Here is a 71,331-nt window from a genome sequence, read left to right on the forward strand (position 1 = left end):
ATTTCCTTATAGATTAGAGAGTATCATTTGCTTAAACTATTTAAATAAATTAAATACAATATTTAATGATCTGTCTTTTAGATACATTTCATACAAACATAGTTTTTAAATCTGCTGCAAGTAGCTAAAGCTTCGTTTGTTTTTTGTATTTTTATTTATTATTTAAATTTTTTAAAATTTTGCATTGAATTTTGATTGTGCGCTGACTAATCGAAGATTACGGCAAATGCGAACCAAGTTTAATCAAATATTTCAAACAATTTATGACTGCACAAGTTTAGCGTCAACCGATCGCAACTGTACTTTTTTGTGGATCATGTGGACTCTGTGTGGCCTACGCTTTGCCATGCTCTTCGGCGTCTCTGTGTGTGTGCGTGTGATTGTGTGTGTGCGTGTCTGCTTGTGTTTGTGAGCGAGAACGAGAAAGTATCGAGTACTGAGTATATATTGCATATTGAGTAATTGGTATGACAAATGGATATGAAGGCAATTTGCATAAGAGTTTACTTTTTATTTAAATATATATATTTTTTAGAATTGAAAATTGTTTTTATATAATTTTTGTACTTTTTTTATTTTGGTGTATTTGCACTTTGAACGAGTCGAGTTGAGTTTGATTGATTGATTGACTGAGTTGATTTGAGAGTTGATTGATTGATTGATTGATTGATTGATTGATTGACTGACTGAATTGATTTGATTTGAAAATATATTGCTTCTCACCCGTGTGAGTCGTTAAATGTTTGTTCAGGTAATCCTTAACAGTGAACGCCCTGCCACAAAAGCCACATCTAAATGGTTTCTCACCTGTATGTATGCGAGTGTGCTGTTTTAGTGTATTCGATTGAGTGAAGGACTTGCCGCAGTAGGAGCACGTGTAGGGGCGTTCTTTGGGCGTGGCGCTGTTTTTTTTACAATTTTTTTTAATTTTTGAGTATTTGCAGTGCGGGGTAAAAAAAAAACAGAAAAAAAGAACAAGAGAGAGAAAAAGATGAGAATAATTTGATTAGTAACATTCATAATTTGAGTAATATTTCATTGGACACTTAAACAGACAGAGAGAGAGAGAGAAATATATAGAGAGATAACACAATAACAACGCTTGGAGCGCACGGGCCACGCCCCATGGCACTTGAAGGACGCGCCCATGCGCTCAGCCTCGGGACTGATCTTAAGGAAAACAAACAAAAATATATATGTATATATATATACTAAATAAATGGTAAATTGGTTAAACGATATTATCAAGCGAGATGCTGCAGACAGGTGCTCCACAGTTTAGCCCAAGAGCTGAGCAGAGCAAATGATCAAGAGCTCCGCTCAGTTCGCTCTTTCTCTCTCTGGATTCCTTGTGAGTCTGTTTGCAGCATCTGCATCTGTGTTGACTTTTCTATAGATTAGCATATAAATGTGGAATTTACTCTGCTTCGCCCGTGTGTATTTTGCGGTGCATGTTCAGTGTGCCGGGCGTCTTAAATGTTTTGGGGCAATCGGGACATTTATGTCGGATCTTGTGCGCCAGATCCGCGGGCACCGATTGCGTGCTAACCAATACGCTGGTGGCGGCGCCTGTTGTGCCCGCCGGCTGTACTCCAGGATTCGCTTGTATGGCATAGACAGGCACTGAATTGACTACATCACCGCTATCGCTCAAACTAAGTGGTTCCTCCTTAATGATGACCTGCAATCAAGTGAAGTAGATGTATTTAAAATGGATATTTTAAACTTATATACTAAAGTCATATGACTAAAAGGCAACACAATACACTAGCTAATACTATTATGATGATGCTACGGAATGCTAACGGAATGCTATGAGCAAATCGTACCTGCGGATGTGCTACTGTTGCTCCTGTGCCGTTCTTAAGCAGTTTCACTGTTAGGGGCGGCACTTTTTGTGTTGACGGATCGCTCAAGTCTTCCTGATGCTGTTGCTCCTGGAGTTCACGTTGTCGTTGTTGCTCCTGCTGTTGTTGTTGTTCGAGTTGCTGGTGATGGTGATCCTGCTGGTGGTGCTGGACTTGCTGCTGCTGCTGTTGTTGTTGCTGCTGCTGCTGCTGCTGCTGTTGTTGTTGTTGCTGTTGTTGTTGCTGCTGCTGCTGGTGTTGCTGCTCTTCGGGCGTCAGTCTCATATCACGCGGCGCTATGGCTGGCATTTCGTCAGGCGTCACCGGCGCCTCCTGATGATCCATAAACGCTTGCTGTCCAGTCGTCAGCATGGCCGCATTGAATACGTTGCCGCAGTGCGAGCATTTGTATTCGTTGGGATTCTGCGTTACAGAATTGACGCCATAAACGCTACACACAATGCAGCGCGCCAAAAATGCCGTCTGATGCGTCAGCCGATGGTGCTCATCCACCTCCAGCGCGCTGGCAAACTTATCATCACAGTTGGGACACGCATAGCTTAGCGGTTTCAATTGCTGCTGCTGCTGCTGCTGCTGTTGTTGTTGCTGTTGCTGCTGCTGCTGATGCTGCTGCTGTTCGATGAGAGCACTCTGGGCATTGAGTGAGATGCCATGGCAGAGCTGCATATGCTCCGCGGCATGCTGGATGCGCTCGAACTGCTGATGGCACATGGGGCAGTAGTGCGGACTGATGACATTCGGATCCATGCTGAGATTGGGCAGAAATGTTGTCTTAAGCGTGTCCATGCTGTGGCTGGTGGGGACTGCTGATCCTCCTGCTGCTGCTGCTGCTGCGGCTGCGGCGGCGGCTGCGGCTGCTGCAGACGTTATGTTGTTGGCTATCACGGCGGCCACTTGATGCGTCGGCTGTCCCTGTTGCGTGTGCGGATGTGGCTGATGGTGTTCCTCGGGCCGTGGCAGACGCAATTCCTGTGGGTTTGTGCTAGACTTTAACATTTCTCTCTTCAAGCTGGCAGTCAGGCAGGCAGACAGACAGGCAGTCAGGCAGTCAGGCAGGCAGGCAGGGCGGGCTTATAGTATATCTTATTGCTGAGTGATTTTCGTTTCTATATATATTTTTTGCTTTTAGTTTAGTTTAATAAGCGGCTTAGGTATGCGCGTGTATTTCCTGCGGCACCAGTTCTGTAATGATGCATTTTTCAGGCAAAAACTCAGCATTTGATATTAATTAGTTCGTTAAGCGTAGCCCAACCAAGAAAATTCGCATTCAAATGTTTCTTCTGTTACATGTTTACATGCTCAACATGTTAGCAATACCTGAGAAGTAACATCCGAATAATGATTAATTTCAGGTAAATTTCTTGTAAAGCATGACTATATATAAAACCCTATATAAGAAATCATTACATTTGAATAGAATTTACGTGTGTTTTCAATAAGTTCGCATTTAAAACCATTCAAAAATTCGACTAATCGTTTTGGAAGCCGATCTCCACTAAATAAATATATTGCTTTTAATCTATATACTAAATTCGATCATTCTATATAATTTATGTACTAATATGTGGTATATAAATACATGTATATTTCAAATAAATTTTTCTTGAGTTTTAGAATAATTTTGAAAAACAACATAACCTATATTCTTTTTTTTTTAATTAATATTATGTAGGATGAATTCCTAAGGGCTCAACGACTTAGCTCGTGTATACGATATTTCAATTCGTAAGGCTCTGCAATCCAGAAATAGCAATGCCATGAAAAGCTAACTTCCTTTTTCATGCCCTGAGAGTCTACGTGCATAAAAAAAAGAATTTCATCAAGCGAGGCGAAGAAAGCTACGGTGCGGCGAGATAACAAAAGCTGTGACTGTAGTTGCTCGCACACAAGCAAAATAAGAAAAAAGCGGGCTGTCCTGTTGCAGCAAGTGTGAAGCAGAAAAGGCATAATAATAGTAGAAAACACAAACGCACACACACTCAGAGGAGAACAAATAGCAAAAGGCGGCGCAAATTAAGCGTAAATTAGCACAGAAAATCAGAAATTTGACGAGGCTAGCGACGGCGGTGGCGGCAGCGGCGGCGGCGGCGGCGACGACGACGACGACGACGACGACGGCGACAGCAACGGCGACTCGCCTCGCGCGCAAAACGAAACGAAATCGGAAATCAGTTGGCGCTGTCGCTGCTGCGGCGGCTGCTTCTACCGATCTCTGTTTCTGTGTTTCGCTGCTTCTGGTTGGGTTCCCCCAAGTTTGACCCCCAAGTCTCCCCCCTCAAGACACACACACATATGCAAAGTCACACACACACACGTATGGGGACAGGCAATGCGTTCGAATCGAAAATTTTTTCGGTCCGTCACTGTCATATTCTAAATTCGGAATTCTATTTTGATTTTTTTTCTTTTTTTTGTGCTGCGTTTGCTGCGCGTTTTTGTTCCAAGCCCTTACCAGCGTTTCCACGTATTGCACTTCTATTTTATTACGGCCGTTTTTATGGCGAATTTGCCAATCAATTCAACAACATTTTCTTTGTATTTGTACAACAAAAATACATTAACTTTTCACTTTTATTATTATTTTTGGCGAAAAATGTACAAGTACAACAAAAAGTATCGAAGACATCGATACTTTTGCTTATTCTACTTTGTACCGAAATTCGAACATCGATAATACATCGATATTTGTAGCCCGGTGCTGCCAGATGTTTAACATAAGATGCTTAACAGCAGTGACTGACACTTAATGGTCACAGCTAGTGAGCATGCTGATATGTGACGTCAGCTCTCCGATTTTTACATCAAAATCTAATAGTTTGCGATATAAAATTTAATAATAATATGACCATACACAGTAATTTCATAGCATATTATACAAATTTATAAACAATTATATAAAATAATTTATATGTATACATATATATACATACATTGAGTATTGCTCATCTCTAACGCCGATACCAACAGAATGTGTAAGCGCACCTTGATTGGTTTTACCGTGCTCCTCACTTAGCATAGTTACTCCACAGTTTAACAGAGCTTTTGTGAGTGTGTAATGTGCTTTTCTAATTTCACAACATAGCTAAACACGAAAAGTTTTTAAGTTGCAAATATAAGTAATTGAGTCGAATTTCAATAAAAGCGTCAATTTGCCTTATAATATATACAACGGCCAAGCAGGCAACTTGGTCAGACTATCATCAAACAACAGTAAATAGGGGACCAAGGATAAAAGTCGAATCAGCCAGCATTAAAGTTTGTTTGTTTCGAAATTCCTGTTAAGTGTAAATAATTTTCGGTTTCTTATGTTGAATAGAATGTCGTCGCCCTGGTCCAAAGTCAGCAATGAGCCAGTGCAGACAATCAACCTGGCGGACATTATGTCCGAGCAGTATGCACATCGGCTGCACGACAAAGAGCTGGAGCAACAGCAAAAAAAACAACAAAAGCAAACACTGCCCACAGTGACGCCCACACCCTCTTCCATAAATGCCAAGAGTTACTTAAATATAGCTAGCACATCAGCAAAAGCCAGTGAGGAGGCGACGACCAGCAGCGATACAGGCGACTGGGAAGATTATTCGATGCTACTCAATAACGAAGGCAAGGGGGAGGCTGAAGCATTGCCAGCGAGCATGCTGACCATGTTGGAGGATGAAGCTGAATCGGATGCGGTCATAGCTCAAATGTTGCAATCTCAGTTTGATCACGAGTACAACGAGGAGCTGCGACGCATCGAACGGCAACAAAATAAACAATCCAAGGTGACGGTGACGCTGAACAAATTTCTTCGCAGCGGAGATGCTGAATTTCTGCACGATACCGAAGCCGATGAGGACTTCGAGGAGGATGAGCTGGCGTGCCTCAAGCAGGACTGGGATTGCTTTGAGACCAACGAAAAGATGCTGGATGCCATACCAAAGTGCGGCTTCAAATTGGATAAAGAGGGCGAAATGATAACCAAGCACGATCCGCAGTTGTGCGGCGTGCGCAATGCCCAGCGCGTGATGTCCTTCCCGCCAGAGTTTCCCACGGGCGATGGCGCCTGCTTCGACATGAAGTTATCCAATAAAGTAGATATACTTGAATATAATTATGATTGTATTTAATCGAACTCTATCGACAGGTCTTCAATCAGCTGAAAGCTTACTCTCGACGCGGTCGCGCGGATCGCAAGGAAAAAGTCGCCACAGCTGAAATGGGCGTGGATGCTGCCACGCGTCTGCTGCTCTACAAGTTGATTAACAATCAAATATTGGAGCAAATCAATGGCATCATATCCACAGGCAAGGAGGCAGTTATTTTGCACGCCAACTCCGATGCCAGCTACACGGGCACCAACGAGCACGGTCATGGCAATGGTGTGCTGATGCCAGCCGAACTTCTGCCCAAGGAGTGCGCTATCAAGGTGTTCAAGACAACGCTGAATGAGTTCAAGCAACGGGACCGGTATATCAAGGATGATTATCGGTTCAAGGATCGTTTCAGTAAACAGAATCATCGCGTCATCATCAACATGTGGGCGGAGAAGGAGATGCACAATCTGATGCGCATGCAGAGCATTGGCCTGAATGTGCCCGATGTGGTGGTGCTGAAGAAACATGTTCTGGTCATGCGCTTCATTGGCGACAATCACAATGCCGCGCCCAAGCTGAAGGATGCGCATTTGAGCGCTGCTGAGTTGAGCTGTGCCTACGAGGAAATCGTTGCTGCAATGCACAAGTTATACAATGAGGCGAAGCTGGTGCATGCCGATCTCAGTGAATACAATATACTCTGGTATGAGGGCAAATGCTGGTTCATAGACGTGGCCCAGAGCGTGGAGCCCGAGCATCCCAGCGGCCTGGAGTTTCTGATGCGCGACTGTGGCAATATTGTGAACTTTTTCGAACGTCGCGGCCTGCCCAACATCTACACCAAGGAGCAGCTGTTCGAGTTCATCACCTCGCTGAATGCGGAAACGCATAATGCAGCCATGCTGGAGCGCATTCATACGCGTGGCGCCTCCATCAATCAGGCAACGGTGCCCAATCAAACCGAATGCCCCGATGAGCTAAAGCCGCTCGAATATCCCTTCGAGCTGGCCTGGGAGAAATCACAGCTAGAGCGGCAAGTGCGCAGTGAAGAGGCTGAACAGCAGGAGGAGGAAGTGGAGGAGCAGGCTGACCAAAGCGAAACGAAGCTAAACAACGACACCAAGAACACTGCCAAATGTGCTTAAAATGTTTAATGCGCGTTTGTACTTAGATTGAATTTATAAAATTCATGCAACTATTAAGATAACTCAAATATTTGATTAGTTTTGCAGCTCGAACTGGGATCTAGAAATTATCTTAAGTTGTTAATTTCGTTAAGCAATAGTAAAATATCTTTTAAGTTTTTAAGTTCAGACATTCGAACTCTGTCGCTTCAAGGTCATATTAAACATAGTTTTACAGACATGAGAATTACCATATATATTTGTATATATATATATATATATATATATATATATATATATATATATATATAGGGTACATTTGTTTACTTTGTCTTGATAGCTTTGAACTTGAATGCAAATTGTTATTAATCAATTAATGCAAAAATGTTAAACTCTTTGTGGCGAGTGGCACACGCGGCACACCCACATCCGGGCTAGTTGCTGCACAGCCACGCCCCCTCCTTTTGCCACACGCCTTTAGCGAGCAATTGAACTCAGTTGAGCTGCGCATTTTGCCATTAATTGAGCGATTTCTCTGCGAGGCAAAAATCATTCAATTGATTAAATCATTTCCATGCGCATTCGAATTGCATTCGATTGGATCAGCAGCAGCCGCAGCCGCAACAGCAACGGCATCAGCAACGAACTGCGGTTTGCCGCATGCAACGTGACGATCAGCAGTTTTTATACTCTGCAAACGTTGGCTAAGTGGGCATATTGAGACGGTGCCTAGGTTGATATATTTTATATTTTGGGAAATTTGGGAAATATCTTGATGAAAAAGTCGTAATTAAAAATAATACAAAATCTGACATCTGAAGAAAGAATTGTTAACTGTTTCATAAAAAGAGTTTTGAAGTCTTCAAAAATTTTGCCAAATATTTTAACAATATTGTTTTCCTAGTTTCCATAGTCCAGGAGTACAAGTTCAAGCTGCAGACGAAGTTCGAAAAAACATGAAAACATATATATGGTAAAAACTATTTTAAGAACTCAAAAAACCTAATAAATATTTTATACTAATTTTTTAAACTTTGTTTTAAAGCAAGAAATATTCGATAATCTTACGAAAATATTTCGAATATATTCTAAAATATATTTCATAAATTTTATTCAGATTATACAGTTAGAATATCTATATTTGACTTCGAAGACCACTAGAAAATTGGGCTTACTCCAATCTTACCGCATACCCAATTTTCTGATAGATCATCTCAGAGCAGAGTGAAGCATTCCTCTGGAGCATTCCTATTCCTATTTATATTTATTTAATTTGTTTGCGTCTCGACGTAAAGCCACGTAGAAATAAGCTGGACTTTAGTATAATAAATAGAGCGCTTTATACGTCAGCAATCACTACATATATATATAGGTACTATATGGTATATATACAGACATTGAATAAACAAATCTGGAATCTTTGCTGAGTGCAGTTCGAGTGGAAATGCTCCATATGCGCTTGGCATACCCTTTATAAAGACGTAATTAGCCCGATGTTCAGTCAACTATAAAGCAAATTAGACATATAAATATATATATACATACATTGATTTTCCTGATTTGTCAGTCGAAATGTATTAAATGTTATTCACTTTTGATGTAATATAATAGTCTTGAGTAAATATATTTTATTACAGATTCTGTGGGAAGCTCGTGAATCAGATTAGTATATTAAATAACCATTGCGATGTGTTTAGTAATATGAGTTGTACAGTTAACATATAGTAAAAAATATATTTTGTTTTATATATTTATTAATGTTTTTTCTATTAATTTTAAATTTGTAATTTGATAAATGTTTAATATTAAGTTAGATAAGAGATTGAAAGCGGCTTGGTAATATATTAATGAGGCAATATAGAGGTATACACATATATTTTTATTTTATTTTTATTTAAATAAAATTAAATTTTTATTTTATAAAGTGTTAAGAAGTCATTCAAATCAAGCTTAATTTTTTTTTTTTGCTAAGAACTTTTTGGAAAAAAAGTGAGGCAAGAAAATGAAATAGAATAAATGTTTAAAGTCGGTTTATATAAATTAAATTTAAAAAAGGAAATTATTTAAATACTTTAAGGAAATCTTCGAGATTTTTTAATTATTTATTTGGAATAACAAACCAACCCATTTGCTTTCAAGCTGAAATTTGAATTTGTATACCCGTTCAGCAAGCTGAATAAGGTATATAGGTTTCGTCTAATGTGTGTCCTGCTGCAATTCTGCTGCTGAGGCCAGATACTTGAAATTTGTAATATAAATTACTATTTAATATTTAAGCTTCTTAGGATAAGCTAATTAGCATCGAGATATATCATAAAAAAAACTAGCATTATCTTTGTGGAGCTACTCAAATGCTAGATTTATAAATTCTGAAATTCTCATTTGCTTCTTGAAATTTCTCAATAATACATATATCAGCTCTTCTCCCTTCCCTTTAATTAGCTATGTGCCAAAAGGGTATTTGGCCATTCGACTATAGTTAATCTTTCTATATGACGTTCGTTGCTGTTCTTTGTTGTGGCATATGCACATGTATGCATGTATGTATGAATGTGTGTATTTTGTTAATTTTATTTTGTAACAAGACATCAATCAAAATTGAACTCTCAGCAATCAGCAGACGCTCGAACTGCGAATATTATGGATGGATTTTAAATGTGGCTCGTGCTTGGATTTCTTCTTCCATTTCTTTCATTTTTTGTCTCCCCTGTTGTTCAGTTTATATATGACTTATTGGTATTTATATACTTTTTATTTCTTATTTTTCTTTTGACGTTGGCAACAGGCAACAACAACTGAAAACACTTGGCGTCTATTGAAATTGTGAAATAAATATTCAAATATACGTACATACATATACACATACATATATGTATGTATATGTATATTATTTATATACTAGATAGGCCCCATTAGGGGGCCCGACTGTTGCTATTGACGCAAAACAAAGCGACGAAAAAAATAGAAAAAAGTGCGCGAAAGTCGCGCGTCTTTCAGACTTAACTAAAATAGACAAAACATAGCCCATGTAAGCTATATATATTTGTCAGATAAAATGATATGTGCTTGAATGAAATATATAAAGAATTTGCTAAAAAAAAAAATAAGATATATACTTAAAACTTATATATATAAATTCCGCAAAAAAGTAATAGAAAATTCTTATTTGTACTGGAACAAAAAAAAAATAAAAATATATATATAAGAGGTCTGTTCAAATAGTATGTAGAATATAGTATTTTTTCAAATATTACTTATTAGTTCAGGAATATGTGTTTTTCTAATCCTCGGAAAACTCTTATAGAGATTCTTTGCTATATTTATTGGAATAGGCAAAAAGACTTTACTTTTTAAGCAGACCTCGTATAAATATATTCAATAATTGCACGGTAATTATTATTATTAATATAAAATTATATTTGCGTCTGGGCCACTTAAAAAAGAATAATAAGCAGTCGCTTAATCGAAGAAAAACAATTTAAGGGAAAAATAACAAATAAAAATATTAATTTTAATAATATTTTGCTTCCAAGATGAGGTCAACTCAATGAGACAATCGTTAAATAGGTTCGACACAAAGAAGAACCCGAGTAGAGTATAATTAAATATAATTTTAATTTATAAATTTTTTTTAATTTGTTGACCTGTTTCTTCTATCCAATATAACATTAATATCTCATAAAGATGCCCAAACAATTAAGGCCTGAACTTTGCCTTAATTAAGCGGAACGAGCTAGCAGCAATAATCATAAGAGTTCCATAAAACGTGGCTGAAAGAAATTAAAGTGTCCAAACGTGTAATCAAGACACCCTCGCCGTCGCCACCTCTCAGTGTCTCAGTGCTTGACCAGCTTAAGCTTTGTTGCTAAGAGCTGAATTAACATTTTTTCTTAAGTGTACACAGCAGATCCAGCGCATTGCCAGGCGCAATAATCATAAAGAAAAGCATAAGGATAGAGCAGCAAACGTGTGCGAACGGCATTGCAGTGCAAGATAAAACAGAAATTGCATTTGGCCTCATCAAATAAACTGTTTAAACGTGTAATCAAGGTACCCGGTGCACCTTCTGCTGATTCAATACATCCAGAAAACAGCTAAAGCGAAAACAAGCAGTAGTTATATCGCCTCTCTCTTCCTCTCTGCTTTTAAATAAAAGCTTTATAACACACAGCTTACCTAATTTTTCCCCTTGAGTGTATTTCACAAGAGACCACCATTTCACACACACACATGCGCTTGGTCACTTGACATGCTCCACGAAGGAGGCTCGTCTCATGCCAGTGCTGCGACTGCGCAGTCCGCACAAAAGAGAGAAGACACAAAGTTGAAGTTCTGTACGCGTCGCTACATCTCTGTCTGCCTAGGCAAAAGCTTTGCTGCCGAAAAACAGTTTCAGTTTGAGTATGACCACAAAAGAGACAACAAGAAATGTGCCAACTCCACACACACGTACACATGAGCTTGATGATGATGGCCACTTGACTGTGCGCAGCGCAGGAGGCTCGTCGCTTGACAGTGCTGCGCTGCGACTGCTCAGTTAGCTTCATGTTGACCAAACAATGGGAAATCGTGACTAAAGTGGCCTCCTCAAGTAGCGAACGTTGCTGCGGCGTCAGCGTCAGCATCGCTCTTGCTGTTACTGTTGGCCGTTGAGCAAGCACAGCAACGCACACGCACACATGTGCGTGTGGAATTTTGCGCTTTTAACGTTAACAATTTATTTGCATTTTTAATTTTCATGTTCATGTGCATGCATATGCATGCATGCGTGCATATGCGTGTGTCCGTGTGTGCGTGTGTGTGCGTGGTACACAGATTGAGATTCCGCATGTGTCCTCTTCACTTCTATTTTAGGTCTAACTTGTTGCATGGCCAGTTGGCCAGTTGACCAGCGGCAGCCGGCGTCGCATCGCTGTAATTCAAGTTAGCTACAAAAATAGAATCTTAATTTATTGTTGCTGCCGCTTGTTGCTGCCCCCCATACATGGACATATCATTTTCATTTTTGATGCTGGCGTCGCTGTCGCTGTTCTCTATAGTTAAAACCGTCCCAAGTCCCATGTCCATATCCATCCAAGCGACTATCAAAAGCGCTTACAAGCCCCTTTTTAAAATGAAAGTGAAATGCATTTGTAGTTGATGCTGTTGTGATTGTTGTTGTTTTTGTTTTGTTGCGGCATTCTAGTCTACTTGGTAGTTAAGTACAGTGGACATTCGTTAATATGTACTGCATTAGTTGTAAATAGCATATGAGTATATGAATTAGAGTTCTAGAGGCGTTTGCGTAGAGCGGCATTGGGTAAAAATCATGTGGCTAAGGGTTCAAACTCCATCCATATCACATGTTTAAATAAATTTTGTTCAATTTATGCTAGCTGAAAACTAACAGTTTTATTTTCGTAATATTATAATAAATAATATTATAAGTTAATTAATTTCCATTTTGAGTTAACTATTCACATTTTAAGCGAACTTCAAATTTATAAAAATATATAATCTTAAGAATTGCGTAGAACAATGCGAGTGCTGCCTGTTTGTCGTACAGCTCTATATTTAGAAACTGTAGTTATGTGCCATAATTATTTGCGCTGTCTCGAAATGGAGCTGAGACGCCAGCGGCGACGGCGTCTGCTACTGCAACGGCGACTGCGACAGCGACTGCGACTGTTAATTATGGAGCCGCCGTCTGCTGTTAGTTTTGGCATGCAGCATGATTCATGTAATTTATAAGTCAAACTGATAAAAGATGGTGGTGGGCCACCCCTAAAGCTAATTGCTATTGGAATTTCCTAATTAAGATATGTGCTAACTTCTTAACTCTTGCAATAATAGTTTTAACATTGACAAATTTGTTATTTTGCTTGTTATTTTAGCTTGAATTTCAGGTGAAACTGTTGCAAATAATTTACAGCCGCATGTTAATGAGCAGACAACAACAAATTTCTTGAACTGAAGTGCTTTATTAAAGCACGAAAGAGTCTGAAAGGCAAATAAAACAATAAATAAATATGCAAATAAAAACGTGTTTTTAAACAAAAAATAAAAATAAAAATACCCCGCAAGTTGAACGTCACGTGAGTCGCAGGGGAGCGAGCCACGGGCGGGATTGTTGTTGTTGTCTTCGCTGGTGATTCACCGAGGCAGTTGCCCCAAAGCGATTTCATTTCAAAGTCCGACAGCTCGCAGATAAAACAAACAGCGAATGCCTCAAATACAAATGAAACAACCGGAAAAATTCACAGGTCGAAAATTGAATTCGCTTCAAGAACAAATTAAATAACATAGAAAAAGTTCATAATTATAAAACAGATCTTAACATATAATAAAATCAATTCCAAGCTATGTAAATGATATGAGAAAAAGACAGCAAAAAATAAAAAAAAAAACTCAGTTTTAAAGTTTTTATATTTATGTCAGCTATATGATATAGCGCATCAATTTAGTTGAATTCAATATATATAATTACTACTATAACATAAATATATTTAAGCCAAGTTTTAGTTATATAACGTCGCAGCACTCTTAGTTCACATAGACAGTTAAATGTATGGATAGCATTAATCTAGTCAAATTCAATAGATGTAATAGCTAAAGCGAAAAGTAATGTATCTAAGTCTAGTTCTTAAAGAACTTTAGACTTAGTACGCATAGAAGATTAAGTAGATAAATAGCTAAAGCAAAGTTGGTATCATATAACATAAAGAACAATGTATATAGTATAGACAACATACTTGATATCAAATATATAATAACCTTAGGTAGAGTATCGAAAACAACAAGCGGGTTTGTGGAAGACGATGCCCTTGACCATGTTTTGACAACCAATCAGGGCCAGTGAGCGCACTTACCGTTAAGATCGGAACTGCAAAAACAAACGAAAAAACAATTCAAACTGATCGCCAGACTACCTGGCCAATAGTCTGAGTCTTCTATTATGCAGTCAGTCACAACTGAGCAGATGTTTTCGAACAGTATTACAGAGGGTCTTAGCCTGGGAATATGACCTGGCTGTGAACTAAACCGAACTGTACTCAGATACCTGGCTCAGCTCAGAATTCACTAGTTTGAAGCGGTTTTGCTTCAGTATTCCGAAACTGCGTATTTGAAAATTCAATTGCGAAATTGAACAAGATCGATGATTGAGTGGCGAGCTATAAAAGTATATATAGAAGAATTTAGAAAATAAATTAGTCTGCCTTTAAGCTCCAATCATGTAAGGCTATCCCAACTATTTCAAAAATCTTTCGAAATTTTAGTAAACTGGTACTTAGGTAACTTTAACATGTTAGTTGTATCAATTTTGTTGTCGAACACTTTCAGTTATTAAGAAAGTGTTGTTCTGTTAATACGTTAAAACACACACACAACCACACAAACAGCATTAAAAATGCGCTACCTTTATGGTGTGTCGGATACCAAATATCTGACTGGAGAGAATAGACGGCGGAGGGAACTCTCGTCATTAAGTACGGAACACAAATATAAGCCCAACGCCATAACAGACTCACGTTGTCCTTTCGATCATGATGCCCTTCCAATTGTCTTTTGCGTTCAACCCGCATCCCTAACTGAACAAGCTGTGAATGCTGTGGATAAACTGCCCTTGTCTTCGGTCTTCGATTGGACCAACGCTGAGGTCACGCAGTGGATTCGCAGCTATGGCTATCCGCAGTATGTGGTGAGTTTAACAGCTGGAGACTTACAATCTACGATACTTAGTCCTGTACGGGCTTATCATTTTAGATGCGAGAAGAGCTTAGCTCATGCTAGGTAAACTGACGGGTATCTCCTAGTCGGATACTGCCGACTAGAGCACACTTATCGAAATGATCTACTCAATCTAGTTCACTTAGCAGAAGCGCTTGTGTTTTATCCTCTCAATAGAAAGCTTTCCAGGTGAACATGGTCTCGGGCAGGAAGCTGCTGCTGATAGACGCCGCTGCATTGTCGGCGATGAATATCAAGGACTTTAAGCACATTAAGCATATTACGTATGGCATACGGATGCTCTTCCATTTGCAGCTGGCGAAATACTCGGGCAGGATTTCGTTGCCGGATGAGCACCCCAACGAGCTGTATATGCTGTGGCACACCCAGACGGGCGTCCACTATGATGCCGTGCATCGATCGGATCTGTTTCGGCGCATGCAACTTATAGGCGAGCGGGAACTCAATCTGGATCATTGGACTTTGCTGATGCTGTGGCTGAAACGGGAGCGAGAGCGCAAATATAAGAAATTGGCTAACAAGCGGTCCGTTCTGGCAAAGGTGTCGTCTAGTGCGAAGTTTGCCAGCAAGGTGGTATCAATGGAGGAATATATATGCAATGTTTGTATACCGCCCTGCGAATGCCTTTGGGATGCAGCACATGTTCGTTGGCCGTGGCGCCTCAGCTGCATACGCGGCCCCGCGTCAATCAGGAGCTCGAAAGCTAGCTGGATGGACACCGAGAGTTTCTGCAAGCAATGCATACCGCCCTGCGAGTGCCGCTGGTTATCCCGGTTCTATCTGACCGACACGGTTCTGATGTGCCTGCGGCAAAACTTTCCCGAGAAGTTTTCACCCATATATGACGAGTCAACCAGCACGGGAACGCGGGACAGTCTCATCGAACGTTGGTTCCGATTCTCCATATAACAAACAACACACCACCCACACACAACATTTAACTGCATTCGCTTGCAGTTTTCAATATAGTATGCGGAAGTTCCTTCCCTAAAATCTACAGTAATTTTTTTTTTATTTGGAATCGATTTAAATTGCATCGATTGTATCTGGATAATTGTTGATTACAGCTCAAATTGATATCGCTGACGCTGTACACGTGTCCCCGTCTATGTAGGTTGGAAAGCACACAAAAATAGTCGAGGATTCAACGACTGCTTGATACCCTGGCTTTGTCAGCTAGAGATCGCTTTATTAGACTTTCTTTCAATTTTAGTGTTATGCCATGCCCTGTTACTTAGATAAATATCTGATTTTTGATAAATATACATAAGTGTAATCACATCCTTTTCATTGTTTAAAACATAATCACAAAATATTACTATCAATCTTACCAATCGCTTAGCAATGACACAAACCTATCATACCCGCTGTTTCCCGTTTGGCATTCAGGGCAACCGAAAGGTACAGCACAAAAATAAAACAAACAGCACGAAAAATTTGAATTTTGCATCCCACAACGTCGACAACATCTACAACTACAACTACAACAGCAGCAGAAGCAGCAGCAGTGGTGGCGACAGCACAAGCCACACCACTACACACTCATACGCGATCCATTGTAAAAACGGACCCATTGAATCGAACGCCAATGCTGTGAGCGTCAGCGTCTGCGTCAGCGCCAGCGCCGACGTCAACAGCGCTGGCGCGTCGCATGCTCGGAGCAAAGAAAAAGCGGCTGTCGCGCAGGCAACATTTTCAGTTCAGTTCCAACAATCGGAGTGTCAAGCAGCTAGCAGAAGGCGCAGGCAACGACGAGCAGCGGCAAGCAGAAATAAATAAATAGAATAAGCAGGCAGGCAGAAAGGCAAAGAGCCAGAGGCGCAACTCACAGCCGCCAACTGTTTGAAATATATTTTTTTGCTTAACTCTAGAAATTCTAGAAATATAGCTAAAATATACAATTTTTGCCTGCGCATGCGCTGCGCTCAAAGTGCTTTTAAAATAATACAAACAGCTGCCGCAGTAAATTTTCAAAATAAAGCAAAGACACTCAAAAACTAAAGTCAAAGAAGAGACGAAAAGTGGAGACAGAAAAAACAGCTAAAACTACTGTTATGTACATTTAATTAGTGCAGTGCGTGTGTTTGAGAGTGTGTACGCGTGTATTAGTGTGTAGTACGTATGAATAGCCGTGCATATGTGTTTGTGTGACAGTGACATCTAAATACAAAAACAAATCCTTTTCTTGTAATCATTCACGAACGCAAAAAAAAAAAAACAATCACAATAAACGCGCGTGCATTTTGTTTGACGCGCGTTTTGTTTTACGCTTTGTTTAATATCTGGAAATTACTAGTAAAAACATTGTGTAAATTGTTAATCGGAGCGTGCTGTGTTAATTACATCATTTACTGTAAATTAAATACGTTTTAGTCATCTTTAAGTTCAAGGTGAGTGCCGTGTAACAAAAATGGGTATAACAACATCTCTTGATTATCAGGAAAAAAATTGTATGCGCAATTTTCATTTAGGAGCATTCACCTACAAAACTAATCTTTTTTGAAGTTTAGTTTAAAGTTAATATTTTAAAGCTAAATATTATTGTGAAATAATTTATTTGTACAATTTTTATTGTTGAAGTACATTTCTTTTGTGAGAAAGAAATTTAATATTTTGTATTATCAAAGTTAAGAAAAATTATTAAAATTAATAAAAGGTAATTTTAAAAGAATTTTAAGAGTAAAAGAAGTAGGAAATATTTAAAAAATAATCTAAAAATAAGATGTTAGACAAAATTACAAATAAAATGAAAGAATTGCAAAAGAAGTGTAACATTTACAATAATAACATTATATACAATTTGCAGTTTTAATTTTACATTATAAAATCATTTTGCTATTTGAAAATGTTGTACTTTTCACGAATAACAACAAATGTTGCTAACAGACTCAGAAATGCATAATGAAATATTAAAGTATTTAAGATAAGATAAAGTTTGCAGAAAGCCAATTATAATAAAAATATTTTCCTTTGAAAGTGCAACTCGCAGGGCTAAGATGTTATCAAGAAAAAAATAAATAAAGTAAATATTTTTACTCAAATTGTGATTAGCTATTAAACAAAAACAAACAGTTACAAGAGCGATAAATTACACTAAAATACTTAAGAAATTATATATACATATATAGGTAGTTATAGATATAGATGAGAACACTGAGTCTGGTTAGTCAGCAAATGACGTACGATTGAGCAATGAGCAAGTGGGGCATGCCTCAATCGTCTTATATAGATACACAGACATATGTCGTATATAGCCAATGCCCAACTCATACAATTGCACAAACATATATATGTATATATATATTTAATTATATGAGAGACGCCACTTTTTATGCGGCTAATAACATGGCAACACGCAGAGGACTTGAATCATGATAAAGAGGGACAACAACACAGACAGTTAGTTACAATCACATATAGATATTTAGTATATAGGGGTTCTGTATCAACCCTAACACATGGGTAATTTGGATAAGGGCTAGTTGCCAAATATTTGCACTCTATTCAAATTTACTTAACTTGTGTGTGCTTTTTTTTAATATATTCCTGTTGCTTTGATATTGCATATGTTGATTAAATGGGCAGGATTGGTTGGGTCGGTCTGGTTGCTAGGGCTTAGAACTTGACACTGATTACTATGCAGTCTGCCGTCGAACATGTGCCATACATTATTTGCATACATGTGCACTGAGCGAAAAAGTGCTGTGTTAAATTAATAATTTAAGTTAAATTTTTTAGATTATTACTATTTTTTTTTATTTTATATATATGTTAATTTTAAAGATAAGCTTTTTAAATATATTTAGTTGAAAACTTTTTTATTTATAATTATATTTGCAATTCAAATTTTATATTTATTTCTATATTAAAACAATATATATTTATATTCTAAAATTGTTTATATATATTAAAAAAAAATTATTTTGATATATTAATATTTATAAATTTTTAAATACATATATATTTTTAGATTAGTTTTTATTTAATCATATAAATTAATTTCAAACTATATTTAACTTAATTTAAATTGAATTTTAAAGTACTATATTATAGTTAACTCTATCAGATTCCGACTTTTTAAAAATCTACATATATATCTTTTTTCCAAATATGTGAGTTTATATAATAATTTAGCAATATCTACTGCACCTGTAATGTCTGCAGGTGTGATTTATCAGTGGCGTCAGTAAAATTTGCGGAGATAGCAATTATATTAATGGTTTTATAGTCGGATTTGATTTTAATTTTATAGGCAGGTAGACATTCCATTCATGATAAGCAGTTCTAACTGTTAGACTCTAGACCCGGGTTGTGGTCCGGCATATCTTAGCACTAGTTTTATGAATGAGCGAAGCCGCCTTGCACTATCTCCGCTGGTCATGTGCTTCCATTTTATCTATAAATTTCATTTTGACACTGAGTCATGTGCAAGCGCACCTTCTTTGTGCCACTTCTTATCACCATCGGGCTTGCTGAGCGAGTTGCACTGAAGACCCATATTATCTCTATCATATCATTCATGAAAAATGCGCACGTTTTCGTTTCTTGGCTTGCATGCACGAGACAATGTGAGGAGACATAACTAAAGATAAGATAAGATATAATACTATATGATTATTGGGGAAAAAACTTTTCATTATTCTGAAGACCATAAGTAATAACATTTATCGACTTGTCCTCATATCACGCACTTGCATATCACATGATACTCCTCATACCCATCTATCATCTATATAAACCATCTTTCAATTAAAAATTCATTTTCTCTCTTTCGTTCGTTATATATAGCTCACGCTAGCGCCATGTCGAACACAGAGAAACGAGGTCTGCACAGAGTACAAAGTAAGTACAATTAACAATTTATTTGACCATACCCCTATAACTATAAGTCGAGCCCCTTTTCTGATAAAACAGAAGAAAAAAACTATTTTCAATTGAAACAATAAATAACACGCATTGAAAATTCAGTTATAAACAAATTGATTGAGTAGGGGACAGGCCCTCATTCAATATATATAAACATATATATATGGACTGCTGGCAGTTCTCGATTGGTGTCAAATGGAACAAGTTCAATTGAGGTTACAAATCAATTGAGTGTTGCGCTTGAATAAACACAAATCGAACTATCTTTCAAAGGGCATTCAAAGTGCGTTTAGATTAATTCAGAGTCCGCTTTTGTGGTCAATTTCCGTTTCTAATTTCGAAACTAGATTTTAAATTAGTTTGTTTGCGTGCCAAATAATTAGAAATGTTAAATTGTTATAAACTTTTCTATAGTAAAATGTTTCGCTTTAAAAATATAAGCATAAAATACTTCGCACAATTTATGGTTTTTTGTTTACTATAATTTTTATTGCTAATTGAAGGCATAAATCGAAGCTGATAGAACTCCAGTTAGGTCTAAATCACTTGCAAGCAGTTCATTTCAGCAAGCAGTTCAACAAGCAGTTATTGAATTCTTTTTAAAGACAGCTTAAGGATTTGGGATTCGAATTTTGTAATTTGGGTAAAATAAATTTATTTGGCTGTCAAGTTCTGATTATGAGCTCAACCGCTGCGTGCATCAATCCTTGATAAATATTAAATATTAGCTATGCCATCATCAAATATATTTAATTAGCTTGGGCGTTGTCATAGTCAACCGTATAACATCATCATGAAGCCTGTTTTGTGGCTTGTGTTTGTTTTTGTTGTTGTTGTCATTGAGCTGGCCCTTATGACGCCATTGTTGTGACATTTCGAGGATTTGTCATAAATACCAGCAACTATGCAAACAAATTGTCAGAGTCACGCCTGCTGAGCACATTCGTAATTTGCTCCATTTTCTGGCTGGGTTGGGTTGGCCACTCAAGTTTTACAATAATGTCAGTGCCGCAATGGCGCCCATTGCCAGTAGAACACAACAATAACCATCAACTAAGAGTCGTACTTCGACACCAGTGTGCGGCGTTGCAATTAAAGTTTTTGTTGTTTCAATTTGTCATCAAATTGCGCGTCAGAAAAAAACGAAAAAAGAAACGAAGTAAATAATACCATAATAATAAAATGCTAATAGCCAAATCAGCGTTTCTCGTTTGAGCTTAGCTATTTAACACTTTGTCAAGTCAGCAGCCAGACAGAGCGGGGATGGGAGGCTGTACGGGCAGCACAGACAATGGCCAGTGGCCAATGGCTAATGGGCGCACATGATCCGATAGTTGGATATAAGTCGAACCCATTAGATAAGCGAAATGTGCTAATCAACTATAAAATTTGACAATTAGCATGGCTAAAAATAAACTTAAATGGCAGGTGTGAAAACAGAGGTGATAAAGGGGACAGGAAGGCGGCTGCACGCCTGAAGTCACACGAGTTGTTGATGGCGCAATTAACATATTGTCCTTCAATGAATCATTAATAAAAGCGAATGGCATTTAATTATGCTAATTCTCAATACTCTTTTCAGTTCGCAATGAACAACCGGAGTGAATTGAAAGTAGAATATCAATTACTCCACACATTGCTATCATTGTTATACTGAGCAAGAAGCAAGAATACAAAATTTTGATTATATGTAGAGGCTATTCCAAAAGATTATCTATTTCCAGTTCATATTGATTATATAGATATTGATTATAGGTTGAGGTTATTTTAAATGAATGAATATTAAGTTTTTAGTTTGCATAAGATATCTTAGCTATATTAGATTGTCTATGGATATAGAGCAAGATTATATGTATATAAGCTTTAAGTCATCTTATGACATATTCATTGTACTCTCTAATAGAGTATATACACAACAAGTTTATGCAGCTTGTTTGTCTTTGCATTCAGCTAACGCCCGCCCACGTCAATCAAAACGCGATTCAATCAGAAATGCGCAGCATAAACACTTGATTATTCCGTGTCCCTGCACTTGGCGAGCCAGCTCGAAGGCAATAACAAATCAATAATAATAATAATTGTAATGCCCATAGATATAAGACTCAATACATGCACTAAGTTTTGCCAATGCATTTTTAATAAGCGAAGGCCAGTCGAGGTATATAATATGTATGCAACCGACAAGATGGAGACAGCGGCTAAGCAAAACAATGAAAATTATATATTTAAATTATCACATATATAATAATAATATTTAAATATTTTGTTTTTGATTTGCTTTTGCCAGCAAACGAATTTGTTTATGAAAACATCTATAATATATTTAATAATTATTTTCAAGTATTTTTTTAATTCAATTTCAAATTTCAGCCAGCAAAAGTAAACAAATTGTTTATGAAAAGATCTGACAATATTTGGATCTAGTGAGAACCAATGAATAGTTGTTATTTTCTAAAAATAATAGAATTAGCTATAAACAAGTTCTGTTCCGCTTTCAATGCAAATTAAATGCCACGTTCTTTGTGCCACTAACACATGTCAAAACTGTCGAGCCCTGATAAGGTTCGATCTTAGCAACAGTCGCAGAACAAACGAGTCAAGTAAAAAGTACATTTTCTATATATATTTAGATATATGCATATGAACAATTTAATCAAATTTAGCTAAGTTCACGCCATGACTAATTCCATTGAAATTGAAGATCTTTTTACAGTATTATTAATGCCCTTATAAACAACACGTTTTTTGCTGTTATTGTTATTGCTGCCAGACAATTGTCATTTAAAGTCGCTTTTATTTAAACTTTTTGTTGCTTTTACGATAATTTGTTTCCATATGCCTTAATTAAGTAGATTCGAGTTTTTGTGCTGCATGAGAAATGGGGAAAAAATGTTTTTTTTTGTTTTAAATTGACATTAATTAGTTTCTTGGAACTTGGAAGTTGTTGTGCAATTGAGCACGTTATTGTCTCGACTTTATAAAGTAATTACATTTTCTTGTTTTGCGAACTTTGCAATTGGTTACAACGCGAATCGATAGCGAGAAACCTGTCAGCGAATTGTTTCACTCTGCAATCTCGGCTCTACATAATTTCATGCTAGTTATTTCCGCTGCGTGGCACACTTTTGTCGTAATTAAACGTCGCACTCAGCTCGAATCGACCCAAAGGTTCAAGACTGCCTCCGGTCACTGATCGTCTAATTTAATCAAATCTAATGAGTGAATTAAATAAATATTAATTCAAGTGCCGCACATGCAACAGGCATGCCGACTTTGAACCTATCCCGATGTCTATGTCGATGTCTCTCGGTCTACGGCTCTGGCCCTGCTCCGGCGTACACAAGTCTGACTTGTCCGATAAGCCAAGTCTATGTGAGTTTTTGTTTATGTGGAATGCTGGCAAATAGAATTCATCTGGCAGGCCCCCGTGTCTGGCTTTAACATGCAGCATTTACTTTGTCTGTATATACCCTGTAATATAAGCAGATAGAAAGCTCGGGACCAACTTGACAAAAATATGTGTCTTAAATTTATAAATCATCTTAATAACAGATTAGAAAAGGGGTTGCTTTTACCAGTAGCTACTAAGGCCCTAATTACAGGGTATTTTCATACCGATTCTCTATTTAAATGACATGTTTCACTAAATATTAAGATTTTGACATTTTCCTTAAGAAGCTTAACAAAAAGCTGATAGAGAAAGTTTTAATTAGTTACAGGGTATCTTAAAGTAAAACTCACATTTCAACTAATATTATTTCCTTTTTTTTATGTATTCAAAGCATATTTAAGTAAATGATACATCATACTTTAATATCTACAGGGTATCTTAAGGCTAGCAAACATTTTAATTAAATATATATCGAACGTTTAATTCAAAGTCATTCTACATTTTCATTAAAGAACTTAATATAATTACATATTTACCGACTACAGGGTATCTTTTGGTTGACGTCACTATTGAGTTAGATGTTTTTAATCTTTCATGTATTTCGGACACATTTCATAGTACTATCATATCAAATGTATTACACAAAAGCTCATTAAGTTGGCTTCGTATTGTCTACAGGGTATCTAAAGGTCAATATTGGTCTATCCCTTCCTCTCTCTTCTCTGGGCCTCTGCCTCGCTTGTTTTCATGTTTCATTCAATAAAATTTAGTTACTTGTTACCATGAGTAGTGCCATAAAATTGGCAATGGCCCATTCATTAATTAGTTTATATATATATATATATATATATATATATATAATAGATTCGTTCTTTATATTTATAAAAACAACTTTTTATTTCGCTGTGGAAAAATCTCAAATTACCAAAATTAAATTTTAACGCTCGCAATCGCAAATTGTGTTTGCACTTAGCTATAATGTGTTGGCCGTTTGTTTGTTTGTTTTTTTTTTTTTTTTCATTTGTTTTTCATTTGCTGTAATAATTACGCTTAGCTAACGGACGAGCCCCCAGTTTGAGAGAATTTGTATAATAAACACAAACGAATGACGAGTTAAAAAAAATATAAATAAATGCTGAAATTTGTTGCTGTTATTGTAGACGTAAATCGTGAACTAACTTTAAAGCAGCAAAACAGATAAGCAATTTAAGTAATTTATTTATAAATTAATGAAAATGTATGTGATTCAATTGCTTTAATGCAATTAAAAATGGTATAAAAAACTGGAACATAATTTACTTTAAAGGTACTTAATGTTCTGTCTAGAGATATATTAACGTAATAAATAGCAAATTAATACGTATTTAGAATACATTTTGAAGTACTATCAACTGAAAAACATATAGATCTTTGAAGAAGCTTTCGCATAGTATTTGACACTCTAGCTCTACATGTCTAGTTATGTCATATATCATATATTTTGCGGTTAGACTGAGCATTTTATACCTATTATCCAATGCGGAAATAGTTAAGCTTAAATAATATATAAATCTTATATTCGATTTCAAAACTGATTCATTGACACTTTCCGATGCATTGTAAAGAGATTATTAGAACTTAATTTTAAGTTAATTAACATTCAGGGACATCACATTCAACTGATTTCAGCATTGCAGTTCAGGTCTTATCAGCAGCTCGTCTTAATTACGTTCATAAATCAGATGAGCATTGCATATTGTTGCCGTGCCGTGCCATGCCGGCTGTCATCGGCTGAGATTTTCCCTATTGCACTTTGTACTAAAGCGCGACAAGTGCAACATTCAGCCAATACACAACAATAAAACCAACAACAACAATACCAATCCCGTACCCAATCACTTTCACGAGTATGCAAAAAGAGATTTCCATGTTCGTCATGGAATTTACCCACAGGAATGAAACTAGGACAATGTTAAATGCAACAAGAGGCATCTTTCACCCCGTCTGCACAATTGTCATAAAATTAAGCTTGGCATTGTATATATATTATAAGTATATAAAGCCACAATCAATGCAAGTTAAGTTGATAAGCGCTGAGATCTTCTTTAATAAAAGTAAATTTCCTGCTTGTAGTTAACAATTACAATTGAAGTAAATTTATTGCATTTTTTAACTCGAACTCTTTAAATGGCAAATGTTGTAATTGGTGTGTGGACGACAATATCCGATTAGGTATATGATACCCTGTAATTCTGCTCTACTTTACTTTCGACATGTTTTAATTAAAACATAGCTACATATATCAAACCAGATTTTTAAAACGTTTAAGACTTGTTTTAAAAACACCAAACTTTAAAGTCGATATATATCGATCTTTATCGATTTTTTTTTAATTTTTAAAAAGTAATCAAAATATCACTTTAAATTATATAAGATCCTCAAAAATTCATAAAATATTTTTAGTAATTAATCTAAGCACATATTAATATTTATCGATTAATCGACCTACTAACGACTATAGATAGATCAAGAAAACGCAATACAAATTTATTTCAGATTCCGAAGTGAATCGTTTCCTTGCTGCTACAACTGCACAATTCCGCTTTAAGCCAATTTGTAATTGGTCTATACAAATTAGTAACAAACAATGTGCAAAGCAAGGCCAGTTCCGTAAAATTGTTCATTGGAAATCAGTTAGCAGCAAAGCATTGTAAACGGAAGTGTATCTACAGGTTAACCGAGTTGACAAGCTATTAATTGTAGCTGGAAGGCGAGTCAACAGTGCAAACAACTGACAGACAAGACGACGGACAGACAGACGCTCAGACGGACAGTTAGACAGTTCGACAATTCGACAGTTTGGCAGTTAGAAATGGGAGTGGAACAAAGCCACTTTTAGAGCAAACAAACTATTCTATAGCTGGAAAACTTAACTCGTAATTTGGCCGCGCCTTCCTAGACTTAGCCATATATACAGTTATACAGCTATAAATATATATGTATTTAGATATATATATATAAATATATATCTATTGGCAAGCTGACAAAAGTATGGCTACGCGTCTGACGTCGATATTGGTTTGGGTTGGAAAAAAACAGAGATCACATGGGCCTTTGGATAAATGCCACACGTTTTATATACCACTAAATAATGACCACAGTCGGTCGAGTCTATCTATATATGTATTTTCTGGTATACATATGTACATATACTTAAGAATTTTAACCTGTATATATAGGTTTATGTATGTAATTTTGAAGGTCAAGAAACAACGCACTCAAAATCAAAGGGAAACAACAATTTCGGCATTTATAGAGTGGGATGAATAGATACTTGTGCAGAGATATATAGAAAGAGAGAGAGATATATAGAACAGTGGAGCACATGCACCCAGTGACCGGCATTTTTATTTTGTTTCTTTGAGCTTTATCGTGCCAAGGAACTGAAGCATATAGAACTTAAAAATAGAACAAAATTTCTAAAGCGGAATACTTCCAACAAATTATTAGCAAGCAACGATGCTGACACACACTCGTGATCATGGGGGTATATATAATGTTTTTATATTCATTTTCTACATTAGACAATTATGAATAAAAAGACAATTATATAGAATAGAAAAGAATAGAAATGATACGAGAATTTCATACATTTATCAGGAGATTTCTATGGCAGGATACAATGATTAAACTTTTAACTTCTTAAGGATCAGGAATATAAAAAGAATAAAATAGAACTAGATTGGTATAGAATTAACTTATATACACAGATTAACATGACTTATGGCTACTCATTAGTATATATATTTACCTACATATATATATGTATATGAGTTATTAAGGGACCTCTCCGATTATGTGTTGCACTTTTGATAACAAAATCGGAAGACCCTCTCGACGCTGTTTAAATTTAGCTAAGAAAGTTCATTTTAATGTCAAATATATTATGAAATGCCGGAAATGGAAATTGATTTAAAAATTATTGGCAAACTCAAAAACATTACGAATTTTTAATTAAATTTTGTGTTTTCGAATGTAAAATTTTGAACAATTTTTTACTCTCTTCGAATGACTCAAGCTCTTAGCGTGAATCTGAAGATTCACATGCTGCGACTGAAATTAGCATAAAAAATAATTTTTAGTATCACGTTTGGCCTCAAAACATTGTTTCTTTTTTGCCGCTGCTTCTTTTTAGATGTTTACTTAATGAACTCTGTTTTTGGGGCTATTTTTCAGCATTTTTATGCTCAAAAATACATTTCGGATTGAAAACTTGTTTGTATCTTCTTCTTTTTTGACGTTGAAGTACTTTTTTAGTTTGGCTTAAAAACGAAAGCTAATAATAAACGGAAAAAGATTTAAATAACATTTTTAATATTTACTTTTCGTGTGTGTTTGTTTCTTCACTTAAGCTGTCTTAAAATTAATGAAAAAATGTTTGTTTTATTATTTATTTTAATTTTGTTTGCTTCATTTTGTAGCCGGTTTTTTGATGTTGTTTGTAAAACACAAAGTTCAACCTTCGTTTAATTTATTTGCACATGAAAAATATTTAGTTCTGACCGGATTTTGTTTTCAACTGAGAATACAAAAAGACATTACAAATGTTTTCAACGACAATTAATCAGAAAAATAATAAAAAAATAATTATTTAAAAAAAAACAAAGCAGCAAAAACTTGCTCAAAGGCAGTTAACTCCGAGACTTCTGGGAAGGCGTTAACATTTTTTTGATCGCGATGCGTCAAAAGTTGTAGGTACAAGCAACACTTGAGACTGAATTTAAAAAAAAGAGTTCTGGTCATAAAAAAATTTGTTTAATTAATAAAATATTTTACTTTTATTTATGTATATTTTATTTTTATATTTTTGTATAGTGTTTTTTACATCACATTTATTATAAATATTTTGTTTGTTTTTAATTTTGCATTAAAAGAGAAGAAATTCTATTTTACGTTAATAGTTATCAATTTTGCAGCTTGACTCAATACAATAACTTACAACAGTTAAATAAAACTGATTGATTTCGGGTATTTCCGGTCTAGACAATACAGTCTATATGTGGGTATATACTCGTATATCAATATTATTTATAGCTATTGTAAATAGGCTTTCGGATCAAAGCGTTATAAATACATATATATTTCTTTCCTTGGCTCGTGCTCTTATCAGAGTCTATACAAGCTATTTCGATGACACGCTCACTTAGCATTGATTTAAAGTGTCATAATTTATGTAGAAGAAATTATGAATACTATAATTTATATGGCTTTTTGTCGTGCCATTCATGCAAAGTTTTCCATGACGTTAAGCTCCAAATCAAACGATCAAGAGCATGCAAAGCCAATTAAAGCCTAAAATCAGCTTTACGAATTCGAAAAATTAATTTATATTTCTCGAGATAATCAAGAAAAAGCGAATAAAAAATTGATGAACACTATGAAGGTCGTTGGGGATGCTCCACTACGGAAAGAATTCGTAAAACTGGTCTACGAGCATTAGCATTTGACATTTTACAGTTAAGCATATTCAGCTAATTATATAAATATCTTCTTTTTTAATTTAATCCAAAAAAACCGCCAGACGTTTAACAGACTTCTTAAATATGTTGAACAAGTTTTTGTGCGCTTTTTGTGTATGTCGCTCTGAGATATACAGGTCTGTGCACATTAAATAATGCGACAGGTGGGCGTGACCAGGCTAGACAGGTGCTAGACATGCCATGCGATAAGCTAAGTGGAGGGGTGCTGAGTCGGAGCGTACTTCCCATTGATAACGGCGTTTGTCGAACGTTTTTATTATTTTTTTTTTGTTATTGTTTTTTATTATAAGTAAGCAGCTTTCTCGGCCCGCTTCGATTGGGCTGAGTACAGTTAAAAGCGGCTTTTGTTGCCTGACATCAGCTTTTACAAAAAAAAAATTTTTAAAAAAATCAAGAAAAAATAAACAAAATTTAAAAAAATGTATGCACACGCGCGAGTTTTGCAAATTAAAGTTGGACGCCTCTGCGACCCGGAGTTCAACGGCATTCCAAATTAATGCAGCTTATTAATATAGTGTAAGCCAGTTATAAAACGGGCATTGCGTTGCCCTAAAGCAATAAGTAACAAGCTGTGAGGAATTCAGAATCGGAGCTTAAGGGATATGAATGTGAACTCAAACAGAACCGACTATGGCACTGACTCATAAGAATTTCGATTCTCAAGTGATTCTAAAATAAATTTTCTAGATTTTTGTAGATTCTGAATCCCTCTACTCTCTACTCTCAACTCCCTACTCTCTACTCTCTACTCTCTACTCTCTACTCTCTACTCTCTACTCTCTACTCTCTACTCTCTACTCTCTACTCTCTACTCTCTACTCTCTACTCTCTACTCTCTACTCTCTACTCTCTACTCTCTACTCTCTACTCTCTACTCTCTACTCTCTACTCTCTACTCTCTACTCTCTACTCTCTACTCTCTACTCTCTACTCTCTACTCTCTACTCTCTACTCTCTACTCTCTACTCTCTACTCTCTACTCTCTACTCTCTACTCTCTACTCTCTACTCTACTACATGTATCCATTTATAAATATTTTGCAGAGTATTCAAGCTTCGTTCGTTTCCAGTTTCTTTCACCTTCCGCCTTTTCCTTCGGCTCAATGCACTTTGGCTAAAACTCAGTTTTAATAACTAGCTAACGAGCAGGGAGAAAATAACGAAACCTGCAAACGGCTTTGCAGTTGACAATGATAATCATCTTGTAAAATCAGTTTATCAGCATGTTAAATGAGTTGAACATTATGATAAAGTGGACGGCTGAATCAGCTAAAAGGAGAAATGTTTGTAATTTAATAGCCTTAATTTTTTACGGGCTGCACCCACCTGGGCAACTCAAATTGATGTGCAATTTTTTATTGTTATTAACGTTGTATTGAGGTCAAATACTGACAGTTAGATTGCTAATGAGTTTTATCGCATCATTAATTAAGTTAATAAATGCGCTTATCGCAAAAGCAGCCCCAAAGCTCTGAGGCATGTAATGAAAACAACGTATTACATCAGTCTTACAAACAGCACACGATAGTTCCAGGTAAACTTATCTAAAGGCTCTTGAAGGCACATTATAAAAATAATAAAATTATTTAAAAACCAGTTTAATTAAATCGTAAAGCGGTTCGCACTGGTTCTCCTGGCGTGCTTGACAAAACGAACTTCCGATCCTCGATTTGTTTCCATAGCTCTCCAGCATTTCTTATCGCCTATTAACGATTTTTTTTAGAGCTTTAGAAATTTTTCCATACACACGCCATCAGGTCAAATATATAACGTCTTAATTTGTTGTATATATATTTTGTTATTGATAATATTCAGACCACCCGAAATTCAGCAAAGATTTATTGTATTTAATCTACATATTGGGCAGACTTTAAAATAATTTAGAATTAAAAATTGTCTAATAATATTATATATTGTATGATAAATAATATTTGTTAATTTAATTTATTCTATTTTAATTTTAATTTACAATTTCTCCTTTGTTTTAGTTTTATCATATTTTATATACAAATTTTTGCTTAGCAACAGTGCTGCTCATTTTTTTCTTTTCTCAACTTATGATGAAAGTGATGCCCATTTATTTCGAGCTAGATCGACTATTAACAATGAAATGTTCTGCTGTTGTTTCTTAAAAGGAAAAAAGCTTTTAAATTTATGAATTATAAATAAATAATCTTCATAGTTTGAATTGTTTCCTAATTTTTATATCTCCTTTACTCTCTTGCAGATATGCTATCATGCCGTCAAGTCTTGAATCTACTAACAATGCTCGGCTTCATGCTGAACTATGCGCTGCGCGGTAAGTGCCCATTTCCATGTATTTCCTAATACTTGCTAATGACATCTATTTATCCTTATGTAGTCAACCTAACCATTGCCATTGTGGACATGGTTATGCCAAATATCACAGCGCACATAGCAGGCAATTCCAGCCTAGCAAGCAACAATACTCTGGCGGGGATTGTCAGCAGCAGCAGCAGTGAGGGCATCCTCAGCAACACCACCACCAGCGATGGCGTTGATGTTTATGAGGAGCGCTTTCCCTGGGACACATACCAAACAAACTTTGTGCTTGGATGTTTCTTCTGGGGCTATGTCCTAACCGAGCTGCCAGGCGGTCGTCTGGCTGAAATGATTGGCGGTCGTCGCGTCTTTGGTCATTCCATGCTCTGGGCCAGTCTGTTGACCCTGATAACGCCACTGGCGGCGCACATGAGCTACGTTATGTTGATTGTGGTGCGTGTGGCACTTGGCTTCATGCTAGGCGCCTCCTGGCCGGCCATACACCCCGTTGCCGCCGTCTGGATCCCACCCATGGATCGCTCCAAGTTCATGTCCAATATGATGGGTGAGTAGGGTATATCATTCCTGATTCATTCTGCATAATATTAACCCTCTCTTACCCTCTTAGCCTCTTCGCTTGGCGCAGCCATTACGATGCCTATTTGTGGCTATTTGATTTCAGTGTGTGGCTGGGCCAGTGTCTTCTATTTGACGGGTGCTGTTGGTCTGTTGTGGTCTCTGTGCTGGTTCACGTTTGTCTACGAGACGCCTGCCACACATCCGCGCATCTCGGCCGAAGAGCGCCGCGAGATTGAAGAAGCCATCGGCACATCCACATCTAAGAAGCGACCCAGCTATGTGCCCTGGGGTCAGTTGCTCTGCTCGCCTGCGGTGTGGGCTATTATCATAACACACGGCTTGTCTGTATTCGGCTTCTTCACGGTCATCAATCAGCTGCCCACATTTATGTCCAAGATTCTGCACTTTGACATCAAGAAGGTGAGTCTTAGTTATTTACTTTGTACGGTTTCGATTTGATTTTAATAAATATTTATTTTCTTACAGAATGGTTTGTTCTCCTCGCTGCCCTATCTAGGCAAATATGTGATGGCCGTGGCATCCTCCTATCTGGCTGATTATTTGCGTCAGAAGGGTACCTTGAGTACGACAGCAACACGCAAGCTCTTCACTACTTTCGGTACGTTTAACATTGTAATCACAAGGAACAATTTCTTGTTCCTCTAATATGGCTCGGTTTATCGTATTACAAGGTGTAATCCCTTCGTGCTCTCCAACTTTAATATATATTTCTTCTATTTACTTTTGCAGCTCTTGTTACACCAGGTCTGCTGATGACGGCGCAGGTATTCTTAGGCATGGATGCTACCTGGTCGGTGGCCATCTTTACGCTCGCTCTATTTGCCCATGGCGCTGTAACCGCTGGCTATTTAGGCAATGGTCTGGACATAGCGCCCAACTTTAGTGGCACCATCTTTGGCATGGCCAATTCTTTGTCTTCTTTTGGCGGCTTCTTGTCCACCTGGATGGTGGGCGCGCTGACATTTGATAATGTAAGTCAACAATAATATTATAAAGTAAATATAATCTAATTATATAAACTCTTCCTTGTAATAATTAGCCTTCGTTTCATCAATGGCAAATTGTATTTTGGATTTTGGCCGGCACCTACATCTCGGCAGCGGTTGTCTTTGTTATCCTGGGCACTGGAGAACTGCAGTCCTGGAATAATCCTCCGGAACGCAAAAAGATTGGCGATGTGGCACAGGAGGAGGGCATGCCGCTCAAGAACGAAAAGTAATCAAAGGATTTTATTTGAAATGAGCGAAGAAAAAACCCACCACATCCGCACAAGTTATAGTAGTTTCTACCGCACAAGATTGAGATTTACAGACATATACAGAATTTCCACTTAAAAAATTGTATACTAAAAAAACTGGAAGACATTAGTTTGTAGCCAAGCTGTAAAGTTTCTATACATATATATATTTATATATATACATAACTAAAAAAAAATCAATTATATACGAAAAATGGCATGCCCATGTAGCCAAAATAAGTAATATTTACTTAAGACTTTAATGATTAAATTTAGAGCTCACATGCATTAAACTGTAGACGTGGCAATTTAGCAAATTTTTTTTATTGCTATTAGTCCGCAAAATTATTCTAATTACACTTATGTATATAATTTAATTGATTGTCTGTATGTTCATGGAATGCACAGAATTTCCGAAAGCTCTTTTAAGTGTACAAAAGTAAAATGATAGAAGAAAGGAAATTTCTGTGCACAAAATGTTTCATTTAATTAGTTAAGTAGACTCTTTTGCATACCTATGTACTCGTATTAGCTAATTATATACTATGCATACCTAAGCTAAGTCTATTATTTCATGTATACTTTTATTATTTATGCAATTTATTTATAGATTCTTTTCTAAATTCATAATAAAGTTTATCACAGACAAGAAGAGCCGTTTTACCATTTGAAATTCAATTTAAATCGCTCCATGAATGACAAGGTATCGATACATTACTTGAAGCTGTATTCAAAATTAAGCTATCGGTTTCTTTTACTTTGCTCTGAAGTCAGCAATTGAATTTCAGTTAGCTTAGATAAAAAATATTCAAGCAATGTGTTAGTTGTGTTTAATTTACTTAAAGTAAACTTAATGCGCCAAAATAAATACGCTATATTCAGAACAGTTTGAATTAATTGTGAACAGCTGTTTTTCGCTCATCTCAAACAGTTGCCAATAGTCCATATCTAGCAAATATAATCAAGAAGTGGTATCTCGGCTTTTTGTTATCGTACCGCGACTACGTTATCAAATTTAAATTTGCTACATTTATTTTGTATACATATACATTATATACATATACATTTTAGCTAGTAAAATGAATTTTAGTTAGTTTCCTTAAAAATAGTGGAGCCAAGCAATCATAAATACTTGATTATAAATATAAATATTACATTATACATATAGCTATATTTTATAATAAATACTTTATTATAAATATATAAATATTATATATTTCATATATATAGCTATAATTGAATTCTATTCTATTCATAAATATTTAATTTTACTCGAATTTAAATTTCCGTATGCTTCACGTTAAAAAGCTCAATGCTATAAATCCATGTTACTTGATCAAGCTTCTCGAATTTTTCACCAGCAGGGTCACTAATGACGTCATAAACTACACTCGCGTTTCTTGTTGCCTCTTCCATTGTCGCTCAGCTGGTTTGACAGCCCCCACTCTCGTGCTCACCCACTCACTCTCCGATACCGCACTCTTGCTTTTCGTTTTGGACAACATTCATATCAGACCACGAACTGAAGCCAATTGAAAAGCAAACCATCAACGCAGCCGATAGCTCTAACATTTACGATGAAGGGATGACGTGCAATCGAAACTAAGCAACTTGAGCAGGTAAGTAAGTAGGTGGGGTAGTGTGTGCAATGTGCCGTTTTATAGTGGAATGTAATAGAAAGCCACGCTGTCTATGCAGTGCTTGTGTGTCCGTATGTGCATGTATGTATGCATGTATATGGAGGGTGCGCGTCGCGACTTGACATTGAAAAGTTAATTGCATTAGATGTCTAGAGAAATGTCTATTGGGTTGCCTTTTTTGCAAGCCACGCACAAACATACAATAGTCCGACAGAGAGAGAGAGAAAGAAAGCGTGGAAGAGAGCGCATCACCAGCATCCCAGGCCTGAGCGTTGTGGATTTTGTAGTTGGCGTAAAAGCGCTTACAATTTCGCACGCACACAAACACAATCGCACATATGTATGTATACGTACATAAATAACTAGCCTTGTATGCACGTTGGCACGCTCTCTCAATGCTCACACTCTCTTGGTGTCTTTCTCTCTATCTATTGCTTGCGCTTGTTTTGTCAATTCTCCAAAAACGCGTCGCGTGCTCTAACAAACACCTACCACCCCAACCAGCGGCTGTCGCTGCTGGTGCTGCCGCAGCCGCAGCCGCTGCTGCCGTCGTTGTTGAATTGTAGTACAAAGCAGCAGCCCCATTCATCGTTCGACACTCGCTGCTGCTGCTGTTTTGTTGTCCAGAGTCCGGATCATAGTTTTTGATTCGCATTTCGGAAGCTTCTTCTCGCAGGAGCATTCCACACACCCACTCACCCACCCACCCACGCATCCCGGAAAACAACAACAAGCAGCTATATTTTCAAATTTTTCATAATTGTGTGGAAAAGCCGACTCAAGTAAGTTGAAAAAATTGTGATATATTTGCAAAACGGTTTTCGCGTGCAGCACGCATTGCGGTTCCTGTATGTGTGTGAGTTTGTTTCTGTGTGTGAGTGAAAAAAGTGTAAAGAAATCCTTGCGAAGTTGCAAGCCAAATGCTAAATTTAGATCTGAAGCCAACAAGGCTGCAACACGCAGTCGCTTCTGCTGCTGGTGCTGGTGCTGGTGCTGCCTGGCGGCCCCCCACAGCCAAAACACCCACACCACAAAACGCATGCATATATGCATACGTCAGACTCCATCGCTCTCGCTCGCTCGCTGCGTGAGGCGCTGTGCATAAGTGCATGCGTGTGCGTGAATGTGTGTGTGTGTGTACAGTATGAATGGAACAAAAGTACTTGGCGACGCAACAACAACAACAGCAACATCAATGCGGAATCGATAGTCAGACGACGACGTGGTCGAGCAGTAGGAGGTGAGCAAAGCTCTGCTCCGGATAAAACGACGGCTGCAAAGACGTTTACGTTTTACTGTCGAGCGCTCTCCTCCACTGCACTTGTCACTGTGCCTCTGTGAGCGTGTGTGTGCTTGTGTGCATGTGTGTGCTTGTGTGTCTGTGCTCGTGGGGCACGTAGCCATCATCGTAGTATTTTCCGCGTAAATTGAAAGCAAATTGAATGTGATTGAAACGTGTAGCGCGTTCAGCTAACTACGAAAGCCAATCGAACATGTCATCCATATTTGTGTCCATCTCTATTTTCATGTCATGTTTCCACATTTTTCTCGAAAATAATTTTTGTTTTATATCAACTTTCGCACGCTTTGGTATTTTTCTTGCTAGTGCTTTTTTTGTTGCATTGCTCCTCGTTGGCTGCTATTACTACCGCTGTCGCTGCCGCTGCTACTTCTTCTTCTTCTTCTGCCCATAAATACTATGTACTACGAGCATGCTGCTAACTCGCTGCATTTCCACAACCGAAGCCCAGTCGAAGGCGCACGAAGTAGCACGAGTTGTGCGCGCATGTTTGGACCCCGCCGCCCTATTCATTACACACTCACACGCACACACAGACGAGCCCAGCCAGTCAACCAGTGCAAAAAGCTTCCACACACAAGCACACACACATAGGCGTACAGAAATTGCAAGTGAGAGCGCAGCGACAGCAGCCTCAGTCGGAGCAGAGCTCCAGCGCCAGCGCAGAGATTTTTTGGCCATAATTTTTCAGTTTGAGCGCAGCGCTAGCCGGTGACGGGTGATGATAGTAATACGTAGTAGTAATAAGTCGGCGAGCCGAAAAGTCTGCCATAGAGAGAATTGCAGCAACTGAAAAAATGCAACTGCTTGCAAATGTTGTGCAAAACAAGTGACCAAACAACATAAAAGTGAATCAATACGCATAAGTTTAAACTAAGTCAGCAGCCATATTACTATTTTACTATTAGCCAGAACTGTTTTCGGTCTTTTTTTTTGGCACTGCTGCCGGACTGCTGTCTGGTCGTGGGATCCTGTTGAAGAACTTTTGCTTCCGCAAATACGAGACCGAAAATCGATAATTTCGTGCTGTATAAGTTACGGCGAAAGGTGCGCGCTCGCTCGGCTCGGCTTGGTTCGGATCGGCTCGGCTCTTGGCACGAATGAACATATATGTAAAGTGGCAACCTTCTTCTTCTTGTATTTGTTGCCGTTGTTGTTGCGGTGGGTGGTGCAAAGCAGTGTAGATTACAACAAAACGCCGCGCATGAAACGTGATTGAAATTATTGCACAAAAAGGAAACGGCGCTTACACGCGCCAAACAGGCGCGCGTAGGCGGCAACAGTGAACGAACGAGAAAGAGACATTGAGAAAGACAGAGAGACAGGGAGAGCGAGAGAGAGAGGGTTAGCGTAAGCAAGTGAGTGAGCGCGCATTCGAGCTCTCGCGTAAATCAGGAAGCAAAGTATAGCCAAAAATAACAAACAAAAATACATACAGTGATGGCGAATAAATAGAAACCGAAAACGAGTGTAAAACGTAACAGCACAAAAAGTACTAGCATGTAGTAATAGTAGTAGGAATTAGAGTGAGAGGACCCCACGGACACCCAAACACACACACACATTCACAAACGTACAAAAGGTGGCAGAAAGGGGGCGTCGCAGTCGCAGCCGCAGCTGACGCCGACGTTGTCGTCGTAGTAAGTTTTTCTGTGTTGTGGGTGCAGCGTCGCGTAAACACGAACGTGTGTGTCGGTGTGTGTGTGTGTATGTTCAAGTGCGCGAGTGTGCGTGTGCGTGTGGAATGTGTAATAAATAAAACAAAGCACACAGCAAAAAATCATGATAAAGTTTGTCAGGCACAAAAATCGCGAGAATTCATTAAAGGCATCGAAAAATTTTCTGCGTAAAAAGGTGGGCGCCAAATGCAGAAATAAATATTAAGAAAATAAATAATAAATAAAATTAAACAAATTGTTTAATAATTTATTTGATGTGTTTACAGCGTGAATCGAATGACTCTGGCACCGAATCTGATGGTGAACTTCTCGATGTGGAAAACAAACGTCACTTAGACGTGGATATGGAAACTAGTAAGTTAACTAATTGATATTAATAAGATAGTGTAGCGATGCTCACTTTGAAATTAAAATAACAAATCTTATCGATATCAGTATCAATATCGATTGGAGTGGAGACAATAAGAATATTATTTATTTCTTACAATAATCAGAACTAGTAATCTCGACCAACTTATCAATGTTTCCATGAGTATTATCGATTCTAGATATAATAAAAATAATCTATTTTGATTAGTTCCGAATGTTAACTGAGAACTAAGGATTTACAATTCATTTTTTAATTTATTGATAGCGATATGGCTTTTGAGCCTTGTAGCTGCTTGCTTTTTGTCACGAACAAATTCAAGATTGTTAAAGTTTTAATTGTTATCGATATTTTGTCGCAACTACATCGACTGTTAGAGTATTTCATTAACGGAATTTTCGATTTGACTATGGCCAACAGGTTTGAGTTCCTGTACGGATGCTAACTCACCTACTACCGATACTGCATGCTCATCCGAGTCGTCTGCGATCGCTGCTGCTGCAATGATGTGTCACCATCAGACATCGTCGTCGTCATCCTGCGCCCATCTCATGTACGATCAGCATAGTTCGGAGGAGGAGCTTGAGGTGATTAATGGGCCATCAGCGGTAGCCGCTGCCGAGGCAGCTGCAGCGGCAGCGGCGGCGCTAACAGCAACAATCGCCAGCAGCGGCACAGCGGCATCGTCGTCCAGTGCATCGCGTCTCTCCAGTCGAGGCTGCAGTTCATCCCTGGATACGGAGGCGCCATACGATGAGCGTGCAACCACATCATCCAATTCGAAGCGTTCCAGCTCTACGCTAATGGTTGAGAATCGCAAGCGTTCGCTGGCCCATAGCTCCGACGATGAGGTTAGTAAAGAGTAGTGAGCAAGGCGGAGTAGAGAGGGATGCAGTAGCGAGTGTTACAGTTATATAAAAAATATAAGCAAATCAAAAGTAACGCATATTTTTCGATTTCCTACAGTTGCGCAACTCGCTGGAGCCAATATTGACGCCCGTGAATTTTCGCACATCGCCGCCATTGGAGGCATTTAAGCCAAATCGTAGCCATATGATGTTCCGCTCCACAACGCCACTGATATTATCGGAGGCCAGATGTGGCATCGAAAATATTAAATTATGTGATAATAGTGTAAATGAGGAGAACGGCGACGGCAACAACAGCAACAGCAACAGCAACACCAACAGCAACAACAACAGCAACAGCAGCAAATGCGCCAAACTTGGAGCTGGCAACGAAGGCAACGAGAACGAGCCGAGCGTTATTAAGGCGTGCAGCAGCTCGCTGAAGATGAGCAACAGTTCGCATCACATTTATCAGCCGCAGCCCAAATATAGTTTCCATTATAATAGCTCGAGGAGCAGTCCGGCCTCCACCACCGGCTTGGATATGGAGGTGCGTTCGGTTAGTCCGCCCGCGAAATTATTTCATTGCGACATTTCGCCGCGTCGTCGTCCCAGCAATAATGTTGCCAGCGGCGCAGCAGCAGCAACAACAGCAGCAGCAGCAACAGTTGGTGGTGGTGGTGGTGGTGGTGGGGATGCTGGCGTTACTGTTGCTGCCGCCACACAGAGACTGCAGCGACCACATAGGCCGTGCTTAGATTTTGATAAGATGCAGCAGGTGAGTCTCTAATGCAGAGCGCGCTAACAGCGAATTAAAAGGAAAAGGCAAATCAAAGACTTTTTATACAAACAACAACAACAAAAAACCATCAACAACAACAACAGCAACTGCAAACTGTAAAAACGTACCTATGCAGCCAGTGTTGATAAACGCGCACTGGCCCTACAATTAGGCGCACACAACACGATCAAACGGCCTGACGGACAGCAGGCAGGCAGACAGACAAGCAGACATACAATAAATAAATAAACAAAAGGCAAAACAACAAACAGCAGCAACAAAAATATCATCAAATCAAATTATGTAAAGCTAAAAGTAATTCAAGTTTTAAAACAGACAACAAAAAATATGCTAAACGAAAATAACAACTAAACAATAGAAGCAGCTATTTTTTCACAATTTTAAACAAAATACAAAATAAATAAGGCAGCAGCAAGCAAAATCCTGGTAAAGTTGGCAAAGTTTAGATATATACATATATATATATACAACTATATATATGTTTGTAGTAGCTACAGAATTGTAAATATTGTATTTGTGTGCAGCAAAGAGGACGAAGAAGAAGAAGAAGAGGAGAAAGCATTTTGAAAATTGGCTAAAGCTACATTTGTTAGCAAGTATTTTAATATTTTTAAATGTGTTTGCAGTCGGACAAACTAAAAACAAATATAAAATAAATATTTAAAAACCAAAACAAAAAGAAATTGTGGTGTGATTGTAGAACGAAGACTCAAAACAAAAACAAACAAAAAAATATAAAAAAAAATAAAATTATATTTCTATAAAAATTGTGTAAAATGCAAAGCAAAAAAAAATGATGTGAGCAGAGCGGACGAAGAGAAAATAGCGTAGCAAACACTGGGGACAAACAGAACACAGCAACAGGCAACAATAGCAAAAGAAAACAAAAACAAAAAAAATAAAATAAAACAAATTAAAAACAATAAACATTTTTGTATGCGCAAACATTCAAAGCAAAACTAAGTTGGACAGTTTAAAACAAAAAACAAAAACAAATACAGTTGAATATGTGTTGAATGTACAAGATTAAATAGCAAGCTATTTTATAAAAACAAAAAATAAAATCTAAAAAAAAATTAATACACAAAAAAAAAAAAGAAATAAGAAATACCAAAAAGCTGCCATCACACAGAAAGATGTCGAAAATGGATTTTTGGTTGATTGATTGATTGATTGATTGAGCTAAACGCAACAAAATAGTCAAAGAAAACGTAATAAATAATCATAATTGGCAAGAGTATTATGTGTATTAGTAAAGCAGCATTAACTTTTCTTTAACAATTTAAGTAAACAAAGCAAAAAACAAAACAAAAAACAAAAACGCGAAAAGAAAAACCAAAAACCCAAAGCCCAAATAATAAGCCCAATATTAAATTTAAAAGCAAAATAACAGTAAATTTTTGTGTGCAACCATAGCAAAGAAGCAGCAGCTGCAGAACATACATTTTTAAGTACAGAATATAAAATATTTAAAACAGAAAAAAAAAACAAAAAGACGAAGAAAATATTCAATGCAAAAGTAAAACTAATTTTAAATCACATTCAGCGCGTGAAGCAAGCAAAACATTTCTGTTTCAAATCCAAAAAGTAGTCACAATAATCACATATACCCTACAACTTCACACACACTTCCACATACAGAGAGGGAGAGAAGAGAGAGAGAAACCTACCAGATTTAACATAATTTAACATTTGTGAGAAGCAGAGTAAAACGAAACCCAAAAAATTATATTATATATAGTATATATATATACATCTATATATATATGAAGTGGAGAATGGAAGATATCATGGACTGAGCGTATGTTAGAGAGCAAAGTGAAGCAACCGATACTAGGTTCTAGTTTTTAAGTTCAAAGTGAAAGGCAAATTGTGAAAGAAGAAACATTAAACAAACAAGCACACAAACACAAATCAAGATGATGAAGAAGAAGAAAGAGTTGAGTTAGACAGGTTATGTTGAATATTTTTGAAACACAAATGAAAAACGAGTTAAGTTGTAAACAAAATGCAAAGATTTCATTGTGGCCTGGGGCAACAAAAAAGGCCCCAAGGCACTTGTGTTGTACATAGTTACATTAATAATTACGATAAATATACATATATATATATATATATATACAGATATATATGTGTGTATAAAATTACTCATTAAACAAGATGAATGGTAAAAAACCTTAAGAATTAAGTCGATGAACGGTACAAGTGCAAAAAGAAAAGAAGAAGAAAGAATTATTGAAGAAAAAAGAAACAAAAACAAAAAACGAAGATGATGAAAAATAATAAAGAAATGCTCTGCAATAGTAAGCGAAAAAAAAAAGAAAATGAGTATCGAGTTTTTCTTCCATGGATCGCACACTTAACGGTAATTATAAATGTTATCGATTAATCGTAACGCTATTGATGTTTACAAAACTTTTCCAACTTTATTGAAGCTTTCTTTGAATTGATATTGAAACGCATTTATATTTATATTTTTAACATTTTGTTTGGTCTGCTTTTTCGCTTTTATCATTGATAACCTCTATGGCTATTTTTAAGCTCTATTTATCCTAATTAGATTCATTATTTGTGTGTTGCTTAACTATATACATTGTACAGACACGTTGTCATTGTATTTGTCATGCTAATACTATTTGCGTAGAAACCTTTTGGCATTTGGCTATAAGCCCAAAATTTCCTGCTCAGCATCGCCGCACAGGGCATCAGACTTGTTTTTGATGATCGCCTCGACATCCTCGTCCTCGATTTGCTTCAGTTTGTTGCGTTTCTTTGCCGCCGACTCCGACGTCGTTTGGCCCAAGCGCGCCGGATCGTGTATGCGCGTGTGGCGCTTCAAATCGCCGGATACGCGAAACTTCTTATCGCATACGCTGCACGAGTACGGCTTTTCGCCCGTATGCACTTTGGTGTGGGCCAACAAATAGGAGCTCGCCCGAAACGTTTTCGTACAGTATTGGCACGCATAGTTGCGCTCGCTAGTGTGGATGCGCCGATGTAGCACTAGTGAGTACTTCCGGGAGAAACTCTTGCCGCAATATTCGCACATGTGCGCCTTTACCTCCGTGTGCCGCGAGATGATGTGGTAATTGAGATCGCCCCACTGTCGGAACTTAAAATCGCATTTCTCACACTTGTACGGCTTAACGCCGGAATCTAAAATATATAAAAGAATATTTAAATATTTATACGAATATCATCTCTATAAGATCGTACGATACTTACGTGTGCGTTCGTGCGCCTTAAGTGCACTCTGTGTGTAGAAGGATCGTAAGCAGGTGTTGCAAGGATATGCTCGCTCCTTGCTGTGCGTATATTGATGATACTTGAGCGCATTGTATGAATTGAAGTCACGAGCGCAAATATCACAGTGAAACTTGCGTTTGGCATCGCTTGGCTCATCGACGGTCGGCTTATCCGCCTCCATGAGATAACTGTCCGCATTGTCGTCAATGCCATCGTTGGCTACTGGCGATGAGTTGGCGCTGCCTGTGGGCGCTGTGGTGTCTACATCCTCCAGCTTGAAGGATTCACTGAGCATGAGGGGCGAACGCTGCAGCTGCTCGATGGTGGAGCCAGTGTTAGGTGTAGGGGTGCGTGTGGGCGGGGATATTGAAGTTGCAGTCGAGGTTGTCATTGCGGCCGCTGCTGCTGCCGCCGCTTCTGCTGCAGCGATGGCCTCAATGTAGCTCTTCTTGTGACCCATCTCCAGTTTGGGCTGGGACGATTGCTTCAAGAAATTCAGCGTCAGTTGCTCATCCTGCGGATGCTCTTCTATGGGATTTGACGTCTTGAGCAGCGACGTATCCGGTGCAGTCGATGCTGTTGGAGGTGCTGGCGGCGGTGGCGGTTCGCCAGGCAGCAGTAGTCCCGAGAAAGCTATATCACTGAAATTGTTACTGAACCAAGGCGCATCGCAGGTATCCTCCACGGACACTTTGTCCACTACATTACGTATGCCTTCCAGCATATCTTCTGTATCGCTGAATTCCACATCATCCACAACGGCTACATCATTCGTTGCAGCTGTATTCGTAGTTCCTACGGGCGTCAGTTTGTCATCGGCCTTGTGAAGCGACATAGCATCCGCATGTATGACCATATTGACACCCACATCGTCCACTACATCATCGTCCACATGGCTAATATTGTGAAAGTTTTCAAAATTCAGCTGCACATCCCGAAAAGCCTGATCCAGTTTGACCTGTTCCTGGTGCAGCTGCAAAAGAAACGAGAGTGAAGTCTCGATTAGTAAAGAAGTACAGCTAACGCTTATTGGCAATAGGATAAGATACACTAAAAAATGGATACGTTCATACATATTTTTCTCTTTACTAGTCCAACTGCGGAATATTTGCAGAGCCTCGAGCCAAGCCAAGTCTAAGACTTCGTCTCGCTTACCTTATCCTCAGCAGACAAGCCGCACATGTCTAGCGGCTCCTTTTGTTGTTGCTGCTGTTGTTGAACCTGCTGCTGTTGCTGCACTTGCTGTTGCTGCACCTGCTGCTGCTGCTGTTGTGGCACATCTAGTCGTTGCTGCTGCAGACTGCCCGGATCATAATGCTCCTTGAGATGTGCATAGAATTCGATTTGTGTATGCACTGCATAGCCGCATATTTCGCAGCTATAGTTGGCCACTGTCGACACGACATGCTGATGCTTGTGCTGCTCCAGCTCGGCCTCCATAATGCCACATACAGAGCCTTTGAGCTTGCGTGAGATGCGCTTTTTGTGGGGCAGCACCTTGCGCGCATTCGTTACGGATGCATTGTGTGCATAGAGCAGATCGTCGCTATGTAGCGCTGCGTTAACATCAATGGGCACCGTCGGCTCAATGGCAAGAGCGGGGAAGGTGGGTTGTGCCACCTGCTGGGGCACCACATTCTCATTGCCACCAGCTGTTGCGGTTGCAGCAGCGTCTGCTCGATCTAAGAAACTGCTGTTGAGTGTGAGAAACTCCACGTCCGTATCTTTGACATAGTTGTCTGGCGTCCGTTCAGGTGAAGCGGGCACCGCGTCTGTTCGCGTTCCGTTTGGCTCCTCGACAACATGTTTGTTGACAAACTGGAAGATCGTATTGTGGAAATTGAGCTCAGGCGGTGTGAGCGTATGCTTTTCTACATAGCCACCGCCATTGGTGGTGCTGTGGTGCGCCGTGGTGCTAAGATTCGTGGGTCCTTCAGTTTTGGGAAATACACCCGTGTGGTCCATGAGATCCATCATAAAGTTGTTGTGCATCAGCTCCGTTGCCAGCAGCGTCTGTGTGTTGCAATGGTTTGTAAAATATGTTAAAACTCTTCTTACATATTGTAACACAGGCTTACGTGGTCGATGAACTGTTGTGTGTCCACTTCTTTGCGCTCCATTTTGTACGTTTCACACACAAATGCATTAAAATTAAAATCAACTTTTGAACTAGGCAAGAAAAATCTAAATTGCAAAAAAGAAACAGCTGTTGCACGACTATCGCTTAGAGTTGAGCGCGAGTCGTGCATCGATAGATTTTAGGCACATATCGATAAGAGTGCAGTATTTTTGAAGCGTATAATATATGTGCCTAAAAAGAGTGCTGTAAAATGATTAAGACTGATTTGAATGAATAGGCAGCACTCTTTTTAGGCGCGCAGTTTGAATTTATTTCAATTAGCATTTAAATACAGATAATGAATTCTCTGATACGTTTCTAGAATAAATATATTTGTCATAAAATAAGTGTTTTAGTTGTGGAATCAATATATGTGGAATGTGTAGCAATTTTTGCAAATAAATTAAATATGTTTCTGATTTCCAATCTAAAAAATTTAGATTTAGTGATTTTGACTCGAACTCTATAGTTTATATGACATTTCTTTGTATGAAGATTTATTTTTTTGGTGAAAAAGAAAGACATTGTTTAACTTTCTGGAAATTTTGCTAAGTTTATAAATTTGTTTCTTCTCCTAGGACTCTATGATCGATTCTCACACCTTATCGATCAGTTCTAATGTAAAAGTCATTCCTCAGTCCGCAGCGGCATCAACTTAATGCAGATCAAAGCGCATTATGCCGACCTACATATACACAATCTTCACTTGAAATTGTTGCCCGGAATTGCATGTCAAACAGTTTCGATGATGGATTTGGATCTGTTATTGTTATGATTCGAATGAATTCGAATGCGTAATTGCTTGGCACAATACCTAAACAAGCAGACCGTGTTTTATTTATTATCATTAAGCGCCTAACTGTATGTGGTAGATCAAAAGATTTACAACACATTTACAATAAATTGTTTAATAATTGTTTATTAAACATTAAAAGACTTAGCCCAAATATTAAACAGCCGCTGCCAACGCATAAAGTCTCAAAAATAAAGTACATAAAATTTTATGCGTTTCCCCAACGAGCGAGCGAGCGAGCATACGGGGGAGCTACAGTGAAACCATATGGTGAACAACCACCGACTGGCTACGACGACGACGCGCTAAGCCCTCTGATCCATTTACCATAAATATGTTGATATATCACAGCGCAGGATTAGCTTCCTGTTTGCAACCATATGGAGCCGAATCGGGGCAATCGTCGAGCAGCTTACAGAGTCTCTATGTGTAGTCTCAGCTCCCGCTTGACACTTCACCATCTCAAATATATGAAGTGTTAATTTGTAAATGAAATTGGAATGTTTATTGTTATGCTCGTGCTTGTTCTTCTTCTTTTTGTATTTTATGTGGACTCCAATTGGTTTTTGTGGTCGGTTAATCCCAATTGAGTGATCTACCTAAGGGGTGAGTGTGGAGCATATACCAGACTCTCTATACAATTCCTTATATATCTTATATATAGAGTTTTGACTATGGGACTGATCGATTTAGTGAATCATTGATTGACGGATTGATTGAAACATACTGAAACACTAATTGACTTGTTGATTAGCTGATTGATTGATTGATTGATTGATTGTTTGATTGAATAAGGAATCATAATTGATTGAAAACTTGACTGATTGATGGATTGATTGTTTGACTGACTGATTGATTAGTTAAGTGAAAGAGTGATTGACTTACAGACTGATAGAAGGGCTGATTGAATGTAGACTAGCTGACTGATTGATTGACAGAATAATAAATTATGACTGATTGATAAACTGCGCCAACTTACTGTGTGAAATTCTGATTGATTTATATGATTGATTGATTGACTGAAAAATAACTTATTCACTTTCAAACTGACCAGCAAATTGAAAGAAGTATTGAATGATTGACTGAGAGTGTTAGGACTAGCGCGTGACTAGCTGATTGATAGATTAAGAATATACTGATTGAACGGTTGATAGATGTGAGCGTGACAAGTGACAACTAGTGGAAACCGTGGTTCAATCACTGATGCATTTAAATGCTAAGAGATTGAGTGTCCGATTGAGGGAGAGGCTGAGAGACAACATAACTGAATGCCTGATTGACTGACTAACTGATTGAGTCAAAGAAGATAATAGAAGTTCTCATTCCATCAGAAGTCAATTTCTTTGCCACAATTTCTGCACCTTTGTCTAATGTTTATTTCGTTTGCTCTGCCATGCCTAAAACTTTAATCCAATAATTCGCAGATGTTTTTCTTCTACTTCTCCGGCTTTGTTTATTATTTTTATTAGTTTTCGCCTTTGTATTATTTCGATATTTTGTAGCGCATCAATATTATCTTTTCATTAGAGAAATGCAAATAGATTGAGAATATTTGGTGAACGCCCACAGCTGCACGGATTCGCTACCTGATCCAGTCACAAATATATATAGATATATACATATATATATTTTTTTCACTTCTGTTGAGTTTTGTTTATTTTCGAACATTTCTTTTTGGTTTTCGGTTTTCGGTTTTCGGTTTTTGTTCTGCGGCTGCGACTGCGGCAAAAGGTGTATTTGCTTGCAATCGAGTTTGTTTTTGGTTTGTCCGAATGCCATTCAATCTAAATAAATAATATGCACACAAATATTTTCTACAAATACGCAAAGTCAATATTTATCGTAGAGCTTCCTTTTCGGGCTGAAAAGGTAAATAACCTGCGTGGATAATTAAAAAAAAAGGAAACAAATTGTTAACAAATTTGAGTTTTTGTTGATATTTGTGATTTTTGTATAAAGAAATTTTATTTTAAGATTTTTTTTTTTTTTGGAAATTTCTGTGATTTCTCATGAAGATTGTCTGATTGTGTTTTGGCTTGAATTGAAAATCAATTTGGTTATTATATATAAATTTTATAAAAGGAGTAAAGAGATAGCTGCGTATTTTAGATTTCGAATTTTAAAATATAAATTTTTATATCGAATTATTTGCTGCTGGAATCATTTAATTGGGCATACAGATTCTTCTTCAAGCACTCCATATTTTGAACACATTCTACCAATCCCTTCCAAGAACAGTTCATGCTTCTCTCATATATTATATACTCTTCTTCTTTTATACTCTTCGTATACTATATAACTTTTTTATTTGTTTTTATCTCAAAGTTTGCATTCCAAAAGATATTCTTATTATATGAGAAAACTTCTTGAAAACAAATTTTATATAAAATTTCAAATCTTGTATTTAAGCCTAACTAATTTTCATTTGAATTTTTTATATTTTGTAAATTAGCAAAAAATCAAGCCATAAATTGGATCAGCTTTTCAACTAATGAGCAGTTTCCCTTATTATAAACACAACTAGGCCAAAACTAAAATATCTATTCAATTCATTTTTTTGTTGGCTTGCAACAAATTTGCTGAACAGTTTTTGGGCAGCTCGTTAGAAAGTTTGCGCAACTTTGGAAAAAAGGAAAAGCTTCTTCTTTCTTTTCGGCACTCGACAATACATAATGACATTATTATTATAAGCGTGCTTTTTTGTGGATACAACAAGAGCGGACAACAGCATGTGGCAGAGGGAAAAGTATAAAAAATAATAAAGAGAGCACATGACGCGGACAGGGGGGGAGGGGTTTGACGTGGCGTGGCGTGGGTTGGACTGGAGGACTTGGACCGCTAAAGCAGCGTGGCGCAGGAAGCACGAAAGTGTCGCAAGTGCCTTCTTTTGTTCTTCGTCACGTTCTGCGGTGCACTCGCCAGCAAAGTAAAGTAAGCAACGCAATGGCACAAAACCACCTAACAGCAACATATATAGAGAAGCAAGTGAGCGCTAGATGAAGGTGATAGACTAGGTAATACCCTGGAGTGAAATGAGCAGACAGATAGATAATGTTTAAATGGAATCAAGAAGTGTCCTTGGCATATCTCTATAGCAATTTTATATAAATGTTTTATATTCATTTTTAAAGTTAAGAATCTTTAAGTTTTGACTATATAAAGATCGATATATATAATAAATATATAAAATATAAATATAGCAGATATGTAAATTGAAGATGTTGATCTGTCTGCAACATATATATATTCAAATCATACCCTCTATATACCTATATCAAATGGTTACAGGGTATAACAATCTATCGAAGCGTTGCCTCAAAGAGGAAGCGGAAACAGCCACAATAACAACAGCAACAACAACAACAACAGCAACAGCAACAACAACATTTACAGTAGTAACAGGGAACTGGGGAGCTGGTCTCTCCACGTTCGATCCTTGAAGAGTTTATTCAAAAAATGTGTTTTTGCTTGTGCCCTTGCGAGTTGGTTGGTTTGTTGCTTGCGGGCGCAAATTACAAAACAAAAGCTGTAAAATGTAACAAAAATGCAAAAACAAACAGCAACAACGAGATGGAGGCAGGGGGGAGGGGTGGATGAAGTGGGGCTTGGATAGTCGCGGGGCTGTTGGTGCTGCTGCTGCATAAATATTGTCAACAACAACAAGAGAAGCAGCAGCAGCAGCGGCGCTGCCTCAACTGCTGCTGCTTGCCTCTACCCACTTGGCCTCGGGGCCTTGCTGCAGCTTTTTGTGGCACACGTTTTTATACACTAATAGCGAGCCTTATGCGTTGCTTAAGTGAAAGGTAACACCTGAGTGGGCTTAAATAGTTTAGTTCAGTTTAGTTGATAAAAGCCAAACTTTTGTATCTTTTTCTTAAGAAAGCACAACTTTATATCAAATAAATTTAAGAGATGCAGTCCACAAATCTTGCACATATTTAAAATATTTTCATAATATTTATTATCAAAAATTTTTGCAAATGAGAGCTGAAGAAACCAAAAGAAGTGCAGCTCGTCAGGCAAGCTTTATATATAATATATATATTTTCTATTTTTTAAATACATATATATTTTTTTAAACTCACAATATATTATTATTGTTATTTATAATATATTTATTTTCATATTATTTTTTTCCTATAAAATTTTTTCCTATAAATAATAAATAAAATAAAAAATTTCTTTCATTTACACCAATTTTTTTAACCCAAGCAGAATCTTAAAGCAAGTGAACTCCTTTTTTTTAAGCTTCTTAAACATTAGTTTGCATGGCAGAGTATTCAATTGTCTACTTTGTGTAAGAACTTTTCTGCCTGTTATTTTTTACATTTTGTGTTTTGTAATTTTGTGCGCATCTCAGCGAAAAATCTGTTGACGCAATTGTCACGTGCTGTGTTGTTATTTTTTGTTTTTTTTTTAGTAGTAGTAGTAGTGGTAGTAGTACGTTCGTGTCCTGGCAAAGGATATGCCAGCGGGCAAGGCACGCGCATAGTTGCTCTCGTATGTGTTCGCCCCAGCCCTCCCCATCTGCAACCCCATGTCTCGTGCCACATTCGCTCAAGTGCAATGCGACAGCCAACGAAGTGGACCGACTATATTATGTTTAATCAGATCTGCACAGAAGAAGTTGGGGCATAGAAAGGCGCATTGTGTGGAGTGGGCACTTGAGAGACAAAAGAATTGGCTAGAATTTTAGAGATCGCAGGCAGAAGGGAAAGGAGAAGAGTTAGACAAGTTTTTGCGAAGTAATAAGATTTTCTAGGAATGCTAAGAGCTTAAAGAATATTTTTGAAATTTCTGATAATATTTATAATTGTTTTTTTTAAGTTTTTATTTGACTTTTATCATTTATTCACGTTAGAAATATACTTTCATTTACTTTTGTCTAGAATTTTGAAACTCAACTCACAAATCAAAAATATTTTCTATACAAACTAATTGCAGTCAAACACTTGGCAAGTTCCTTGCTCTACAGCTCTATGGAGGCACATAGTTTGGGATCATTAAACTCTGGCTGTTAGCACACGCACACGCCCCGCTCTACCTTTTTGCCAATTTATCGATATGAAAATATTTCAACATTTGTTGACGCACGCGAAACACCCCGAAAGGCCTGAAAGGCCAAATATGCCTATTTATACAAATACAAAGACGAATACATATATATGTATATATAGTCTGGTGATTTCAGTTGCCGACTTTGATATAACTGATTTGCTAGCGATAGTTTTCACATGTTTTTGTTCGAGCATTAATTCCGTTTAAATGATTTCCACTTTATTTGCGGCGATGCGGTGCACACATTTGAGCATTGCGCGTAATCAAGTGGAAGTGAATTTGACCAACACAAGAGGTTTTTTATTTCCTTTTTGTATTTACTTTTGATACCCTGCAGAGGTAAGCGGGGCTGACTTACGGCAGGGTCTGATAAGTATTGTGAAAAGCCATTGCAGAAGGCTGTAGAAATTTTGAACTATAAATTTAGCTGAGATTTCTTTGAAGAACAAAGAAATATTTGCTTATGAAATTTTATTCTATTTTTATATACATAAAAAATTGTACATTTAACAGGTTTTAAGTTTTATTTTAAAATGAGTAAATTTTTTAAATTCATGTTTTTTATTTTTATTTTTTTTTTTATTTCATCGCCTGTCTATGAGATCTCTGGAACTACGAGTGATGAAATTCTAAAATTGGTTATGTGTGCTCCCCTAAGCCTTATCCATTTCATTTTCTTTCATTAGTTGAGAACTTTACTGCACTTAGATGTTATAAAGGAAATATAATATTCTATATTTTGTGAACGCCTTGAAATACGTAAACTGGTGAATGGATTTTAGAAGCACTCGAATTTTTTAATAGACTTTCTTAGACTTCAGATCAATCTCAATCTCAATCTATATCTATATCTATATCTATATCTATATCTATATCTATATCTATATCTATATCTATATCTATATCTATATCTATATCTATATCTATATCTATATCTATATCTATATCTATCTATATCTATCTATATCTATATCTATATCTATATCTATATCTATATCTATATCTATATCTATATCTATATCTATATCTATATCTATATCTATATCTATATCTATATCTATATCTATATCTATATCTATATCTATATCTATATCTATATCTATATCTATATCTATATCTATATCTATATCTATATCTATATCTATATCTATATCTATATCTATATCTATATCTATATCTATATCTATATCTATATCTATATCTATATCTATATCTATTTCTATAGTTATATCTATATATATTTCAAATACAGGGTATCTGTTAGTCAGACACCATAAATTCTATTGATATTTTGTTCAATATTTGCTTGGTGCTTTATGCAGAGTGCGATTATTATTTTGATTATTTCTGGTGCCCCATTAAAATGATTTTTTTCTGTTGCCAGGGCCACTGAGCTGTGAAAACCAAAAAAATATATAAAATATATATTTTTATGTATGTGTGTGTGTGTGTGCAAACATTCAAGTTGATCAGCCAAAAACTGTGACCAAACAACACGGCAGGATCCGATCCGCAGCGTGCAACTTGCGGCAAGGTCAAATGCTGGCCACAAGAACGCGGAGCCTCGAGCTGCGCTTCAATGCCAAATGGATAGAGCTGGGCGCTTGGGTGTAAATTGGTGTTTGTACGGTTAACCCACATAGGCCAAAATATGCCATTTACATTGGCCACACCAAGGACACTACTTGACACTGCCGGGCCAAGGCGAGGCTCAAGGACGACGCGCAGTTGCAGGCAGCTGAGTTTTTGGCCTGCGCTGCTGACAGCCGTCCACAGCGGGCGCAATGTCCTTTCACGACTCATCAGCGTCCTGTTGCTTGCTGTGGATCGCACCTCGCACCACTATGCGTCTGTCCAGCTGTCCTCTCGCCTCCCTCTGGTGCGCTGCTGGTGCAAATCGTTGCCATTTAGCACAGTCAACCTTTTGCTGCTCCTCCTGCTGTCGTTCTGCCAGCAGCCATGAAGCCGAACAAAAGCCAACTCTGATTTCTAATTCAAATAGTTTTTGCCCAAAGAAAATAACACCTGAGGCACAAATATATATCCTTTTGCAGCTCAATTTGAGGCAATTTCGGGCAGAACGTGCAACAAGTTTCTTAACAAGTTTCTCCACAATTTCTCCACATTTCGGCTTTGATCTATTGTCGGCATTTGTAATTTGAGTGTTTGCTGTTGTCTCAAGTGTTTCGGGGTCTTGTAATTAACCGACATTCGAACACATCGTCGCAACTTCAGGTTGCATTGCCCCTCGCCGCTCGCCCCTCCTCGTCCACTTCAGTTTTGGACGCATGTGTTTCGTCTCTTTCGGCCGCTGGTGTCGGATTTCCACATTAGCTGCAGGCGGCGCCCACTGCTCCACTGTTCCACACACTAACAGCCACAGCCACAGCCACAGCCTCCTCTTTCGCGTTAATGAGAAAGTGTCACTGATTTGACGTCTGTCGTCAGCGCCTGCGCCGGCAAAAGACCAAACGATGCGTCAACTCTGTTGTCAGGCCGCGAGGTGTAAATCCAATTCTATAAAAGGATTGCACTTGCCGGCAGGAAGCTGTCTGTTTTCTAGTTTCATTGATTTTTATTTTGGACTCAACTTGTTGACACAGTTTTTCATTATAAATTATATAATATAAATTATACAAAATTAAATTGCTAATAAAGAATCTTAAAATTTTTGATATTTTTATAGCGTTCAGCTTGAACTAAAATTTCAATTAGAACTTTTTAGCATTCTCAAAATAATTATATAAATTAAGCAAACCAAGAGCACCTGGTAACAAAGAATATGTTATCTTGAATAGAAGATATTTAGATAGATATTTTTACGGTTCATTTTAGGTGCTGTAAAATGAAATGAAATTGTGTTGTCAAGTAAAAAGACTAAGCTTAAGCAGGGTTATGTTAGTTTCTAAATTTTTTTATGTAAATATAAAAATTTAAATTTCTTTTCTTGAAATTTTTAATTTATATATAAAATTTAATGTAATAAAATTAATTTATATAAAGAAAGCTGTTAATAAAATTCATTGTCAAGCTGAAACCAACACATTTAGTTAGAAGATATGTATATGAGCTTAGATGTTATGGATAATTTGACATAGATGATTCTTGGCTTAATTGTTAAGATGATAACTGAAAGCAATATAAAACTATTTTTAATTCTTATAATTTTGCTGCCATGTGAAGCAGTCGAATTGTAAACTAAAACAAAAAAAATCATACACAATATATATATATATATATATATATATATATATATATATATCTATATATATATAAATAGAATGATTAACATAGCATAAGGGTTCTAAGCTTGAAGCTTATACAGCTCATACTATTAATCGAATGCTATGATTCCATTACTATGATTTGTAGAAGAAGCTGTATAAACTTAAAGCATATAGCTCCAATACCAAATGTAGTAATAGATGCTATATTCTGAAGTCAGTTAAAAAAAATGTGATCTCTTTTTTATGAATCTGCAGCTACTTTTACAAATTGCATATTTGAATAATTATTAATTTAATAATTATTAATAATTATTAATTCTTAGCTCTAGTTAATAACTTTACCTGTTTAAGCCGCATTCAGTTTTGCTCTATGTTTCTTTCAGAACCAGCTACCTATCATAAATTTCAAGATCTCCGCCCAGGCCGAAGCCATTGTGTTGAAAGTGTTAAGTGTAATGCAGCCTTGTTGCGTGGCATATCTATGGCCAGATGCTGAGCTGCTGAGCCTCTGCCAACATCAAATTGTTAGAGTTGAAGCTTTAGAGCAACCCCAAATCGATTAGCTCTATATAAAACGTAGCATTTCCTTTAGGATGTCGCGTGATTTTGTGCTAATCTTGTGATTTGTTGAGAAATTGACAACATTATCAGGCATTAAAGGGAGGGCGGCAAAAGATGACAACGGCCGCACAGTGGGACGAGCACGGCATAAAAGGACAACGAACACGAGGTAGTTGCATTGTTGCCAACGTGCCGAAAGACGAGACAAAGCTGTTAGCGCAATAAAAGGCGAAAATGTCACCTGAAGCAAATGCAGCCGTTCCCAAAAAAAGAACAAAACAAAACAGAACAGAACAGAAAAGGGAAGAAACTCCCGAGTAAAGGTGCAAAATGGGAACCTCAGTATCGTAGCCACATAGCCGGATCGGTTGACTTTGATGCTTTGTTTTAGGAACACGTTATCACATTGTCAGCGGCGGCAACAAGAAAGCGGCCGCAAGTCCTAGATCTCAATTAAAAGGAGAAGAGCCGAGCCTCAGCCTTAGATTCCCCCTCGCCTCTATTGAGACATCAAGCATTGAGCATTGGACGAAGATGATGACTAAACCAAATGAAAGCCGAATTGTGCACGTTGCGCCGCAGCGGGTGTCCTTGATTTATGCGACGCTGATCCTTGATCCTAGCGCGCTGAGCACACGCAATCAAAGAGAGCGAGACACAGCTCTGTATATTGTGATCAGTACAGCGCGTGCAAAATGTTAGCGCACAGCATCACGGGCTGGAGGCAGGCGGAGCTCTGACTGCATCGCTAAGCCAACAACAAACGAGCTCCGCCACAATTATAACAAAACAACTAAATTGAAGACGAAGAAGAAGAAGCAGCATATGAAAAGGGCATCCATAAGCGGATTGTTAGCAACGTTTTCGAATTGTTTTCGTTTTTAATAGTCTTAAAGAATTTTTTAGGTTTTCTTTTTTTTTTTTGGTCTTATTGAAATGAGCAGCGCGGCTTATTGTTGTGCGTGTGTATGTGTGTGTGTGTGGACGTGTTAACACAGCAATTAACTTTAACAGTCGATTTATGCATCAACAGGATATGACAGGACAACAGCTGGCCAACTGGCCGTGTGTAAAGTCATCAGCAGGTTTTATGAAGATTTACAGAGCCCTAAAGCATGTCAAGGCCAAACTGTGTTCGATAGTGTTAAGCAAGACAAAAGCAAACATTTGCATAGCCATTATAAATGTCGTGTAGACTTTGTGTTTTGGTTATATATGGGGCTATACGTAGAGGAAGTAGCTGTAAAACTAGCTAAATACATTTGCCATATTTGATTTATGAGTGGAAATTGATCTAAGGGGCGTATTTTAATAAATAAAATTAAATTATATAAAATATATAGTAAATTAAAATATATAAATTACAAAACTTAAATACATATATAATATAAAATATATAAGATATTTTACTTGTAATATTTATACACATATACAATATTTAAAAAATATATATAATATATAAAATATCTAAAATAGAAAATATCCAATGTATAAATGATCTAAAATATAGAAAATATAAAATATATATACTAATTCAAAATATATAATGATATTTCTTTACTCTGAAAATCAAGAATATAAAATTACTTTTATTTATTTCAAAGCACAAAAAGTTTAAAAATAATTAAAAACGCAGAATCAAATTCCTTTCGCTCACTTTTAAAAAGTAATATAAGTATAAGTATTATACAATTAAATAAATTCAATGAAATGATTTCTTAGAGTTGTTATTTAAGCATTATTTGAAACATGTAGCATAACATATTCTTCTTCAAAAAGAATTTGAGATCAATTTAAGATGGGGTTAGTTATTGAATGATTTATAATTATTTCATCTTTAATTAAAAACTATTATTTAAAATGCTTGAATTTGACTAGAAGATAAAAAGGTATAGGTAAAGGTAAAGAGAAACCGAATTATGTAATATTCATAAAATAATATAATATTTGTAAAATAATATTTTATAAAACTTCTATTTTATAAATTTCTCTTAAGCCAAAATGAAATGTAATCAAATCAAAAAACATATTTTTAAACAAGGATTTTTAGTAGGATACTTCTTAAATCGTGTTGTAAACTGTACTTCTAGTATAACAATACCTTTATATATACATATATATATATTCACATACATATGATATGCTATATGTGCCAATACACATGCTCAGAGTTGTGCGTTCTACTTAGGGACAGCTGCTTACCATGTCTAACTAGATCCTAACTATGCCCATAAAACGCTCTCGACTAAACGCTTTATGGCTGCGGCCCAACAATGAAGCCTAACAACCGCATTAGGGTGGCCCATAAACTGCACATTACAACAATTGCGAACGCTATCGCAAAGGTTCTTCGCCATAAAACTGACAACACCCACTGTAACTGATCAGTTCCACAAAAAAAAAAGAAATAGATGTCAGGAAAAACTTATTGATTAAGTTGTAGAGAGCTGCGGCTGAGGCTGCGTATAACATATGTCAGACAGGATACATGCCAGGACAACCATAACGATCTGATCAAATTATAAAGGCAACTGGTTGCAGCTCGGGAATATATATATACATGTATATACAGATATCTGTCCAACTGGCTGACTATCGCAGTCAAATTGATTCGTCACACAGATTTCGATACATTAAATGCAATCATTTGACAACAGGACGAAAATATTTTCATCCATTGTGTCCCAACAATACAACAACTGCAGCAGCAACAGCAACAGCAACAACAACTAACAAATGTCTGCAACTCTGTTCTGTTGGCTTTCTTGTTGTTCGGTTGTTCGATTGTTGCGACTCCCCCCAAAGCGTAACAAATTATCCTGATGAGGATACATATGAACAAGCTGACTCCTTATCCCAGCCAGACTCTCTCTTTGTGCGAGTGCGTTTGTGTCTGCCTGTGTGTGTGTGTGTGTGCATTGTCTGTGGGTGACTTCGTGTGCACGGTCTAACGCCTGGGAGCCGGCGATAATTGCTCGTTAGTAGCAAACATTTTCATTCCATTACGATTTGACCTGTTCGAAATAAGATGTCTGCCATCAGAGCAGCTGATGAAATAATCTATGGATCTGATATACCAAATATTATATATATATATACAGGCTTATGGGCAGCATTAGAGTCTTATATATATTTACTTATTTCAAGAAATTTAATTTAGAATTTTCAAAGAATCTAAAGTTTTGTTACAATTTTAAAGATTTTTTAATATAAATAAAAAAATAATAATAATAAAAAATAATATTACCAAAATTATAATTTGCTATAAAATATATGAATATTTGTGTTGAATACATTTATTCGTCTTAAGCTTATCAGCTGTGCCAATGCATGAAAATCGATCAATTTTCTATAGTTCTTTGACATCGTAGTCGTATTCTAATTGTATGAAAAAGTCTGGTTTCTTAAAGAGTTATAGAAAGAGTATAAATATCAATTGGAAAATATTTATTCAATATATATATATATATATATTTTAATGTTGATATCAATTATATAAAAAATTAATTATATAAATTTAGATCCTTGGATTTATTTTTTTAATTTATTTTTTTAATAATATTTTCTTTTAACAAATATATATATATATATATATATATATATATATATATATATATATATATATATATATATATATATATATTTGTTAAAAGAAAATATTATTAAAAAAATAAATTAAAAAAATAAATCCAAGGATCTAAATTTATATAATTAATTTTTTATATAATTGATATCAACATTAAAATAAAACTCATTTGGCATTGAACTGTAGGAATTTTATAATGTAACTATAAATAAATATATTTCAAGAAATTTTGAATGTAAAACCTTAAAAGTTTCTTGAAAACATTTAAAGAGTTAATAACTTACAAGCTAAGGCTTCGAAGTATTTCAAGTATTGAGTTTAAGTTGAGATATCTTAACAATTTTCCCTTCTCTCTTATGCTATGGAGTTAAGTAAACATGATTAGGAGCAAAATAAACAATAAGTCAAGTTTTAAGATGAGTTTTAAGTATTGCTTAAATATTATAGATTGAATTGAGCGAAGCAGCAAGTTCTTTTAAATATATATATTATATATTTGAATAAAGAATTTACTTCTTCACTTTGCTGAACTTGTTTTAGTCACTTGACTTTAGTCAAATGCCCTATTTGTTGCCCTTAATCATATTTTTATATTATATAGTCTATGCGCGAGAGTTGTTGTAGAGTGCTCAACTGCTCAACATATGCAGGTCATATGTACGCTATAGGCCAAACTATTCAACGAGATCAAACGAAGCGAGAAACTACCAAAAGGAACAACAACAACAAAAATAATATATGAAAACAACAATAAAAACAGTGAAATTCTCGTACAAGTGGCCTTTGTTTTGAGCACTTGCTCGACAAATCAAAATTGAGTGTGGAAGTACATCTATCTATGGGCTATAGGGTATACGCACATGGGGTATGGGGTGTATGTGGCATGTTTTTGCTAGAACAATTGAGAATATAAATCGACCGAAAGTCAAGTAGAGACAATGAAGACGTCAGCGCTGTGGGTTATTAGAGGATGTCTTGGCGGAACGCTTTGATATCTAAGACAACTTGACAAAACAATCAAAGCAACGCCAGCACGCACAACCAACAGGCAACAGCCAACAACCAACAACCAACAACCAGCAACAACAACACATGTTTAAATGACTGTCTATTAATTTGCGCCATCGTTGACTACTGTTATTGTAGTTGTAGTTGTAGTTGTAGTTGATGTTTTTTTTTTTGCCCAAAATATTGTGTTCGTGTGCAACAACAATAGAGCAGGGTGTACGAAAAACTAAACAAGAGAAAGAGAGGCTGAAAGTAGCAAGACGAAGATTATATGCTCTATAGACAGAGGGCGTAGTCTTGAGCTAGTGTAGTTATTTTTAAGATATATACATAAATGTATACATATATAAATGTACATATATAAATGTAGATATAGATAATAATATTTAGTTATAAGTAATAAGTTAAACAGCTACATTTTCGTTATAATTATCATTATATAATATATAAAGACAGATGTGCCCTAGATTTTGTGCTTAATATTATTAATATTGATAAAGACTTGTTAAAGAGCAAGTTTCATTTGTTTATCTAATAAGATTATATAAAAAATAAAAAGTTAAAAACTATTTTAACTTACTTATATAGTGTTTCGATAGTTCTAATGACTTTATGCATATAACTTTCAGCTATTGCAGCTACTCATTACTATTAGATATGCCTAGATATGCATATACCGCTTATAACTATTATATATCAATCAGTTTTGCCCATAGCTATACTACTACGTTCTATGTAATGACGACTTAAGAACACTTCAGAGGCACAGCAATACGTATCCCACTCAACTCTTCAAATATATATTATCCACTGTTTACCACACATCTCCAACTCTCTGCACATTTCATAGCAAGTAGTTCAAGTACCCTCAGCAAGTGTATTAAGAAAAGCAAAAAAACACACGCAAACGCAGACAAAAAAGTAGGCAGCGCACTTTGACGCAGTAGTCCAATTGCCGTTGATAATGATGCACTCAGTCGGCAAAGTTGAAAGGTTGCCAGTGAAAGAAACCAAAACCAAAACCAAAAAAACAGAAAAATGAAAAATAAAATAATATAAGAGAGACAACCCTGCGCCCGTCTCTGCTGGCCCCGCCCGGCTCGTAGTCGAAGACAGAGGATAAATGTAGATTTGAACGCCTCGAATTTTCATTTCTCTTTTGTGGCCAAGTGCGGCAGCTCTTTTCATATTTTTATGTGCATCTTCCTTTTTTTCTGTGCGTGGGCAGAGTTCAACTAATTGAGTTGGAAATTTTTGCAAATGCCATGACCAGCGGTCGCCGGCTTCAAAGGCAGCGCCGACTCCCAGCCAGCAGCCACTGCAATTGTAACTGCAATGGCAGCTAAGCATGTTGCAAGCATGACTTTTCGACTTTTACCTAGTTGTAGGTGTGTGTGTGTGTACGTCCTGATCCTGGCGCATTTTGACAGCCGCGACAAAACTAATTGATTTCAAAACGGCCCTAAAGCCGACAGATACTCAAAATGCTCGCCCACACAGACTCGCATCAGCTGCAGCTAAAAGATGAAAGTTTAAAAATTATCGATTTGGATTTAAAAAAAAAAATATACATTTTTTTTCTACAGAATATTATTAATAGAGTTCTAGCAGTCTTAAATTAATGTACTAAATATTTTTATTAAGCTACGAGTTTTTTGTAGCTTTTAGTTAAGCCTTTAATATTTTTAAGAAACTTTAATTTTTGAATTTTTTTATTAACATTTTTTAAAAAATTTTTTTTATTACTTTTTTTATATATTATGTTATATATCTTTTATAATATTTTTTATATTTTATTATATATATATATTTGCTTTTAATATTTTTTTAACTTATCTAATTTATATATTTTAAAAATAATATTTTTTATATTTATATTTGTATAGTTTATAATTTCTTAATTTATTTTTGTACTTTATAAATATTATATGTAATTTTTTATGATATTTTTGATATAATATATAATATATTCAAGCCTTCAAAAACTTTTGGTATAGCAACATAGTAATAAAAGTAAACAGCTGGAAAATACGCTCTTCATACTAAGCCTGTGATTAGAGTCCAAATCATCCTTGAAAGCGATTGTATTAGTTGAAGACCTTCAAACTCCTATAATCTTAAAATATATTTAAAGCAGCACTATAAATATAAATCGTAAGTCACTATTCCTAGCAAGTCAAGCCCTAGAGCAGGACTAAAGTACTTCATATGCTTGAGCGTGAAGGTGCTCGGAAATCAATTTAATTTCCATAATCAGCAGTTAATACCTGTTGGAAAAAATGCGTGAAGAACTAGAGGGTTTTGCATGGTTAGTTAAACTGTGGAAGTGACTTTGGGTTGCGCGCTGCGTGGTCAGTCGTGTCACAGTTGATGATTGGTGATCAGCGCTTGGAAGACGCTGGAAGGCCATGATGTGGCCGCCTGTTGGTTGACATTATGGTTTCATTGCCAGACCACACTTAGGCAAGCTTCACGCTCATCCTGCCACGCCTGGCACATTACAAAAAAAGGAACGAAATGGAAATAGAAAAGACATTGGCGAAATTCCACGTAGCTGCCGCAAACAATGTGCATGTAATTTTGAATTAACGCCACAAGATGCGGCCAGGGGGAAAGTTTCCGGCCCGGGACCGGGCCCAGGACCGAGCCCCCTCGATTCGTTACGCCCCTGGAGTGCATTGAGGCTCATAATTGATCGTAATGTGCATAGGGCCTGTCAACAGTCCTCGCAACTGGCAACTGGCAACTGTCCTGTCAACAGCAGGACACTGCGATAAGACTTTGGACATTCTGCACAATTCGCCTTTGCATTTGTCGCGCTCCGGCCTCAAACTCGCACTTCGTTTGCATTGTGTCCGAGTTTCGAGCCAGACGATTTCATGGCCGAACAATGCACATGATCGATCGCTAGTGTGTGGGCCACTTCTCTCTCTGCTGTCGCTGCCTGCTTCCAGCTTGATTTGGCATGCATCGAGTGCGGCCTGTGAACGAGATTTTCACTCAGGCCAAGGATCGATGTTTGGATGGATCGAACCATTTTGCTCCCGTGCCCCGCAAATCTTTGCTTTATTGATAAATCGCTAGATTTGAATGAATCCTCCTAGTCTTAACTTCTAGGTATATATATCTCTTGCTTTATGGCTGGCTTTATGACCTGGATTTATAGCACTCGTTTATAACAGGCAGCGAACAGGTAGTGCGAGTAATGAAGAGAGAATTTCCTACTCAAGCAAAATATCATTAAAATGTTTGAGTATTTTTGAATATTGATAAACATATTAAGGAATTTTAATATTTTGAAAGAAATTTAAGATTTGTCTATTGAGAATAGTTAGATGATTTAGTTGATCTGATCTTTAACTTTACTGTGCCCTTCGTTTGCTATTTTAAACATAAGTAACTATATAAATTCTATATATCCTATATACAAAATCAAGTTTCATGATTCATATCTGAAAATATCTTGTCTTCCCTTAATCTAAGTCTTCATTTTAAGTATATCAAAATAGTTATCCCTTAATCTCTCTACATATTCGAGTTTTCAAAATATGTCTCTGTGCTCGAACCCTTTTACAAATCTGTTATAAAGTTAGTAACTAAAGCGTTATCTTTAAGTCTGTGCATCTGGCAAATGTTTACTTGGATCCATTAACCGTAACCATATCAAATTCAGTGCTCGACCAAGAGGTATAAAGTTCCCAAGAAGCGCGATTTAATAAATCTTCCGCGAAAGTAGAACAAATCCAGACAGACGCTTGGCCCATGCTTAACCCTTTACTTGGTCAAGGGGATTACCTGCCACTTGAGCTCCATTGAGCTGTTGCAAATCAGCGCAAATCGGCCAAAATGTTAAGCCAATGTGGATTGTCAAGTAATCCCACAGACAGAGACAAAGAGAAAGATAGAGAGAGTGAGACACAGTGAAAATCCAGCAACTGAAACTGAACTAATTTTTCAACTGGATTAAGAGAGCATTCCACGAATTTATTTTTTGATTAAAACGCGACTCTGCTGCTGGTTCTGTTGCTATTGCTGCTGCTGATTTACTTATTATTTTTATTTTGTAGCAATTAACTCTGCTATATGCCAAATCAAAACAAGGGGCAGCAGTTAGAAAGAGAGAGCGCGAGCGACAGCCATACGCCTACAAGAAGAGAGCGGCGTGCAACCCCTGTTTGGATTGGATGTAATGGATATTTTGACGCTGAGCCAAGCAAAGGGCTGCAAATAAACATCCACAAGTTCCAAAACAAACGGCAGCACCAACAAAAACAAACAGCACAGCAAAGGCATGCGCATGTGTGTGTAGTAGTAGTGTGGATGGCAAGTGGAACAAAATGGTCAGCCAAACCGGTTTGAGCAAGAGGCGGAGTCTACGCTCGCCGTCTACCTAACACAACACACTCTCTGAGCGCATGCGTTCGTGTGTGTGAGTGTTCATGTAGATTTGTGTGAGAGGCGTTTGGTATAAATAGCAGGCTGCGTAGCTATGGAGAGTCAGTATTGAGCTACGCATCGCAACGTGCACAACGAAACAATCACAATAAAAATCGTGTGTTCAGCTTGAAGCAAAAAATTAAAGAAATTTTGTAAAGACTTGTAAGAAAAAGAAAAAGAAATGGTGAAAAGTGTCTGCGAAATGGAATTCAAAAGCAATTTCTCCATCGATGCCATCTTGGCTAAAAAACCCACAGCACCAGTGATCAAGCACGAGCCCATGCAGCATCACCAGCAGCCATATCATCCATATGCCAACTCCGATGGCGAACTATCTGCATCCGAAGATTTCGACAGCCCCTCACGCACCAGCACGCCCATGAGCAGCGCTGCCGAATCATTGTCATCGCAGCACAATGATAAACTGGATGTGGAGGAATTCGATGATGAGGACATTGAGTTGGACGGCGAGGAAAGTGATGGCAGCAGCGAACTGGCTGGCAATCCCAGCAAGAAGCAAAAGATCAGCGCTGGCAGCAATGACAACAAGAAGCCGCCCTACAGCTACAATGCGCTCATCATGATGGCCATCCAGGACAGTCCCGAACAGCGCCTGACCCTCAATGGCATCTACCAATACCTGATCAATCGCTTCCCCTACTTCAAGGCCAACAAGCGCGGCTGGCAGAACTCCATACGCCACAATTTGAGCTTGAACAAATGCTTTACCAAGATCCCGCGCAGCTACGACGATCCCGGCAAGGGCAACTACTGGATTCTGGACCCCTCTGCCGAGGAGGTGTTTATCGGTGAGACCACGGGCAAGCTGCGTCGCAAGAATCCGGGCGCCAGTCGCACCCGCCTCGCCGCCTACCGCCAGGCCATCTTCTCGCCCATGCTAGCCGGCGGCTATGGCGCACCAGCTGGCTACGGCTATCCGGGCATGCCCTTTGCTGGCGCTGCTGCTGCTGCCGCCGCTGCTGCTTTGTATCAGCGCATGAATCCGGCTGCCTATCAGGCGGCTGCTGCTGCTGCTGCTATGGCTGGCTATGGCCAGCCACAGATGCAGTATCAGCCGGCCGCTGCACCACCGCCACAGCACAGTGCCCCCGCTGCCGCCCATCCACAGCTGCAGGGCTATCCAGGCGCACACATGAATGCCGAACTCTTTCAGCGCATGCAGTTCTTTGGCAAGTTTCCGGCCAGCTAAGGCGTTCATGGCTGCTTGCCACGCCCAGCGTTTTGGTTTAATGGGACAAGGCTTTGGTAAAGCCGCCGCAGCCGCCGCCATCGACGTCGTCGCCGTCGTCGTCAACAGCAAGGAGCCGCGCACAAAATCCCCTTTGACGTCTAAATGATGCATTTAGCAAAAAAATCAAACAATTTTTTGTGTCCAGCGCCGGCCTGGACAGCCGGTTAGCTATTTGGCTAGCAATTGAGTAGCAGCGCCACAGGCAAAAAACAATACAGCTACAGCTGCCACGCCGTCTTGGCGGCTTGTAGTTTGGCTACATTAGAAATAAGCACTAAAAATTAAAAAAAAAATTCACAATAAATAAAAAACTTTGAAAATTAAAAAAAAAAACATTTAGTATGAATTTTTATAGAGTTAAGCTTAATTTTTTTAAATTTTATTTATTTTTTAAGCTATTTTAAGCTAGTTGTGGCCACTTCTAGCCTTTTTTGGCTATTGCTTATACGAACCTAATTTATTTCTAGCTATTTTTGCTTAACTTTTGCCGATCTAGCAGGCTTAACCGTTTTCAAGCCACTTCTAGCCTTTTATTTGACTATTTTCGGTAATATTTAGCCGCTGCGCTCATCTATTAGCTGCCTTTAGCTGTCTGATGACTTAATCAGGCGGCAAACATAAGATTTGTTTGAAGCTTCTCGCTGCGAGAGAAAAGGGGCGATCGCCTTTGTTGTTGTTGTTGTTGTTGCTGCTGTTGTTATCGATGTTGTCGTTGTTGTTGCTGTGTTGTTGTCTCAATTTCTTGGCTCTTTACATGCCCAGTGACAACTCCAGCTGTGCCCCGCACCGCAGGTAACCCAACTATGAACCTTTGCTCGTAGGACTCCTCACCGGGGTCCAGTTCCAGCCAGGCCATTGTCTAAGGCAGCACACGTCTATTTGCCTACACATGTGTGTGTGTGTGTAAATACAGCAATTTTTCTTAACTTTTGTTATACAATTTTTCAACTAATATGCCTGGGTAAAAGTGAAAGATGAGAACCCTAGCAAAAAGGGCACCGACAATGCTAACCAGGGGCCACTTTTTTCCAATATCTTCTTCTGCTGCTGCTGCTTCTTCTTCTTCCACAGGGCGAAGGCGTTGTTAGAATTTCTCAAACTGTTTTTGTTCACGTACCCAAATGTTGATGTCTTCATTTTCAAATATTCCAAAATTTTTCAAGCGGCAAACGCGCTTTGATCACTTGCCATAGATGCAGCTGTATGTGTGTGTGTGTGTGTGTGTGTGTTAAGTGCGCATCTGAGTGAAACATGTGAGAAAAACGGAGCATCAACATTATCTGAATAAACATCATCATCATCATTATCAGGCTCGACCAGAGTCATCGATGGCATCAACAAGTTCTTGATCTAACAAGACCTGCTCATATCATAAATTCTGCGCTTTTCTCTCTCTCCCTCTCTCTCTCGCTCTCTCTCTTTCTGGCGATTTGTTTAGGAAAATGATAATTAATAACATCGTTAGTCTGTTCAGTTGGGGCACATTGTGTGAGTGAGCGACGGCTCCGGTAGCAATTATCATGCTCGTATTTTCATCTTATATTTTGTTCCTTCTCTCCTCTCTCTCTCTTCTCTGAGTTTTTCCCATTTTCAATAATTGTAAATTATTGTCCGGACTTTGTGTCTGTTTTGGGTTTGTTTGCTGGTAAATCATGTTATTGAAACGATTAGCTGGCAGTTTTATAGGGTGCCAAGCCATAGAGCGGGAGTGGGGCACACTCGTCGGTACAGTGCGGGGGACTTCAGTGTGAACACAGTTGCCGTAAGTCGGAAATTAGCCTGACAGTTGCTGCCATATGAACATTAGCTGAATGCCCAGCTTACATGGATATTAGAAAATATAGATTCAAATATTTTAAGCCCTTTGAACTTATTAGAAAATATATATTCAAGTAATCCTATGAAGACTAAGGTTCATGTGGCATATTTTAAAAATGAGAGAGAAATTTGATTTGATTACTTTTAACTTTTATAGATATCAGTCAAGTATTTTGCAATAAATAATTTTAAATCAATAATTTTAAATAATTTTGTGTAAGTCTCAAGACGGATTCTGTAGTAACTAAACTGGAAGGTTTAATACGCTAACTTTTAAATATAATTTAAAATATAAAATATAATTTTTGTATATAATTTTTGGTAAATCATTGTTTATATATTCCCTCAACTTACATTTAAGAATTCTAATCTATTACCCGTTTTTTTTTACAATTTTTCTAAATCTGATTTTCTACATTAATAATCCTCCGTCAAGATGTCTTTCTCTATCTAAACCTTTGCGCATTTCAGTTTTAGTTTATTTGTTGTTTAGCATATTTGGGGCTTATGCACGGCTTAGCGGCATGGAAGAGTTAAATCGGGTTGTGGGCCCACAGATAAGAACCATATGCCATCCAATATTTTGCATATACAAGCCAAGCTTAGCCAGCGACTTAGCATATGAAACTTTGTGTGCGATTAGGGCACACAAAGGAGTATGGTATGGGATGGGATAGCACTGGACAGGATAGGGTATCTGGTCGGGCACATTGTTTGATTGGGTATATTTGGGCCGGGGCTTAAGTAGCTGCTTGTTATTGAAATAGTTTGGATGAGCGCATTATATACTTAACACATTTCTGCAATTTGTGCTCTGTGGCTGCTCGGGATTTGCTGAATTGGATTCAAAATGAATCCACTTACCTAAGCCACGGCCTGGACTCAGCCTCAGCTTCGAGCTCGTCTAAGTCGCTAAAGCAGTTTGCGGCCTAAGACGGGGTTGCGGCTTGATTGTGTTGATTGTATTGGCTTGTCTCGGGGCCTGGCATTATTGGTCCATAGCTGCCGGGGATTTCGCTTAACTGTATCACAGACACAGCGTCTTAGCATCGCATTCGCATTGTGAGGTCGAGCTGCAGTAGCACGCGTGCAAACTGTGCTTAACCAGTTTCGAGTTGAGTTGAGTTGAGTTGAGTTTGAGAATTGGCTTAAGTGCTCGACATGCAATTTACAAAGATAACAAGCAGAAGCAGCCGAAAAACGGATCTGCCTTACTTTATCTTATTACCCGGGTTAAGTGCAGGGATTACGATGTCGAAAGAGCAGCAACAGCAGCAGCAGCAGCAGCGGCGGCACGGCTCTGAGCACAAAAGCCAGTCTCCGGGCTAGTCCCGATGCCCAAGCTGATTACCTTTAGGGTGTCTCCTATTCTTGCACAGCGCAGCGTGCAACGTGCTGCGTGTGCCGCTTGTTACACTTTTTGTGCATTTAGTCTATGCCCCAGGATGAGGCAGACTGTGCAGTAACTCATCTCCTGCTTGGTAATCTAAGTCCAGTTTCATTAATGATTCAAGCCCATCGACAGAGCTCTCTATGCCTATCTCTCTCTGTCGTTATACCTCTTCTTTTTTGTGTGGCATAAATATTTTATATATATTGTATATAGTTCAGCTAGTTGGTCGCTTTGTTTGCCTTGAGGTTTAGCCCAACGCGTTTTGGGTTTAGTCGCTTTGTTTCGCAAGGATTGAGCTCTTGAGGTGCTGTGTAGAGAATTGTTAAGAGATTAGATAGATAGATCAGTTTCAGTTTCAGTTTTTCAGTTATCAGAGGCTAAAGAAGTTTGCTAGGGATATGTGCGGAGGGAGAGAAGGAAAGGTGTTGGCTTATTAGAGAGGTAGATGTATAAATAAATGAAGGGACTGTAAATTGCAATAATCAGTTATTAAGATTGAAGATATAAAATGTATGGAAGAGAAGGCAATGTAAAGAAGAATTGAAGATAGAGGCTTAAAAAGCTAAAAATAATATTTTAAATTTTTATTAAATATATTTTTTAAACAATTTTAAAACAAATTTTTTAAAAATTAAAAAATATATATATAAGTATAATGACAAATGTGAAATATATCAAGTCTTAAAAAATATATATAAAAAAATGTTTTTAAGCATTATTGTCTTACAAAAAAAATTTATAAATATATTGAAATATAAAAAAAAAGAATTAAAAATAATTATTTAAATAAAAATGAAATTATAAATTTTTTTAAATTGATTAAAAATTATTGAAGTGATAATATTAAAAGATACAATAAAAAAATATTCATACTCATTTAATATCATATAAAATATATAGGAAAATGCTTTAAAAATTGTTAATAAATTTAAAAATATATTTAGAATAATTTAAGAAAAATAGATTCAAAAACTGTACAAATAAATTATTCACAAACATTACAAAAAATATACTATTTAAATTTTATATTATGTATGCGTAAATCTGAGTAAACTAAAGTATTCTACAGAGAGTCTATAGCAGCCTTATCAGACTTATTTAAACTTAATATAAAAAATTGTCGTATATGTGTAAGCTTCACTGTACGTGTGTTTCTTTCTTGTCATTCCTATAGAAACCACCTTCTCGGAGGCATCGCGTGCAACATCTGATTGTGCCTGTCGCAGCTGTGAGCATCTGCAAATGTCTGACATCAGAGTTCATGTGCCAAGTTGTCATGCATATTGTGTGTTGTCAACCCGACTGAACTCACTTCCGTTTTGGGTTCTATCAGGGGAAGAGTTGCGCACCCAATCAAGTGCGACGAGCGGGTCCAGTCATCGGAATAAGACAGAAACTTCAAGTGCATTCATTATTCATACTCATTCATAATTTCTTTTAATTGTGCGCGTATTTTTCTTCATATCGTTTCTGCTTTTCTCTTTTTGTTGATCAAAAGTGTTTTTTACGCTAACAATTGGCCAGCAGCTGGTGCTACTATTCATTCATATAGTACATTTATTTATTGCGCTGAATTGGTTCCGTTCCGCGAGAGGTTGACAGTGTCAGATCCAGAGTCAGAGTCCGAGCTCGAGTCCGCGTCCGAGCCCGAGTCCGAGTCTGATTCTGATGCCTGGCCCCTGATGCTGCCCTCGATGTGTGGCGCGTAAATTAACTTAATTGAAATTCGGGTCAACAGAGAGGCCAAGATAATGAAAGAAAGACTAATTAGAGAGCAACTCTCGTCACTCGCCTAGACCATAGAGCTATGCCCTCCGCAACCCATGCGAACTACCCACATGCTGGTGGCTTGTGTGTGTCGTCTACAAATATTTTTCAAATATTTTCATTGCTGGGCAGCAACAATTCCATTCATTATTTGATTAGTATTTGTGCCATGGGTTAACAATTATTTTATTAATAAATATTTGAATGTGTGTTGTGCCCCCATCTGTGGCCACTCTGACCACCACACATTGCATTCAATTAAAAACACATTTTGTGGTCACTCGCTGTCACACAGGCAGAGACAGTCGGGGGAGCGGAGGCCTCTGTGTAGGTGACACGCCCGACCAAGACTTGCAAGGCTTCCTTCCATCTCAGCTCTCAGACGATCGATAGTGTCGCACAATTTAAATACGTAACTCAACTACTTAATGTCAGTTTGTGGGTCGCCAACAACGAGTCGAAGACATAAATCATTGATTATAAATTGACATCTGACTACCGTATACGAGTGTATCGCAATATAGCCTTGGGTTGCAGTCGTGCTATAGATTAAGCGTGCCAAATGATAAATATCTTAGCTACTTGTCTATTTTCCTTTGTATTTTATACTATTTGCAAAGGTCTATGAAATTTCTTAGAGTGTACCTGAAGAATGAATATTATTTATGTGTTTATATATATTTTACTTATTTATAATTTTAAACATTTATTATAACAAATTTCTTAAAAAACATTCCTTTTTGCCTCTATATATTGATTACAATTATTTTGCCATTTTCAGTATATTTATTAAATGTTGTAATAAGTTTTTCAAAATTAAAATATTCCTAATATTTTTTTGTATTTAATTTTTATTTGTTGTCAAGAAAATCAATTATTATTATCATTTTTAATTATTTTATTATATATTAAATATTATTTTATTTCAAAAAAGATTTTTTGTACTGAACAAAGTTTAATATTTATTTTTGATATATTTTATATTATTTTATTATAATATTTATATATATTTATTTTTATTTCATATTTTTTTAAGGTAAGCCAGCGTTCTTCTTCACTTCTTTTAATATATGTTGAACATTTCTTGCTAATTAATTATTTTAATATATTCTATAAATGTTTTTATTTGTCTTCTTAAGTAACTTCCTCCTCATTGTGTGTCCGCTTGTCATCCTTTCAATTGCACTTGGTAACCCCCAACTTCCTTTGGCAGATCTTACAGATAGAGAGCCCATGTCAGTTGACAGATTTCACACTGATACAGTGGGCACTCAGCAGGGGCGACCATTGACTGCCAACACATTGGACAAATTAAGCTGGGCCAAAGGCGGCCAGCGTGCTGGACCTCAATTAAATTGATTTGGATCAGCGGCTAGTGGAAGCTAAGTGACCAGGCAATGGGCTACCAGGCGTCAGCCACCAGCATAATCAAGCAAAGCAGTGTTTGCTCTTGCCCTTGCCACTACCCTGTAGGGAGTGGCCATGATTTTAGATTTGCTAATAAATTGAAAGAGCTTCAGCTGAGGCTGGGGCTGGTGCGAAGTTGTCTTGGAAATGCTCTTCACATTTAAGTGTTTACAGGGTAACTGCTAGTCGTTCTTCCCGCTGCTTGCTGCTGTCCGATTATGCAGCAATAAATCCGCAAATGAACCCGCAGCAGCAGCGGCAGTCGCTTCTCAGTTTAAGTATTGCGACTGGGCCTGGGCAGTGGGAAGTGGGCAACGTAATGGGAATCGTGT

General features: G+C 37.3%; 6 protein-coding genes across 17 annotated transcripts in view; 4 read left to right on the top strand and 2 right to left on the bottom strand.

Moving 5' to 3' along the window:
• Positions 1–4,505, bottom strand: part of LOC111605472 (chorion transcription factor Cf2) — a 5,322-nt gene extending 817 nt beyond the window's left edge. Inside the window, exons 1-4 of one of the 5 annotated variants that reach the window (XM_023323992.2) lie at positions 4,321–4,505; positions 1,830–3,050; positions 1,422–1,681; positions 724–902 (exon numbers count right to left, since the gene is read on the bottom strand). In XM_023323992.2, coding sequence (XP_023179760.2) covers positions 724–902; positions 1,422–1,681; positions 1,830–2,864 — 1,474 coding nt within the window. In that variant the 5' untranslated portion in view covers positions 2,865–3,050; positions 4,321–4,505. Of the gene's footprint in view, positions 1–723; positions 903–1,421; positions 1,682–1,829; positions 3,186–3,841; positions 3,857–4,320 lie in introns of those variants that run through there. The other 4 variants (XM_023323994.2, XM_023323996.2, XM_023323991.2 and 1 more) reach the window with 4 other exon arrangements.
• A 316-nt stretch (positions 4,506–4,821) lies between these two features.
• On the top strand, positions 4,822–7,211 carry LOC111605471 (serine/threonine-protein kinase RIO3). Of its 3 annotated transcripts, XM_023323990.2 has the most exons (4): positions 4,822–4,840; positions 4,898–5,123; positions 5,185–5,941; positions 5,995–7,211. In XM_023323990.2, exons 3-4 carry the CDS (start codon positions 5,186–5,188, stop codon positions 7,087–7,089), a joined length of 1,851 nt encoding a protein of 616 aa, XP_023179758.2. In that variant the 5' UTR covers positions 4,822–4,840; positions 4,898–5,123; position 5,185; the 3' UTR covers positions 7,090–7,211. The 3 variants fall into 3 exon arrangements, with proteins under 3 accessions (XP_023179758.2, XP_023179756.2, XP_023179755.2); XM_023323988.2 differs by lacking the exon at positions 4,822–4,840 and having other exon boundaries at positions 4,869–5,123; XM_023323987.2 differs by lacking the exons at positions 4,822–4,840; positions 4,898–5,123 and having other exon boundaries at positions 5,130–5,941; positions 5,995–7,210.
• A 7,059-nt stretch (positions 7,212–14,270) lies between these two features.
• LOC111605473 (sialin-like) lies at positions 14,271–32,965 on the top strand. Of its 4 annotated transcripts, none has more exons than XM_023323998.2 (8): positions 14,726–14,746; positions 19,585–19,638; positions 30,799–30,870; positions 30,934–31,419; positions 31,483–31,853; positions 31,920–32,052; positions 32,184–32,425; positions 32,494–32,965. In XM_023323998.2, the coding sequence occupies exons 2-8, from the start codon at positions 19,599–19,601 to the stop codon at positions 32,671–32,673; spliced, it is 1,524 nt and encodes a 507-aa protein (XP_023179766.1). In that variant the 5' UTR covers positions 14,726–14,746; positions 19,585–19,598; the 3' UTR covers positions 32,674–32,965. The 4 variants fall into 4 exon arrangements, with proteins under 4 accessions (XP_023179767.2, XP_023179769.2, XP_023179766.1 ...); XM_023323997.2 differs by lacking the exon at positions 14,726–14,746 and adding an exon at positions 16,532–17,186 and having other exon boundaries at positions 32,494–32,964; XM_023323999.2 differs by lacking the exons at positions 19,585–19,638; positions 30,799–30,870; positions 30,934–31,419; ... (2 more) ...; positions 32,184–32,425; positions 32,494–32,965 and adding an exon at positions 14,953–15,789 and having other exon boundaries at positions 14,271–14,746.
• Positions 32,966–34,110: 1,145 nt separating this feature from the next.
• On the top strand, positions 34,111–40,072 carry LOC111605474 (homeobox protein 5). 3 transcript variants are annotated; one of them, XM_023324003.2, is made up of 4 exons: positions 34,111–34,310; positions 37,577–37,664; positions 38,098–38,528; positions 38,644–40,072. In XM_023324003.2, the coding sequence occupies exons 2-4, from the start codon at positions 37,655–37,657 to the stop codon at positions 39,313–39,315; spliced, it is 1,113 nt and encodes a 370-aa protein (XP_023179771.2). In that variant the 5' UTR covers positions 34,111–34,310; positions 37,577–37,654; the 3' UTR covers positions 39,316–40,072. The 3 variants fall into 3 exon arrangements, with proteins under 3 accessions (XP_023179771.2, XP_023179772.2, XP_023179770.2); XM_023324004.2 differs by lacking the exon at positions 34,111–34,310 and adding an exon at positions 34,979–35,113; XM_023324002.2 differs by lacking the exon at positions 34,111–34,310 and adding an exon at positions 36,315–37,485.
• Positions 40,073–41,766: 1,694 nt separating this feature from the next.
• On the bottom strand, positions 41,767–44,799 carry LOC111605470 (B-cell lymphoma 6 protein homolog). The gene is made up of 4 exons (XM_023323986.2): positions 44,652–44,799; positions 43,729–44,586; positions 42,553–43,546; positions 41,767–42,483 (listed from the first exon to the last, which is right to left on the bottom strand). The coding sequence occupies exons 1-4, from the start codon at positions 44,691–44,693 to the stop codon at positions 41,990–41,992; spliced, it is 2,388 nt and encodes a 795-aa protein (XP_023179754.1). The 5' UTR covers positions 44,694–44,799; the 3' UTR covers positions 41,767–41,989.
• An 18,639-nt stretch (positions 44,800–63,438) lies between these two features.
• On the top strand, positions 63,439–64,811 carry LOC111605526 (fork head domain transcription factor slp1). Its single transcript, XM_023324087.2, has one exon. The coding sequence runs from the start codon at positions 63,544–63,546 to the stop codon at positions 64,570–64,572; it is 1,029 nt and encodes a 342-aa protein (XP_023179855.2). The 5' UTR covers positions 63,439–63,543; the 3' UTR covers positions 64,573–64,811.
• The last annotated feature ends 6,520 nt before the right edge of the window (positions 64,812–71,331 follow it).

Source organism: Drosophila hydei, unplaced genomic scaffold (assembly GCF_003285905.1).
Source record: "Drosophila hydei strain 15085-1641.00,03,60 unplaced genomic scaffold, DhydRS2 tig00008114-arrow-pilon, whole genome shotgun sequence".
Taxonomy (NCBI): domain Eukaryota; kingdom Metazoa; phylum Arthropoda; class Insecta; order Diptera; family Drosophilidae; genus Drosophila; species Drosophila hydei.

Bases quoted from the DNA above. Each gene is read 5' to 3' on its own strand.
- LOC111605470 (XM_023323986.2), bottom strand. From the start codon at position 44,693: ATGGAGCGCAAAGAAGTGGACACACAACAGTTCATCGACCAC. The intron at 44,587-44,651 runs GTAAGCCTGTGT...TGCAACACACAG, and splicing joins CACAACAGTTCATCGACCAC to ACGCTGCTGGCAACGGAGCT. The intron at 43,547-43,728 runs GTAAGCGAGACG...TTTCTTTTGCAG, and splicing joins GCTTGTCTGCTGAGGATAAG to CTGCACCAGGAACAGGTCAA.
- LOC111605471 (XM_023323987.2), top strand. From the start codon at position 5,174: ATGTTGAATAGAATGTCGTCGCCCTGGTCCAAAGTCAGCAATGAGCCA. The intron at 5,942-5,994 runs GTAGATATACTT...CTCTATCGACAG, and splicing joins ACATGAAGTTATCCAATAAA to GTCTTCAATCAGCTGAAAGC.
- LOC111605474 (XM_023324002.2), top strand. From the start codon at position 37,414: ATGATAAAGTTTGTCAGGCACAAAAATCGCGAGAATTCATTAAAGGCA. The intron at 37,486-37,576 runs GTGGGCGCCAAA...ATGTGTTTACAG, and splicing joins AAAATTTTCTGCGTAAAAAG to CGTGAATCGAATGACTCTGG. The intron at 37,665-38,097 runs GTAAGTTAACTA...TATGGCCAACAG, and splicing joins AGACGTGGATATGGAAACTA to GTTTGAGTTCCTGTACGGAT.
- LOC111605526 (XM_023324087.2), top strand. From the start codon at position 63,544: ATGGTGAAAAGTGTCTGCGAAATGGAATTCAAAAGCAATTTCTCCATC.
- LOC111605473 (XM_023323998.2), top strand. From the start codon at position 19,599: ATGTCGAACACAGAGAAACGAGGTCTGCACAGAGTACAAA. The intron at 30,871-30,933 runs GTAAGTGCCCAT...ATCCTTATGTAG, and splicing joins GCTGAACTATGCGCTGCGCG to TCAACCTAACCATTGCCATT. The intron at 32,426-32,493 runs GTAAGTCAACAA...TGTAATAATTAG, and splicing joins GCGCGCTGACATTTGATAAT to CCTTCGTTTCATCAATGGCA.